Source organism: Ambystoma mexicanum, chromosome 3p, assembly GCF_040938575.1.
Source record: "Ambystoma mexicanum isolate Mex_15411 chromosome 3p, UKY_AmexF1_1, whole genome shotgun sequence".
Classification (NCBI taxonomy): domain Eukaryota; kingdom Metazoa; phylum Chordata; class Amphibia; order Caudata; family Ambystomatidae; genus Ambystoma; species Ambystoma mexicanum.
Genome location: NC_090925.1, coordinates 367153154 through 367225242, shown reverse-complemented (window position 1 = coordinate 367225242; position 72089 = coordinate 367153154). Strand labels below are relative to the sequence as shown.

At 48.8% G+C, this 72089-nt stretch overlaps 1 protein-coding gene across 1 annotated transcript; it reads right to left on the bottom strand.

Moving 5' to 3' along the window:
• Nucleotides 1-14241: 14241 nt before the first annotated feature.
• EFCAB8 (EF-hand calcium binding domain 8) lies at nt 14242-68511 on the bottom strand. Its single transcript, XM_069651031.1, has 4 exons — nt 68399-68511; nt 68034-68137; nt 16888-17071; nt 14242-14553 (listed from the first exon to the last, which is right to left on the bottom strand). The coding sequence occupies exons 1-4, from the start codon at nt 68486-68488 to the stop codon at nt 14428-14430; spliced, it is 504 nt and encodes a 167-aa protein (XP_069507132.1). The 5' UTR covers nt 68489-68511; the 3' UTR covers nt 14242-14427.
• Nucleotides 68512-72089: the final 3578 nt, after the last annotated feature.

Here is a 72089-nt window from a genome sequence, read left to right as displayed (position 1 = left end):
GTACCATGAAGCTGCTCACTTCAGGTAGCTGGGCGCCTTCCCATATAGACAGTTATGAAGCAGCATCGCTGCTTTGAATTGGCATCTGGCCGTGACCGGGAGCCAGTGGAGTTCCTGTCGATAGTTTGAGATATAACATTCTGTGGACTTTCTAGAAGATCCGGAGCGTGTCATTTGGGATGTTTTTCAGGCCCTGGATGCTTTTTTTAATCAGCCCCTACTAGGAGCATGTTACAGTAATTTATTCTTGACGGAATAGTTGCCGGAGATAGTGGCTGAATTTTCCTTGATATGATAAGATATGAGCGAATATTCCTAAGAATCCATAGATGGTACGAGCAGTTTTTAGCAACTAGGTTCACATGAGCTTTGGCACTCAGTGCTTCGGAACTCAGTGCTTTGGCACTCAGTGCACAATCAGTTAGCACACTGAGTGTTTTAACTTTTTTCTTAACTGGAATGCCACAGTCATGGATGGAAAATGACTGGTAGCAGTTGGGAAGTTTAGCCCTACCTAGGAGTGAGCCAAAGATGAGAAGTTCGGTCTTGCCCTTATTGAGGCATATTCAGTTGTCTATTTGAGTGTAGATGTTTTGGAGGAGTAAACTGTCAGCGACATAATCCCCTGAGATCTCCAGGGCTAGCTGGGTGTCGTCAGTGTAATTGGTCAAAAAAACTCCAGATTCTTCTAGGATACTGCACAGAGAGAGAATGTAGAGATTAAACAATGTGAGGGACATACATGCTCCTTGAGGCACCCCACAGGTGGAAAGAATAGAGTCTGAGGTGGCCCAGCAAACTTTGGTTTGTCTACCAGTCAGGAAGGATAGTATCCATTTGCAGGGAGTGTCCCTTAGGATGTGTACAAATCTTTTGTGATCTAACAAATCAAACTCAGCCAATAGATCTAATAGCACCAGGAGTCCGGATTTGCCACGGTCCATGATGCTCATCATATGGCTCTGAAGATCAACGAGGGCAGTATCTGAACTAGAGGGTGTAAACTGTGTCCGTTGAGCTTTGGGCTTTTCAAGGAGCTTTAGTATCTCGAACAATTTTTTAGGTTTGTTATTGTCTTCTGAAATTTGCTGATTGTAAATGATACTGCTGGTTGATAGAATGACCTAAGGCGGTGCACCTATGGTAAGTTAAACTAACATTTGTGGATGTTGCTAGCCGCAAGAGTTTAGCCATCACCGCAACCACAGTGGGGACTGTGGGAGGGCAAGTCCCTGGGTGTTGGAGGCTTTACAGGACACAGGCATGAGCCATGGTGACAGAGGACATATTTGTTGCTCAAGCAACATAGGGCTCACCCCCGTATCCATTGGCCTCAGGCTAGGAAAAGAGCAGTACAGTGTGGATGGTACACATGCTGAAGGCACCTTATAAATGTGAGAAAATTGCATGCAGACACATGCATGTGACTGCAATTATAATATCCACAGCATAAAAGAAAACAGACACAATGCTCCTTCTTACAGGGGACACGTAAAACACACTAGGGATGTTGAGCCCAAGCAGGCTCATATAGGGGCAAAAACTACTGATCCATGACATGTGAGGCCGAGGATCTGGGGCCTAAACCACAATCAACCATCCAGTCCTAGCTTCCATTTCAGGACATAAGTATTCCAACTCTTGACTCTGACGTCCTGCAGAACCTGAGAACAAGAACCTATTCTGGCAGTAGACTGAGAAGGTAGTGGGCTAACACATTCATGGTCCAGTTCTAGTGCTCCAGTGCAGCCAGGACCCACTATACCAACTCATGCCCCTCCAAAACTACACTATCCCACCACCATTCAACCTGCCCACCTACCCACCCTGTGCAGCAAGTATTAAAAGATTCACTGGCTAGTCTCCTAGACAGCGGCGAAGCAATGGAAGTCAGACAAGAGCATTGAATCAGGAAAAAGAGATTTAGTGGAGGCATTGAAATGCATTTCATAGGTACTAGTGTAGGTGAAGGGGGAAAAAGGGAGTCAATACCCTGAGGGAAGAAGCATTGGAGGAGGCTCTTAAGGGTCGAAGGATGGCAGTGGAGGTGTGAGAATTGGGCACTGCAGCCCATGAACTTGTTGAAAAGGAGGGCTGACTGCCGGGGACACATGTCTCCAAAGCCAATCTCAACCCTGTCAGTAGCACTCAGTCTTAAGCATGGGCCCCAAACTGCTTTGCTCCCAACAATGTGTCCCTCAGGAGGCAGATGTTATATGCCATCTCAAGCACGCACAGTTACATTACACCATAAATGGACTACTTAAGTGGCAGGAGCAGACCCGCTCTCTTCTATCCATACACTGTGGTAAGGACAGCACACTGCTCAGCCACAACAACCCTCAATGATTATGGGAAAATTGACATGCACTCAGTTCCCGGAGGGTCATCTTGTCTTCCCATAAAAAGGGCCACAACGTTTCAAGAAAGAAGTGCCTGTGGGCGGGCGTGGCTGAGCGGCACACCATGCAGACGTGCCTGCTATGAGCTCCATGAACGGGCGCCCGAATTTCTTTTTATATATGCATTAACAGCAGAGTTTTCGCCCGATTGTTGCTGTATGAAATTTGGATATGCTGCGACACCTGTGAAGGGAAGAACAGTGACAGCGGTCATCTGGTGGAGCTAATATCTTACTCTGAGGCTGTTCGGGCGGCGGGAGTCGAAAATGGCGGCAAGCGAATAAAGCATTGCCTGTTTCGTCGGTTGCTGGATGGAGGTCCTGTCTTCACCGAGGAGTGCCTGATCAGCCTGGCGTTGCCCCCGGCCCGACGCTCCCTCTCGTTTGCCTGGAGGAGGGGGGACAGACGATCTGGAATTCCCTGCGGTCTCGCTGTACCTCGCTGGGGCTGGCTGCGCGCGCAGAGCTCCTCCCGCCCTGAGAGGGGAAACCCGGAGGACGGAGACTGGGAGTCCTGCGGTGGCCCCAGGCGTGCTGTTTGCCTTCAGGGCGTGCCATTCTACTGCGGGAGCCCTCGGTCCCTGGCTGGTGGTCCAGTGTCCCTGGAGGACCTCTGGCGCCGAATGTTGGAGCAGAGTGGTGAAGATCGCACTCCCGCGGGGCGGCGTGTTGGTGAGTTCGATCTGCAGAGCACCTTCCACGCCCGCAGTGCTTTTGTATGCAGCAGCAGCGAGCTATGATGGCGCTGCTAGATTAGAGGTTCCCTCTGGCTTCCCCTGATTACCGGCATGAGTTGTTGTGGGGGCCTTGGTCACTGGAGAGCAACCGACAAGGTCTAAGGAGGAATAAAAGAACTGCCTGTGGGTTGGAGGGCTATAACGTCTGAAGAAGGGGCCCATCTGCTTGAGAGAGGAGGAGTGGGAGAGTGGTTCGGCTGGAGGGGGAAAAAAATGTGAGAGCAATTGGGGCGATACTGCTTCAGTACTGTGCACAACCTGGAGAGGGCAAGTTGGCCTGAGAGTATCGGTTACTCTACCGCATGCTGCACCTCAAGTGGAGGCTCCCTCCACATTGCCTGACGGAACGAATCGCGCCCTCCCCTTCCCCGCGCTTAGGGTGGTTGGCTCTATGTCACTGAGATTGCGAGATCTTCCAACTGGTGTGCGCCCTGGCGATGCCTAAATTGGCTGCTAAGCAGAAAACACAGGGTATTCAAGCTTTCCTGGCGCCGCAGACGAGACAACACTCTCGCCCGGTCAGCACACCATTGCGGCGGAAATACACCCCCCCTCCACGCTTGGATCAAGAGTTGAATATGGCTCTCTCCAGGGACGACTTTGAGGCAGTGTTTAAATCTTTCAAGCAAGAGATCCCACTAGAGATCAAGTCCGAAATTAAATCCTCCAAAGACTCTTTGGCCCTTTCGTTAGCCGACCTGACAACACATTTTACAGGCTTGGAAACTAGGGTTAATGAACTGGAAAATGTGACTTGCGAGCATGCACACAACGTTGAGGTGCTGACCGAGAGAGTGAGGTCTATCGAAGACCATCTAGAGGAGATGTGGGCTAAACAAGCAGATCTGGAAAATAGGTCAAGAAGAAACAATGTCCGCCTCAGGGGTGTTCCGCGACATGTGCTAGATCAAGAGCTGCCTGAATACATGGAGGCGCTGTTTAGATCCATCCTGGACATTCCCTCATCCGAGGAACTCCCGCTGGACAGGACTCACCATGTCTACTCCTCTTCTCAACTTAAAAGAAACCTTCTCCCGGATGTCCTTACTCGTGTGCACTTTTTTCAGGAAAAGATCATGACGGCTGCCAGAGGCTCATCAACAATACAATTCCGGGGCGCGACGCTCCAGCTCTTCCAGGACCTCTCTCCATACACGCTTGCCAATAGAAGAGGGCTATGCAATGTAACGGCCTGGCTGAGATCTAAACAGATCCGTTACCGCTGGGGATATCCCTGTAAATTGCTCTTTGACTTTCAGAATCAACATTATATAATCTCTTCGGAGGAGGAAGCCAATGCCTTGATGGCGGAACCGACCGGGCTAAACCCCACGATCTCTTGCTCCCAGGCCTTAACTGAGGTAACTTCAACCGCCCCGCCGAGAGATAGACGAGGGAACCCCCGTGGTCGGCGCCACCTAGCATCAGCTTCTCAGCAGGACAAGGGAGACATGAAGAGTGTAGAGGAGCGGATCTCGGCTGAGCTCTCTGGGGAGCCTGCGGGGGATAATTTGGCAAATGGTTGACTCAAAAACTCTCCTGAAGTAAGCTCTCGGCCCTGGCGAACAGAGAGCATATTACCCTTTGTTTCTCCTTTCATTCCCAGCCCCGGACTCCCCCTTCGAGGGACTCCTTTTGGGTTAGACATATTTAAGAGCTCTGATTGGCATGTTGCCCTACAAGTTTGACGTGTTTGTACTTCCCCGCCTGCCGTTCTGGCTGCTCTGGTTTTTTAAGAGTGCCGGGTATCTAATAGCAGGTGGAATGGGTGGTTCAATCTCAGTTTATTTCACAGTTTCGGGCGCCTGCACGGATTGCATCCGCAATGTTTCCTACTAGGAAAAAATTAAATGGAGTCTTAAACATGATTAGAATCCTATGGTTGTTACTTATTTTAATTTGGTATATTTACGTATTTATGCTGATTTTCTTTATTGTTTGTTCACCTGTTTTCTTTTCCCTCACAGTCCTGACAGAATCGTTCCATGACCCTACCTGTCGCATGCCTCTTATGCCCTGCGCTACACTGCTAGAGGTACTGAAAAGATGTTTAATCACGCCAAGCTGGCATCACAAAGAAGTGTAACGGCTGCAACTGATTGTTTGGACACTGGGAGGGAGGACCAGGCCGAACCGAGGATGGCGCCGCTGCACGTTACGTGTGTCACACTGAATGTTCAAGGTTTAAATTCTCCCCTTAAGCGCAAAGCGCTATTCCATAGATTGGCTACTCTACAGGCAACACTGCTATTTTTGCAAGAGACCCACTTATGTCGTGTGGACGAACCACATCTTAATAATAAACTCTACCCTACAAAATTCTTTGCTTCCAGTGGGCTTGAAAAACGAGCTGTCGCCATCCTGGTTCGCAAAGGTACCCGATTTAAGGCTCTAGAGGTGGTCCGAGACGAGGAGGGGAGATTCCTACTAGTTGTGGCCCTATTAGAGGGGCGCAAAGTCACATTGGTCTCAATATATGCCCCCAACGTTAAACAAGATCTATTTTTTGCAAAATTATCTAAAGCACTGTTTGACCATGCAGATGGGGAAATCCTCCTCGCGGGAGATTTTAATGCTGTTATCAATCCTCTGGTAGACAAAACATTGCCCCCCTCGTCGACAGATAAGAATAACTTTCGGGTCCTTACTACACTAGTGCAGGATCACTCCCTTATTGAGATTTGGCGTTATTGTCATCAAAATGAGCGTGACTACACTTACTTCTCGGCGGTACACGGGGGTTTCTCCAGATTAGATATGTTTCTTATTTCTGATTCGCTAGCACCGAAGAGGCTCACAGACTTGAAGAGATACACAAAACAAAAGATTCCCGACGCTCCCTGAGAGACATGCGAGTAGCGAAGAAGGCGTTAGAGACGCATCACATGGGTAGGGCGGCTTACTCGATGATGCTCACCAAACAATATTTTTACTCGAAAGGGAACAAGGCGAACAAACTCCTTGCTGCCAAATTGAAAAATCAGAATAGACAAAATTGAACAGATGCTTTGAGGGATGAGTTTGGGCAGTGTATCTATACGGAGGAGGGTAAACTCCAGATCACTGAGAAATTCTTTATCGAACAGGCCGCTCCTCATCTAGGGAATCCACAGCTTTCTAAAGACTTCTTGACTAAAGCAAATCTCCCACAACTTCCCCAAGCTATGCACGACTCAGAAGCCCAGATAACCACACAGGAAGTTGAATTGGCTATCAAGGCCTTCCCTTGGGTAAAGCTCCGGGCCCAGATGGATTTACCAATAAATTCTATAGACTCTTCTCCCCCGAGCTTACACCTCGCCTCACAGAACTCTTTAATCATTTGTGGGAAACCGGTTTGGTCACTAGATCCATGGCTGCCTCTTATACTACTCTAATCTTAAAACCCGGAAGGGAACCAACAGAGTGTACCTCATACCGCCCTATAGCGTTGCTTAATACAGATGCGAAACTATTTAGCAAAATCATAGCCCAGCGTTTAGGGGAGGTTCGCACAACTATTATAGATAAGGACCAGACCGGTTTTATCCTTGGGCGCTCAGCATACAACAATATCCGTAGGGCGGTAGATTTGGTTTCACTTGCCTCCACTATACCGGGCCCTTTGTCTCTTCTGTCCCTTGATGCCCATAGGGCATTTGATAGTATGGCTTGGGACTATTTGAACTTAGTGCTGAAGGCCTTTGGGTTTGGCCAGAAATTCTCTAAACTAATCCTCTCAAATGTTCAGATTCCTTCAACCCAAATTCGAATTAACTCACATTGGTCAGCCCAAATTCCACTAGGTAAAGGGACTAGGCAGGGGTGCCCCCTATCCCCGTTGGTGTTCGCCCTGGCTATCGAACCCCTGGCTCAACATATCCGACTTCACCCAAAGATCAAGGGCTTTACCGTTGGAAATCACTGTTATATGCGGATGACATCCTCTGCTTTTTGAAAGAAGCCCGAACCTCTCTCCCGCCCCTCATGGACATCCTTGCCCAATTCGGGAACATTTCAGGATTCACAATAAATATGGCCAAATCAATCGGTTTGAATCTGACTGAAACTTCTGAGACCCTGAGATATCTGCAAAATGCCTATCCCCTTAAGTGGAAGAATACCTCCATTAGGTATCTCGGAATACAACTCACCCCGACATTTCTGGGATTGCTAAAGGCCAATGTCGCCACACTTTTCAAGGAAACCAGGGAATCCATAGGGAGATGGTCACTTCAGGAAATATCCTGGCTGGGGCGAATAAGTGCTATTAAAATGGTTTTACTCCCCAGGCTACTATATGCATTTCAGGCGCTTCCTGTGGTGATTCCTGACCGAGATCTTTTGGGGCTGCAGAGGGAAATTTGTCATTTTACCTGGAAGCATAAAACTCCCCGTATCCAGCGCAAGCTCTTGACTCGTGGCAAACTGACGGGTGGGCTGGGTCTCCCTTCGATTGTTCGATACTACTGTGCCTCCCAGTTGGCTGCCATGCTGAGGTGGTCTCACCCGAAAGAACCCCCTAGATGGCAAGATATCGAAAAGCATTGTACTGAGATACCCCTGGATCATCTAGCCTTTATCCCCCGAACACTGCGTAACCATGGAGGATCCCTGCTCCCCTCCACAAAAACCACTCTCCGTGCATGGGATAGATCTTGTGCCCAAAAAGAGTTTATGCCTGGTCTGGGTCCACTATCTCCTGTAACGCAAAATCCGGCCTTTACCCTGGAGCTTCAACCAAACTCTTTCCTCCTATGGTCGAAAGAGAAACCCTTAAGATTGGGAGATCATTATGAGGACGACTCCCCCCTAACATTTGAGCAGTGTAAAGCGAAATGTAATCTTCCAGAGACAGAAAGGTATAGATATATCCAGCTCCGCCAGTGGATAACCAACCCGGAGATAAAAAACCAAGCCAATAGATCCCCCACGGGATTGGAACTGCTGATGAGGGAGGGTAAGCTCACCCGTAGAGTGGTTGCATGCTTCCGCCTGTTGGAAGAAGATGTTCCAGGGGAGGAGAAACTGCCTTATATGTCGGGCTGGGAAAGGGACCTGGGAATGGAAATTGCACAGGAGTCTTGGCAACGAATATGGAATAGGGCTCACAAGGTCTCTAGATGTACAACTGTTAAGAAGTGTGAGCTTAAAATATGCTTTTGCTGGTACTTTTCCCAGCAGAAATTACATGCGATTAATCCTAATTATCCTGACAACTGCTGGCACGGATGTGAGGCGCGAGGGGACTTGGGTCATTTATGGTGGTACTGCCCAATTATCCAGTCTTTTTGGCTGGCGGTTAGATCCAAGATCAGAGACATCACTGGGACTCTCCTCCCCATGGACCCGGTGATATTGGTATTGGGAGATACTCCGGATGATGGTTCGTACTCGCAGTCAGGCCCCAGAGTGGATCTGATAACCCAATTGCTTATGGCAGCCTGCCTCGCCCGTGCCAGATTTTGGAAAGACATTGAAGGCCCTCATATAGCATATTGGTGGTTTAAGATCAGAGAATTGTTGGGGCTGGAAAAGTTAACGGCCACATTGGAAGGCAAGAACGCTAAGTTCTCAAGAATTTGGGGAAATTTTCTGGACTATGCTGCCGAGAGAGAACATATGTTTTTTCAACCCAGACTGATTAAATATCTCTTGAAGCCTTAATGGAGCTCCAGCACGGACATCGGGCATCATCCAGTTGGCTACCTGATCTGAGGCGGGGAGGGAGCTAATGGAACTATGGAATTTAATTCTATGCATTCTGGGTTTGGACATTATGGACCAGGGGGTGAATTTCCTTAATTTTTTTTTTGTTTTGTTTTTGTTTTAGGTTCCTTGCTCTTTTGCCTACCAATGTTTAAATATAGACAAATCCTTTCACAAGACACCAGTTATTGATGAATTATATGGTTTGATGAATTTATAATGTTAAAAATTGAATATTGATGGGTCGATCATTTATAACTGTTTTTTTAACGTGCTTTTATATTTAATTGCTAGATGAATTCATGATTACACGATATTTCAATAAAAATATTTTGTCCAAAAAAAAAAAGAAAGAAGTGCCTGTGGACCAACTGGCCCAGATGCTCAAACAACAGCGCAAATGAAAGGAGCTTAGAGAATGGGCTTGTGACTAATTGACTTCTTCCCTGCAGGAGTACAAAGTTGAGCAAGCACATACTCAGCCCTTACGCTTCTACAAACTAAGAACCAACACAATCATAAAGGTAAAACAGGTCCATTTATGAGATATATACCCCCTTTGCATTTTGTGGTAACATGGGCTGAGGGAAGGCTATACTCTCAAAAGGGGTGTGAATGTGGTTCATTAGCAATCCAAACAGTCCAAAATAAAGGAACGTCCAATCAAGATTCTATAAATATATATATAAGTCCTTGCAGCAGAATCATCACTGATTGTTAACACCTGCACTTGCTGTGAGCTGCAAGTTAAGACTGCCTCCCTGATTATGTGAAGAGCACAGAAACCGGTAGGAGGAGAACACCAGTGGCTGAGAAGGTATACTGTGCAGGGAACTGGAGTGCCCCCCTCTCCTCTTTTTCACCACTTTTGCAAGTTTTCTGAAGGGTGGAATCTTCAGAAATCTTATAGGGTGCTGCACCAGGGTGACATATGCCCTACTTTGGAGTGCCTCACTGTAGGCTACTCCCTCCCTTTCCCCACTTAAGGGAATGGGTGTGTGTTTGTTCCTTGCAAACCTGATGACTACAGCTACCAGAAGTCCTTGCAGCAGAATCATCCCTGATTGTTAACACCTGCACTTGCTGTGAGCTGCAAGTTAAGACTGCCTCCCTGATGATGTGAAGAGCACAGAAACCGGTAGGAGGAGAACACCAGTGGCTGAGAAGGTTCACTGTGCGGGGAACTGGAGTGCACCCCTCTCCTCTTTTTCACCACATTTGCAAGTTTTCTGAAGGGTGGAATCTTCAGAAATCTTATAGGGTGCCGCACCAAGGTGACATATGCCCTACTTTGGAGTGCCTCACTGTAGGCTACTCCCCCCTTTCCCCACTTAAGGGATTTGGTGTGAGTTTATTCCTTGCAAACCTGATGACTACAGCTACCAGAAGTCCTTGCAGCAGAATCATCACTGATTGTTAACACCTGCACTTGCTGTGAGCTGCAAGTTAAGACTGCCTCCCAGATTATGTAAAGAGCACAGAAACCAGTAGGAGGAGAACACCAGTGGCTGAGAAGGTTTACTGTGCAGGGAACTGGAGTGCGCCCCTCTCCTCTTTTTCACCACATTTGCAAGTTTTCTGTAGGGTGGAATCTTCAGAAATCTTATAGGGTGCTGCACCAGGGTGACATATACCCTACTTTGGAGTGCCTCACTGTAGGCTACTCCCCCCCCTTTCCCCACTTAAGGGATTGGATGTGAATTTGTTCCTTGCAAAGCTGATGACTACAGCTACCAGAAGTCCTTGCAGCAGAATCATCACTGATTGTTAACACCTGCACTTGCTGTGAGCTGCAAGTTAAGACTGCCTCCCTGATGATGTGAAGAGCACAGAAACCGGTAGGAGGAGCACACCAGTGGCTGAGAAGGTTTACTGTGCAGGCAACTGGAGTGCGCCCCTCTCCTCTTTTTCACCATATAGTTGAGCGTGAAACGCGTTGTAGGTGGGCCGTGCACTAGGCGTCCTGCCCCTGTTTGTCTTGCTGTTTCCCCAGCCTTTTGTTCTGCACAATTGTGCAGTCTCCTATTATTAAAATAACTTCCTACTCTTACCGTGTGAGCTCTATATTTCTGGGTTCTCTTCCCTTTTGGGATTGTAGGACCTCACTGGGTCCACGGAGAGTGTGGTCCGTCCCCTCTCCTCTGGTTTCTTCAATATATATATATATATATATATATATATATATATATACACTTTAATCAAACACACCATGTACAGTATTAACTAACTAGACTATAGACTCTCTCTCTTTCATGCAGTGCTCTGAGGCCTACGGACATGTAGCACCCTATAAAACTGAAATAAATAAATAAAAAACACTACCAAGAACCCACCCCATCGAAAGAACACAGAATATGCAAAGAAAGCAGATACAGCACTCTGGGTAATAATACATGGGGAGAAAAGGCAATTAAAGACCACAATGTTTAAAAAGGATATGTTCTTGAGTGCAAAAGGGATCAAAGTGGCCTAACCAGTCCCTAGGGCAAAGCATCAACCAAGGGGGCAGTTAGAAGTTAATAGGACCGTTGCGTGTCTTGGTGGCCTGGCAGCGCCGAATCAGACTTTTTGATGCAGTGCAAGCAATTTGAAGATTCGGCTATTGCAAAAGAAAGCACTGGAGGGCCCTGGTGGCTCAAATGTGTCGAACGGTTCTTGAAACACAGCTCCAAGCAGCTTAACATTGAAAAAACCCAGGCTCCTGGCTGTCTTGCCACTCAGTGTGCTGTGTGTCCAAATCAAGGGGTTCAGGGACAAGATGAGTCCTTTTCTCTTGCTCCCAAACACAGGTGAGGCTGGCACACAACTGCAGGGGTTATTCAATACAGTGAGGTCCTGGGTACCGCTGTGGGTGACAGAGAGGCAGGTCTTGCTCCAGCAGCAGGTCACTCCTCCGGTTACTGACAGTCCCACTACAGGGACATAGGTACAAGATGGGTCCTTGGTCTTGGGCTCCCAAACTCGGGGGAGGAGGCACAAAACTGCAGGGGCCCTTCAACATGGTGAGATACTGGGTACTGCTGTGGCTGGCAGAGAGGCAGGTCTTGTTCCAGCAGCAGGTTCACCACCAATGGCCCTTGGGGATGGTTAGGGGACAGAGCTCGCTCTGCCTTGGAGCACCTGCCTTCACCTCACAACTGGGGGACTGAGTGAAGATCATGCACAGGAGCCATTTACATGAAGGCAGTGAGCACTAAAGCAGTTGTATCAGTCAGGAAATTCGGAAGGTGGGAAAGGATGCTCTGTCCGTCATATGTTCTCGAGGGTATGTGAAGAGTTTGCATAGCAGCTCACTGGTTATCCCAACAAAAGGCCTGATTTACAAAAAGTTTGTTAATGGGAATGGGCCATCATAATCCACTTTTATTTATCAGGCCCAAAGTCTTTGTACGTAAGAAAGTTAGCATGAGGGTAAAAATGGTGAACAGTAACAATGCCTCCACTGCTTCCTGGTTGGATTACACAATGCTTTCACACCCTAACAAAATAGGCACTCGATTCCCATAATAAGAAGGTAACTATGGGGCACCGAGGACAAGAAAAACACATGCTGAAACCTGCTTCATTCAGTGTCGGTACATCTAAAGGGGTTATTGTAATCCTCTACATTCAGGCATAAGGCGTATGTCTTTTGATGTATATATGAGCCTAGTGGCACCACTGATTTTCTCCTATGGCCTGAATTATTTTACCTATGCTGATATACTGAGCGTATTGAGCTATAGGGCTTCATTCACAGAGCGTTTTCCAATAGGATTGTGCGATTATTAAACGCTTCTGTCAATCAGGCCCATAGACCCATTAAAAATATTTTTAAAAAGGAGAATTATTGCTTGCTTCACAGAGATTTACACTGGAGCAAATCAGAAGATACCCTGAGCATCTCAGATTTTCTCATGCTATCTCATAGCTAATTCACATAGTCAAAACTGTAGAAAACCTGCAGCATCTCTGGGCCCCTTGAGCAAATCTTTGTGAATTGCATTTGCACCTGAGCATCTCAAGATGCTGCAGGCAGCTCCCAATTTGCTCCAGTTTTAGGATTTGTGTATAAGGTATAAGGAAGAAATCTGAAATGCTCAGGGCTTCTCTTGATTTCCCCAAGTGCAAATCTTTGTCAATCAGGCACCCTGGGGCAGACTCTCAAAACATTTTGTCGCAGGTGATGTGATGCGCTAGAATTGATGAGATGTGTAAGCGCATCTCATCTCATCACTTGGTGCAAGTAAATAAAGGATCTACCCTATCAAGGCATGAATTAGATTTCACACACTGATTAGCAGAGTTTGCTAATTAAAATAGTCTTGATTAGCAAACCAACCCATTTGATTAGCAACGTTGTAATACATTTTTTTAAATGTCTCCAGAAGTAATTTTCATTTTCAAGTGTTCACTCATTAATATGATGAATCTTCCCCAACAAAATAAAATATAGTTGACACTATGAGATTTAGATACACAAACCTAAACTTTACTGTAAAGCATGGAGGCAATGCAATATTTTACAGTAGCAATACTGTAATTATGCATTATGTAATAACTTACATTTTTAGGAAGAATTGCATGACTGTCTTTTTTAAAATAAAGTTAACACATACTGGTCTTTGCCAGATAGGGTATTGTTAGCTTAATAACAGTATTATCCTAATTACGTCTAGTTTGCAATTATTAGAAAAAGAAAAGAAAAATCTTGCCCATCACTCCCACACAGGCCTTTGCCAGTTATCAGTGGAGGAGATGATGACTGCTGCACTCTCTTCATTAGCCCCTTTGTGTGTACAGTGAACAGAGAAAAAGAGGGTGGGGAGAGCCCTGACGATAAGAGAGGAATGCAGGGTGAGCATGCCTTCATTGAACATGGTAACTTAAAGTGTCAATTTAATTAGCAAACCTACAGAATTGCATAGCAAAATGCTATGCGAAAATGCTTATTTTATGCCTGACCTATTCTCAAAGCACACTTCAGTATGTGCATCATTTAAGTGAACATTCCAATCCTCTCATTCAACACCTTTGCGCATCTGTAGAAATCAGAGGCCATTTCTGCACATTTCAAAGTACATCCCCTTTTCAGAAATGGGATGTGTCTTGTAATGTGCAGAAAATAAAGACAATCCCTTGCATGACAGGGTCATTCCTGTCCCTGAAATGCATCTCTTTTAAATGGAACCACCGATGCCCCACTTGCATTAATATCCTTCATGCAAGGTATTTGATTTTTTTCAGGAACTAAAACCAATTGAGTAGTCTTTAAAGAAATATAAACTATTAGAAAGAAGTGCTATTTCATTGGAGCGATTTCTTTACACAGTGTTTCAGTGCTACCTTTATGCTACATCTTTCCAAGCACTTAGTGTTTCTAAAAGTGGCCTTGCAAAGTCTTACTTAGAAAGAATGTTTCAACAGCAATAGAATAGGGTGCATGAAGTGGGGATATTTATTTGTCAGAAGATGTTTTATTTCAATCTAAGAGATCTTGTCTTCCAATCTCTACCAATCAGATTTGCACTGAACATCCATTCCAATTAAACGTTCATTAGTACAACTGTAACACTGAAAATAATACATTTCTTTTCAGTCAGGTACAGCGAAATTCCAACATCACCACAGCATGTACGTACCGATGTCCCGATCAACTGAGGCTACGGCCAGCAGGTTCAGATTAAAGAGGCCCACCATGTCCATCACCCACATCTGCCGAGAATGGCGTTTTTTAGTCTGGTCAAGCTGCGGGTTACAGAAGAGAGTATCCGTGACAGTCCATGGCACAATAGGGAACATAAAGGGAACATGAAAACAGCACTGCATCAATTCAAAGACCTATTTCCGGCAATGTTCCTACTGCAATAGATCCCATTTTAAGCATTCAAATGAATACAGATGTAACTCTATCAATAAACATTGTAGCACAGAATACATGTTGCTGGGGATCATTCCTGCAAATTATGATGAGATGGAGAAACAAGGCAGCATATTGTACAAACTGACTGGATCCAAGAACGCAAAGATTAATGGATGGGCAAAGATTTAAAGATAGCGGGAGGTAGATCTAGGGCAGATACACATCCAGAGACAGATGGGTTAGATTCTTGAAAAGCATTGTGAATGAAAAGAGCGCAGAGAATGCGCTCCTTTCCTTTGTGCTGCTTTGAAAAATGCTCTGGTCACCTTATTCTCAAAGGTGACCTGAGCATTTCTGGAGAGGCTGGACTGTAGCGCAAATATGTGCTGTGGAGCGCCCTTGCATACACTAGTGCTGGGAGCAAGCTCCAGACACTAATGTACGACAGGCTCCCACTAACCAAGCTCCAGACACTAATGTACGACAGGCTCCCACTAACAACGCAGGGGCTGGACTCTAGCGCAAATACGCGCTGTGGAGCGCCCTTGCATACATTAATGCTGGCAGCGAGCTCCAGACACTAATGTACGACAGGCTCCCACTACCCACGGAGGGGCTGGACTCTAGCGCAAACATGCGCTGTGGAGCGCCCTTGCATACACTAGTGCTGGGAGCAAGCTCCAGACACTAATGTACGACAGGCTCCCACTAACAACGCAGGGGCTGGACTCTAGCGCAAATATGCGCTGTGGAGCGCCCTTGCATACATTAATGCTGGCAGCGAGCTCCAGACACTAATGTACGACAGGCTCCCACTAACCATGGAGGGGCTGGACTCTAATATGCGCTGTGGAGTGCCCTTGCATACATTAATGCTGGGAGCGAGCTCCAGACACTAATGTACGACAGGCTCCCACTAACCATGGAGGGGCTGGACTCTAATATGTGCTGTGGAGCGCCCTTTCATACACTAGTGCTGGGAGCAAGCTCCAGACACTAATGTACGACAGGCTCCCACTAACCAAGCTCCAGACACTAATGTACGACAGGCTCCCACTAACAACGCAGGGGCTGGACTCTAGCGCAAATACGCGCTGTGGAGCGCCCTTGCATACATTAATGCTGGCAGCGAGCTCCAGACACTAATGTACGACAGGCTCCCACTAACCACGGAGGGGCTGGACTCTAGCGCAAACATGCGCTGTGGAGCGCCCTTGCATACATTAATGCTGGCAGCGAGCTCCAGACACTAATGTACGACAGGCTCCCACTAACCATGGAGGGGCTGGACTCTAATATGCGCTGTGGAGTGCCCTTGCATACATTAATGCTGGGAGCGAGCTCCAGACACTAATGTACGACAGGCTCCCACTAACCATGGAGGGGCTGGACTCTAATATGTGCTGTGGAGCGCCCTTTCATACACTAGTGCTGGGAGCAAGCTCCAGACACTAATGTACGACAGGCTCCCACTAACCAAGCTCCAGACACTAATGTACGACAGGCTCCCACTAACAACGCAGGGGCTGGACTCTAGCGCAAATACGCGCTGTGGAGCGCCCTTGCATACATTAATGCTGGCAGCGAGCTCCAGACACTAATGTACGACAGGCTCCCACTAACCACGGAGGGGCTGGACTCTAGCGCAAACATGCGCTGCGGAGCGCCCTTGCATACATTAATGCTGGGAGCAAGCTCCAGACACTAATGTACGACAGGCTCCCACTAACCATGGAGGGGCTGGACTCTAATATGCGCTGTGGAGTGCCCTTGCATACATTAATGCTGGGAGCGAGCTCCAGACACTAATGTACGACAGGCTCCCACTAACCATGGAGTTGCTTCACCGCATTTCACTGAGACTGGCTCACGCTAACAAATAAAAGCAGGGTTAGAAATGATCATGATCGCAAACTCTCCCTGCACTTGTTCCAAAAGGAGTGGGGGAAGGGGTGACACTCGTTTTAGGGCATTTTCATTGTGAATTCGAGATGCGCTTTTAAATACCCTGAAATGCCCCCTTATTTGGGCAAATGTGCAAAAGAGGAGGCAAAGGGCAGATGTGCTCTTTCAGATGCCTTTTGTGAATTGGGCTTCCCAGCGCATCACCTCACGTGCGACAAAAAAATTATCCTCAGAATATGGGCGCTACTGATCTCTCTGAATAATACAGCTGCTTAATTGGCCAAAAACCGAAATAACCAGTGCACATTACGTACGTGCACAGTCCGCAGCAGTTTGAAATCTTCGCTCCAGTAATTGAGAATGCCGTCTTTGCTGATGGTTAGAAAGCGTCCAGTTGACATGTCACTCTCCACAAATTCTTCCTGCATTCCTTTCCTTCCACTCCCTCGATTTCTATTCAGGAAGAACTCCACCTTTACAATCGCCTCTGCGTGCGCTCTGAGCAAAACCAGACACAAAGGGAAGTTGGGAGCCAACCTGAGGCAGTGTAAGTAATTGGACAAATGGGACAAATTGAAATAAACACAAAAAGTATGCAAGACAGAAGGGAAAAGGCAAAGGGTGGAAAAGAAGCATGTTAGGGATATAGAGCTGGTAAGGAATTTATATCATGCCCTATGAAGAATCCCATTTCTAGGCACATTCACCCAGCCTTTGATGGGTATGCTGTTGTATAAAACATTTCAAGAGGCTGAATACATAGTAATTAAATATAATGCAAGAAAGCCCGCCTTGGAGTGGATGGACATCCAATGCACACTGCACCGAGCAAGAGATGTGTTCAGGGAAAGATAAAGCCAAACTTTAATAGCCAGACCAATAAGCAAGACATAGCATGCATAACACCTTGACGTCAACGTGTGAGATATGATTGGGTTCAAAATGGAGGATATTGGTATGACAGTTTTGAGGGAAACAGTGGCCTCACTGCTTCATGATTGAATGTTAGCGTTAAAAGTAACCTTTCCCTTATATAAGTCAACAGAGTGGGAACTAGTGGACTTGGTAGAGGTTAACTCAACTCTACCACACCCGCATATTATTCAAAAGGAAATGTGAGATCCCCTAACTTTTTGATCAAATCATATGCCCCAAAAAGGTTTAACAGTTTTTCAATGCATAGTTCTCTCTCTAAATGTATGCGGGCATCACTTAAAATCTCCATATTGTATTCTGTCTAAAAGAAAGATAGATTAATCAAAACTTAAAGTACTTTTACCTTACTTACCTAACAAACATTTCAAAGAAAGATTTCATAGCACCTGCTGTCACACCTGACAGTCACATCATGTTATTCTTTAATTGCATGAATAGCTCATGTTTTTGGAAAGTATAACCTACCACTGTGTTCAGAAAATGTGTATGCTTATTTTTGTGTCGGTGTAAATGTGTGTTTTGCTGTTTTCTTTTCTTTTCATCTGTCTCTCTTGTATTTTGCGCTTTCATAAATTTACAATTATGGTAGTTATGTTTTGAAGCTGACAACATTACAGTTTTGGTTTTCCTATTGTTCTGCGCCTAGGATATGTTAAGTTGTTCACATATTTGATGCTACTGTATACATCAATTCTAGTGTTACGTTGTTAGATTGAATGTTTCTTAATTGTAAATTCTTGGTGAATATTTGTAAAACGAGTGCATAAAGAGTATAACAAATAAAAAGAAAATGATGCTCTCCACCAGCCTTCAGCAGAAGCTGCCACTGGAACCAGGTAAAGAAACGTGCAGCTAGAGCTACTGAATATATCATACATCTGTCAACTAGGAAGGGACTTAACAAAACTAATTCTGAATCAAGACAATGACACATGTACATCAAGATAATGAACTTCATTATGCTCTCAGGTATCCATGAAAGGAAATGGCGTGTGTATTGCAGCCACCCAGAATAATGTGTTAACCACTGGTTATCATCCCAAGGACAAAATTAAGGCAGTTGAAAAATACATCAGACAAGGTATGATGTCATCTGTACATAGGCAAACAATACTAACTCAGAAACCAACATTTATCAAAGAAGTATTACCTTTTTAACCATACATTCAGCGAGAGCAATGAATGTTAAAACAACGGAACTGAAAAATGTGGGTGAAATACGGCTGTCAGAACATATACAATGAGTGGTTGTGCAGTTATTTGTTCTTTGGCCATGGTCAGGTGGATGACGTTGTGGAACCGCAGAGAGAGAGTCTGAAAGAGGATGAACCCACAAAGAGGCTTAAGTGGGTTAGCCTGGTGATTGTATTTCAGAGATCCGTCTGGAATTTAGATCTTCTGGGTTTGCTGTGCCATTGCCCGTGAAAGTTGTAGATGTTGAATAGCAATGTTTGATTGGCGCATGAGTGTGTATGATTTCTTTGTTTGAGCCAACCTCCTCCCTCGATTTTGGCATGTAAACTGACACTCTGCACTAGCACTTTTTCAAACGCTGGGACTGGCTGCCATATTACAAGACACAATGGCAAAACCACTGCTGCACTATCTCTCCAATTCTGCGAAATCAGAAAGTGAAGTTGTGCTCTGCTTGTGGCCAGAAGAAGCCCTGTGCAGAGCTGTTCCCCCCACCCCCTTGATTCAGTGTTTACAGTCGGTTCACCACCTTTTTGCTGACTTTTGAAATCACTGGTGTCACTTGATTCTTTAAGTTTGAGCACCACATCCTTCCATAGGACCGGTGTGGTTATTGCTGGACCATTAACTGACTGGCTGAACCATTTAGTGTCACCCTCAAACTGTCCTCCCCGCATGGAGACTCTGTGCCATGCCTTGGCACAGTTTTTTCTACCCATGACCTTTGAGCCAGGCTAGAGTAGATATTGCTCTTCCTTCAGTTCAAAGCAAAATGGATGCTACTTCTATGCCTTGCCTTCACCTGTGGTTCCCTCTGAGATCATCTGAGGTCTATGCTGTGTTCCTCCAGGGTTCGGATCTTCATGTCTTGACCTTACACATCTGCCTGACAACAGCAATATCGCCAGCTGCAGCAGCATGCTTGTATGGCAGCCAGCATTTACAATTACAAATAAACGCTGTCCAACATGCTTGCGCTCACAATCAATAGTAAACGCTGCCTGACATGCCAGGCAGCGTTTACTCATTTTGCACTCTGGATTGAAAATGTGAAGGGCACAAGGTTATATGCACGCTTGTACGCCGTCTTCTGCCTTTTACATTTGCACCACGCAGCGGCAGGGACCCATTGCGTTAAAGTGTAAACGTAATGGGTCCTGGCCATCAAATTACAGGGAACCCCGAAAGTGAGTCCAACTGTTTTTATAATTAGAGTGTAAATTAAATTGTACAAGTACAAATAATTTGTCTCTGCAAGAGTGTAAAAAGTATGCAACAGGCAACCAAAACATGACTAAATTTGAAAATGAATAGCACCCATTAGAAAAAAACAGAGTTGTGTAGCAAAGAGAAGTCATTGAAGACAGCTATGGCCTCCAGGCAGGTGACACACACATTCTCAAAACCACTGAAAAGTGGCAGTTGAAATCTTGGGTACAAAACGCATGAACCTGAATTGATAAAACCTTCTGGGATGGAGAATGCTTTTTTCTCCTTGGTGCTGTCTCCTAAGGCCATTTGCCAGTACACTGAAGTGAGACCAAAGATGCCTAGAAACTTAGCAGCACCTAGTTTGTCAACGAGCTCATCAGGTCTTGGTACGTTGTGTGCATCAGTCGTGGTGACTGCATTAAACGTTATAAAGTCCACACTAATGCAACTGTTGATGTGCAAGACTCTGGGAGCCTCCTATGGAATTCACAAATCAACTAGGTAATTGATTCCCCCAAGTTGGGAGACAACTTTGTAGGGGTCTGTCTATTTGTCCTTCAAAGCTCTGGGCTCGGTAGGCTCCACAATGAGGATTTCTTTCATCAGAGCCTAGCTTGCTTGCAGATTTTTCTTTGCCTCACCCATCATCCTGCCCATTCTTTTCCTGAGGCCCAGGACATATTCAAGCACATTTAAGGTTTGACTAAGGGGGAGGCTGCCCAACCTTTTCTGGCTAAGGCTAAGGGACATCCCATAGAGTAGAGATAGAGCTGCTCAAAGGGTATACTCCAAGTCCGTGCTGAGGTACTTCTCTTTTGGCAAAAGAAGGCATGGTAAGAGGAGAACATACTTCCTATTTGGGGGCTCTTCTAGAGCACTCATTATCCTCTTCAAGGTTTTGATGAATCTTTCACCTAAACCCTTGGTTTGAAGAAGGCATGCAGTGCATAATTTGTAGAATACCCCGCATTCCTATCCACATAGCTTGCATGTTCTTAGACATGATGATGTATCCCCTGGCAGAGATAACCTCTTTGGAGAAGTCTACCCTGATAAATATACCAAGGAGAGACTCTGGCAGTGCCAATTCTCCTAGGGTAACTCAGGATACCTGGTGGCATGGTCAACCACCACATGAATCTGCCTTCTGAGGACGTACGGTCACCCTCTCAAAGGGAACCCCAACTAATGGAAGTGGGCAAAAGGGCACTTAAAACATACAACCCACCTTGTCTAATGTTTGGTAAGTGTGGCAAGACTTTCAGTAGCCCACTATAAGTATTCCCATCTTGGGCTAATAAGCGTGAAGAGTCAACCTCTCTTTCATCTTCTTCACTCGAAGGTGCCCATCCAGAGGCTCCTCATGAGCTAACTGGAGCAGGAAGGACTGGTAAGCTTTGTACATCACCAATTTCTTGTAGGCATCAGGCTCAGGCTCACTATAAAGACCCCATCCTCCCAGAAGATTATGTGTTTTTCAGGGACTAACCCTTTAGACTGGGAAGCAAACCTTTTCCTCAGGCCTTCCAGCATTGGACACTGACCAAGGCAGATTTCTTGCCTGAAGGGCACCCTCTTCTGCCAGAAGATTGTGTAGCTCACGGAGGGCTCCTGAGTCAAGTGGCCCTGCAACTACAGGTCCCCAGGGCGTTCACCTAAGAGAGTAAACCCTGCTGTAGGTGCAAGCTCTGGCACTGGTATAGCTACAAGAAGTGGAGGTCCTTTTTATCTCCTGTTGGCACTGGGGTTCCATGTACCCTTTATGGAGACCTTAGATGCCTGATGCTTCTTAGGTGTCGGGGGCAGCCTTGTCCCTTGTACCTGGGCTATTTGGAATCTGGTCCCAACGGCAGCAGCAATTGGGGGGAGGGGTCTGTGTGGGGACCAGATTCATCTTTGGAGGGTGGGGGGATGTCATATTGCCGCATTCAAAACCCAACACAAAAACTGGCAAGAAAAATTGCTCTTTTTTGGGTTCTGTCTTTTAAATGCAGTAATATCACATAGAACCGTTTTGCCGGTTGAACGTTGAAGAGGTGTGTTCTCCAACCCACACCCCAATTTTGCATTGTGTGCCTGCTTCGCAGTCTACGGCACCACGGCAGTCTCTATTTGCTTCCCAGCCTGATCCAGTCTGTTTCCCATTGCTGTGGTGGGAGGAGTGATCAACACAGCCTTTTTAAACCCATTTCAGCCGCGGAGCGGCCGCGGAGCTGCTCGCTGAGGTGCTCGCAGTCTACGGCAGTCCACGGCCGCTCCACGGTCTGCCTGAGATTCCGGCCGGCGAAACAAGTGCTGAGGGGCACTGGCTTCGGAGTCAACGGACTCAGAGTGAAGATAGCGGCCTGGAGCGGCAGAGCCCCTTGAAGCCGATGTGCCGTGCAAGAAAAGCACCTTCCAGCAAGTCAAATAAAATGTATCCAAACTTTGACCTAACGAAAACCACAGAGTTGTCGGCGGCCAGTAAACACCAACTGGACTGTATGGAAGTCGCCACCAGTTTGGAGGAAGCTTCTCCAGTAGTCCATCAAGCGGCAACGCCGTTGGACAAGTTTAGCCCCAGTGAGTGGAGTGACCAACCCACAACGACAGCGGTGGCGTCTGACCCCGCCAAACACAATCCTCCGATGGCAAAAAATACCTCACCCCATCACCCCCTCTCGACAGCAAACAACACACTGGGCCCCACCGTCTCCCAGGATTCACCCGTGGCAAACCCAACAACTTACCCTGACGCCTGTAACACAGTCGGTGAGGGAGCGGCTTCAGGCGAGTGTGAGAACGGGGAGTCGGCATCATCCCTCCTGGATCCGCGAGGTTCGCCCGCCCGGACGCCGAGCCTCCCTCCTCTCGGTTTGGGCGCTGTCGTCGGCCGGGAGCCCGTCGCGGAGGTGACGGGTCTCACGGCAGACAAAGCGCGTACAGCCGAGAGTGAGCAGGAAGACAAGGGGCGGAGCGGCGGTTCGGTCGGGATTCCCTCACTGCCGACGCAGCCCGTGTTGAATATCGAGGGAAGTTCAGACTTAGAGATACAGTCTGATTCAACAAATGGCCCTGATGACTGTGGGCATATTATTTTGAAACAACGCCAAGAACTGGCCAATGGCTCTCTGGAAAATCAGGACCGGGAGCCATTAAAGGTCCCAGCGGCACAATGGGGGCACCTTGCTGGTGTCACCCCGAAAAAAAAGCCCACTTTGCTCACACCTCTGGTCATTACAGTTTCGTCGGCTAAACTAACCGACCCTCACAATAAAGAAGAAACCAAAGCTGAAATACATCAAGCCGAGAAAGGAAAAAAAAATGAAGACCTTTCCAATCCTCTAAACACCAGCGTTACTCGCCGAGTAACCGAGGACTGCTCATACTCCACAATAGAGTTCTCTGAAGACGAGCAGGAAGCTTCGGGGGAGGTTCTCAAATCTCAGACCATCCCCCAAAGACTAAATTTCTCTGAGTCACATTAGACGCCGACAGAAACTGTCGTTGCAAGTCGCCACATCCCTTTGGTGGCTAGAAACACGAAGCATCAGCCACAAAACAACACAAAGCCCTGTTCCAAGTTCACCAAGCAGCAACTCAGTAAAAAATTATCAATAAAAGAGAAAACAACAGGGCGTCTTTCCCAGGCCCAAAAAACTCCAGCGATGGGATCCATAGTTGACTTCTTTGTGATGAGAAAAAAACAACCCCAGGGGGACGACAAAACGGAGATATCGGATGCTGAACTTCTAGAAGGAACCCACCTAGACCTAACCCAAGAAAGTGAAAATGATTCTTTGCGCAAAATAGCGTTTCTGAAAAGATGGCATTTAAAAGGGGAAATACAGTCGGACCACGGAACAACCTTGAACGTACCGAAACCCAAACCTACACCGATTGCAATTAAAACCACCATTGCTCATGTACAAATCAACCGTGAATCGCCTTCAAACAAGAAAGCTGAAAGCTTAGGGCCAAGAGGCTCGGTAACCCCAAAGAAGAGTCTTAACGGAACAGAACTCTCGGGCCAAGATCTTCCAAACTCAACCAGTCAGGACCTTGACCTTGACCGGCAAGAAAACCAGTAGTTCAAACCGGTCTTCAATAGGAACAAGCGCTGCCGACCCAACGCCAGTTTGCAGACCCGTCCTAGACCTGTCTATCACTTCGCCACCAAGGAAACAAACAGACCCCTTCGCCATCATGTCATCCTTGACCATCACATTAGCTCCTTTCACCAAGCTGTACGAAGCACTAAATGACACAGCCAAAGACCAAGTAACTCTAATTGCTCTTATGCAAACGCGCCTAGCCTTCATAGAAGGCTACATCACTGCAAAAGAAACAAGCAACCCACTCAGGGGTGAAGCCTCTTTACAACGGCAAACCCAGCCTCTGCTTCAAAGTGCTCGAAGTTCACTCAAACAGAAGAACTGTCCATCAAAACCTTCCAATTTACAGGAACTTTACCAAAAGACACCTCGACAGCTTGCCCCAATCAAACAAAAAGCAACCTGCCCGACAGGAATACAGGGAAAACAATTGAGGTGGTAGCCTTAAGCTCGATGCCATCGGCACCAAAGGAAAAGGCGGCATCTCGGAATTGTACGATCTTGTTACCACCCTCAACCAACTTGAAGAAAATCAACTTGAAAAATGTGTCTAAATCCCAACTGAAAAATGGATGTGCCACTTGGTCCTCTGATCAATCCATCCAAAATGACAGCGTCAAACAGAGTTGGCCACCCAAGGCGACGACGAATAAGCCTGTACAAAAATAAGTGATGACAGCCCGGCATCCTCACTAAAACAATCTCGTTTACCTTTTGAGACAAAACTTAATGACCCTATCCTCCTTCCACAACCAAAGGCCTCTTGAGTGACAAACAAGGGCAACCAAGTTGCGGATGACACCAGCTTATCAATAACAGAAAGTGAGCTGATGGCAGGAGCCCTGAATGAGACTGAAACCTGGGAGGACTGGGAGGAGGACGATCGGAACCCACCACAAAAAAGAAAAAGAAGGGAGGACAGTCAACCCCCCTCTCAAAGTAAAGACGACAACGAGTTCAAACAAAAACAAGAAATAATAAATCAGAGAAAATCAGTCCAATCTTTCTAACATTGGAAGAGAAGAAACAAAACCTCTTGGCCAAAAACAAAGACTCAAGAATGTCTCAATACCCTCCGGCGAAGAAATCGGATAAGCTCCCTTTGCGGTCTACGTCTAAGCACGGCGCTGCCCACAGGGACCCACCAACGAGAGGAGATTCTCATAAATCAAAGTACGAACGACAAACTGAAAACTCAACCCACTGGCATTCTAGAGTTCACAGAAGTCGTTACAGGGAAAAGCGCTCCCCATTGAGAGAGCCGATCATGAAATGAACGGCCAAACCTTATCACACACCTAGAACTGCAGCTACACCAAGACAACAAAGGAACTCCAACTCTAGAGGGCCCAGAAGCCCCTGGCGCGTGACCGTACCCAGAAAAAAAGCAACAAACTTCTAGCTTTCTAGCTAAAAAAGAACTTTTAAGACGATCAATCAGGTCCACCAAGACCCGCACCTTCACCCAGAAAAGTATCTGGAAAGAAGACTCCTCCTTTATTCTTAACAGAAAAACCATCCTAAAAATCCTTCACCTGGTTCCAGCACTAAAAGCTTTACCATCAGAGGAGATCACGATAGTGGAATTCGTAGACAAAAGAAGAATGGTCAGCGTCTACCTTCTTATACAGTTGGACTCAACTAAGTCACTTCTTTCTAAGGCAAAAAACAAACTAAGATCCTTGGGATATGATCTTGCAGACTGTGAGCCAAAGGAAGGTAAAACAAACAAGGACCGTCCAACAGACTACTTGGAAAGAAGAACACTAGCTAGAAAGACAACCGACTCGCACATTGATGGAGCACCCCGCTCTTACGAGCGAGCCTCATCTCCCTTGACTGGGCACAACCCTAGGCCCTCCACGTGGAAACATAGAGGGCCATCGCCAAAGTTCCTTGGAATTGGAAAGAGTCCCAAGAGGGCCATCGCCAAAGTTCCTTGGAATTGGAAAGAGTCCCACCGGGTCCGCAGAAAAACTGGAACATAACTATCGAACAAGATACCATAACCAGAGGAAAAGAGAAGTCAACCTGTGACCAGAACCGATCCAACCTTAAAGAAGATCCAAACCGTTGGGCGTGGTTGCCCAAAGCTCTCTCCACAAAACAGAGACACTAGCAATCAAACAGAAGACCGACTAACAAAGACTTTCTTAGTCGGTCAGTAAACACGGAAAACACCACCGGCCTAACCTTGGGCTCTTGGAACACCCGAGGGTTCACTGCCCTGATTAACTCTTCAGACGTAAACCTGGGGTCATCTGATATTTGGTGCTTCCAAGAAACATGGATCCAAAAAAAAACAACGATCTTTTCGCCAGCCTTAAGAGGAGCCACGGGCCGACTAAGGGCGGGACTCTTAACCGCATTGAGAATCGGATCCAACCTCCAGTTCCACAGAGTCATAAAGGTTGAGCCTCATATTCTGGCAGCACTGATTCAATGAGGCGCAAGCCCACAAGGCACTTGTCAACAAAAGAAAACAACCTACTTACTGATAAATCTATACTGGAACCCAAAAGAATGTGCAACGGACAAGTTCCTATCAAAAATCGAAACTATACTGGAAAATGCTCTATCAAACGATGCAATTAACAGCACAATTATGTGTGGAGATCTTGGAAAAAAGCGTTGAAACGCCCAAACAAAAGCGACCACCTTAACGACAGAAAACTCCTTACAAAGAGGAAGAAAATGGGCGAACTTGATGGACACCTTTGACCTTCACAATGTAGACTTTTTGGGAAAAGCGACCCACCGGATCCTCCCAACCTGGGAGTTAGCCGGAAGAAACGCCACCCTGGATCATGTCTATCTTTCCAGAGATCTTCTGATGCAGGTTACAGGTTTCGAGGTTATTCGAACTCTTAATAGTGACCACAATCTCCTGCAATTTAAGTGGACAGTTCCCTGTTTGCCAGTCCACGAGAGTTTGGGCGCTCTCAGAACGACTAACAGCGAGACCCACGCTAACTCCACACGCCTGAGATTGAAAAACTCAACCATCACGACACTAACAACAAAGTACTGTCAAGCAAGCTAAAGCTCTGGAAACTCAAAAATGTCATCCAGCCTCACGGACTATTGTCCACTTTTACAGCCATACCAGGTTCCTAATCTGGATGGCCATACTAAAGTAAAGACCAACCATGACAACAATCCGATACTCAAAGATAAAAGGCTCACGATGAGGCGAGCCCAAAGAAAAGCCAGACGTTTCCCCTCCATCATAAACAGCAAAGCAGCTTGGATCGCAACCAATAGTTATCAGAACTGGCTAAAAGACTTCAAACTCCAGCTCTATCAAGATGACTCTGAGCAAATGCTAAGAGTCTTAAGTGGAAAACAAACGAAGGCTTTTTGGTCACTGATTGCTTCAAAAGGAGCACTAAGTGAAGATACTTTAACATCTAGTGTCCCTGAAGAAACTTGGATTTCCCACTTTTCAGCTCTTTTTGATCCATCTTCAAAAAAGACTGAACTTCATAAAGATCGAAATTCACATTGGGACATAGAACTCGATCCAGCCTGCATCGAATCTAAAATCAAGAAACTAAAATCATCTCGAGCACCTGGTCCAGACGGTTTGTCAAATTTGGACATAAAATTTGACCCTGCCAGTTGGTCCACCCCGATAGCGGAAATTTTTGAATCCTGCAGGGCAACCAGATCCATTCCATTGTGCTGGAAGACAGCTAACGTCGTGCCAATTTACAAATCAGGAGATAAAAGCGATCCAAACAACTATCGACCAATAGCACTCCTTGACTGCATCGGGAAACTCTTTGGTTCCTTCCTCATTGACAGCTTTAAGACCTGGGTGCCATCTTCAGAAGGGTGGGACAACTTCCAAATGGGTTTTAGGAAAAACCTAAGCACCATGGCTGATATATTTACTCTCAACATCCTCAAGGCAAGAGTACAGGAAGGAGGTCCCCCTCTTTGTCTGGCTTTCATCGACTTGTCCAAGGCGTTTGACAAAGTAAATAGAGAGAAGCTATGGAGCAAACTCACCAACTGGAAATGTCCCCCCGCTCTGCTGGATCCAATACAAGACCTCTATTCCGAAACATCAATGAGAGTTCGACTCAATGGCACAGGTCTACTCTCTTCATCAATTCGTACAAGCTGCGGAGTAAAACAAGGATGCCCCTTGGCACCGGCATTGTATAATGCCTATACGGGCGATTATCAACATTCCGAAAGAAACGTAAAAGCCTTTCCACCTTCTCTGGGCTCCGAAAAGATCAGTAGGCTGCTTTACTCAGATGACATCATTCTGATTGATCAAACAATGATAGGGCTCCAGAGGAAACTGGACAATCTGAATGAATACCTGAAAGAGAATGATCTGGAAAGGAACAGCTTGAAAACGAAAGGGATGCGGTTAATAAAAGTGGCTGAAAGGAAAACATCAAAGGCATGGTTCTTCAACGATGTACGCCTGGAAGAAGTAGAAACATTCAGTTATTTGGGCACCATGTTTAGCAACAAGAAGAATTAATTACCAATGCAAGACTTCTTGGTTCAAAAAAACAAAACCTTAACCAACCAACTAATCATCATGGACAAAAAATGTGGTCGTTTCTCAATCAAGGCTGCAATAAACTTTTATAGGATGAAAGCGGTCCCTGCGCTCTCTTACGGTGTGGCAGCCATGCCTAACATTCCAGATTCAATTAGGCCTAAGCTGGAAGGTTTCCTTTGGAAAAAAGTACTTCGACTCCAAATCTCCACGCCACTAATCCTTATAAGAAGAGAACTTGGTTTAATCTCACTCGAAGGCACCGTATCTCTCAACAGCCTGATGCTTTACAGAGAAGTGAGACTATCAAAAGAAAAAATCTATGTATTAATTCAAGAAGAAATTGAGAAAGGTTCTAACATAACACTGAAAGCCTGGGTACATAAAAACCAAACTCTTCTAAAAACTTTAGGAAGTACTGAGGAGGAGCTCGCATTTAATCCAACAAAGACAGCAAAAAATTGAAAGAAAATGACTGATGTGACACACAGCAGAAAGCACTGAACTTCAAATCAGCGGCCCACCTTCCGCTCTTCGCTCAAAAAATAAACGAGCCCATCAGCTACCTACTGAAGTTTCCTAACAAGACCTTTCGTTCGACGTTCCTGCGACCCAAGGTCTTGAAAATCCGAGGTAAATCTAGGACGGACTCCTGTCGCTTTTGCTGGAATCAAGACATGAAGGAAAGTCTAAAACATCGGATCCTCCACTGTCCTGGTACCACCGACAAAAGAGAAACTCACCTAGGTCATTTGTACTCCAAATTTCTAAGAATGGACGAAGACTACTGGTGGTCTTTCTTGATGAATGGGCTAAGTCGAAGACCAGTCATTGCGTTGGTAAACTTCCTGCACAGTCTGAACCTGGACTCACTTTCCCAACAAATTCAACCTTAAAGGACTTAGCCCTAGTACCTTCATTTGGAAAACTTTAAACGGAAAACACACACACGGCAACTTTGGAAACAAGACTTTGTAAAAACTGAAACTCAGTTAACACAATAAAAAAATTAAAAAAATAGAACCGTTTTCTCGTGTTTCTTGGTACTTCTGCTGCAGTGTCAAATACATTTCTCCAGCATCCAGGAAAGGTCATTTGTGGTCAAATCCGATTGGACTGAGGTTCAGGCAGGAAAATGAGGCTTGTGGCCTGGATCCCTTTTGGCATCCCTTTATACCTAGAGTCCCCTTGCCTGTGGTCACATGACCCACAATCCTGCCAAGTAAGTGGACATCTAGAGAAGGTTTCTGACCTCCTTGCTTGTAATACAGGCACCACCCCCTGGCACTTACCCCCTTCTAATTTAGGGACTTGTTTGGAAGAATGTTTATTAGAAGTAGGCTTGTGTTTCTCAACATTATGAATTCCCTTTTTAGATGCTCAATCAGAGACCCAGAGAGCAGCTGCTATTGCCAGCTACTTTGGATCTCGTTCCTTAGAGTCAGCAAGGTTTTGGTGTAGCGCTTGTGAACTAGCCTTCAGCATGTGCTCATGCATAATTAAATGTCAATCCATCAAAGGGATCGAATCTCTTATCCAACCATGTATGTCTTTCAGGGAAGCAGTCCTTCAAGTGGACTAAGTCACACTGTCTTTCTTTTTGTGCTTCCTACATTTTTCAAGAAACTGAGAGGGAATCTTACCAAACTTCACAACCAATCTGGTTTCAGACCTTTATAATTCTCTTGCTCAGTTTCATCCACTGCCAATAGTGCTTCTAAAGCTCTCTGAGGCCTGTTCAGAGTCAGTCTAACCAGCCAGTCTACAAGCTCGATCACAGGATTTCAATCCTAACAAGACAACATTCCTCTCTTTGTATTTACTCACCAACCCCTTCGGAATTCTAGGAGAATGGTTTGACCCTTTACCAACTCCTGTCGTGGTGGGAAGTGTGTTCTTGGCCTCTGCTTGTTCAAGGTCCAGCTTCTTGATGTTGAGGTGCAGTTACAGTTCCCTGCCTCTGACTGCTCTGGTCTTCTCTTGGTCTATCCTGCCTCTCTTTTTCTCTTCTCTGGCCTCATTGATTTCGAGGTGCTACAGTGCCTTTTATTCATTCTCCTTGGTCTTCTCCTGCTAGGTCAATTCGGCCTTCTTGTGCTCCAACTGCTCTTGTCTGAAGGACACCTCTGTAGCAGTGTTGGGGAAAAGAGAAAGGGAAACAACGGAAGAGGTAGATTCAGAGGATTCCTCCTCTGTAAAGAATGGATCCTGTTACTGGGATATGGCCACTACTAGCTCAGCCTTTGTGCAATCAGAACTAAGTTTTCTTTCAACACATAATTCTCTACGTTTCTCAGTTTTTGATCTGTTCTGGGCATCTACAATGATCACGTCTATCTTGTACAATATTACTCAAAAGGCAAGTTAATCTCTTTTGTAATACCTCATGTGTAACTCCTTTACAGGTATTTCACTACTTTTTTTTCATTCAGTCCTATAACCAATATCCACACAGCTGATTGCCGTTTGTTAGGAAGATTTTCTTTAAGACCGTGTGGGAAGCTCCTCAGGTATATCTCCCTGACTCAGGTAACACTAGTGCTTTTGACAAGCTCAGGATCTCCAAGAGGTAGTGGTGGTAGAGCAGCCCAGGTCTAACTCAAAGGACGTGGATTGGGGTGAATCAGAGGTAAATCACACATGTTTCACTATGACTAAACAAGAGAGGCTTCACACACATATGTGTATACAAGTATAATCTTTACATTAAGAAAAGGCAAAGAGTGAAACTATACACTTACAAGTAAGTAGAACTTAGTTAAAAAAAAAGATAGGTCACTTTCAGAGTCAATAGTAAAAGGTTTCCTGAAATATAAAACAGCAATAACAGGCTAGTAACTTGGTTTTGGTTTAGGCAGGCAAGACCAAAAAGGGACCATTGTTCCAAATAGGGGCAGTCTTTGTAAGGGGAGTGTTACCTCAGTGTGAAAGCATCCCTAAGGAGCAGTTACTGGAGTTGCATTGGCGGGAGACCCTCAGATTCAGTGGAGATGAAGAAGAAGCCCGGGGAGGTAGAAAGGAAGATAATGGCCACCACCAGTGCCAGGGGACCAGGAGAGCAATACTTTGGTTCTGTGTCAGCAGTTTTGTAGGATGTGGTTGTGGGTTTCGATTGGTGACCGCGGTGCACATTGTTTAGCGACCACTGAGTGCTCCAGTGACAGCACACCAATACAAAAGGAACCCCCAGACCTCTGGGAAGAACAAGTATTCAAAATGTGCAGATTCTGAGGTCAGGGGCTGGAGGAAGATAAGTTGGCAGGAGAGGTGGCTGTGGCCAGCAGTAAACAGTGATGCAGAGTTTCCAGTGTTGTCCTCAGGTATAGGATCCAGCTTCTGAGGAGGGGATCAGCTTGGCAATACCCCAAAGAAGAGCTCATTTTGAAGAGAAATTTAAGAAAACACCCCGAAGTTGACCCAACCACGGAAGATTGACTGGGCAGGCAAGATCAGCAGTGTGGTCACATGAATGGAGGCAGCACAGGCCTGTGGAGCTTCCCAGGTGAGGGTAGACAGAACAAGAGCGCATTCCTGAGGTCCTGCAGAGAAGATTCTCAGGTTGGTTCAGAACAGAGAGTGTTCAAGATCTGAGGGGCACCCGTTCCTGGGTCCATCGATGCAAGCACCATCAGCAGTTTAAGGGAGCTGATGTCTTGCAGAAGGAGCTGAGGTCTATTTGTCTCCACCAGACAGGGAAAAGAAGTACTGCTGTGGGTTCCTTCTGGTCTTCTTTGGAGAGGCAGAGCTTTGCTGCCTGATTGTTTGGGACATGTAAGGGTTCTGGTACAAAGTCCGTCCTCAAGTAGCAGGCCTACCAAGGTACAGGATCAAAGATCCAACTGCCAAAAGGTGACTGGGCAAGGGTGTCTGCTTTTATCGCTCCTTGGGAACCAGAGAGTAAGCACTGCACCCAATCACACACCAAGTATAATTCTGCCAATGGGAATATACGGAGGCTGGGATAATGGTGAGGGGAGTCCGACACCTGATCTTCATGTACATGATCATAATATTTTACCCTATATATTAGATGTGATAGACCAGTTTGGAGGGTTTTCGGGGGTCAGGGTGAGCAGAGAAAAGTCATGCGTGTTCCCTCTTGCAGGCCTTGCTGAGGCAGGTCGGGTCAATCTACCCGATTTAGGACTACAGTGGCAGGCAGCGCCTTTCAGGTATTTGGGGATTAAAATTAGGCATGAGATGATCGAAGCCCACAAGCACAATACACAGAGAGCGCTAGACGGTCAATTTATAGGTCAATGTCCTTTTGGGGAAGATTGTCCCTGTCAGTCATGGGCAGGACTGTCCTGCTTAAAATTGTTGCGTTACCCCGCCTACTGTACCTTTCACGAATGTACCATATAACCGATGTAGGCGGACTATGCACAAGGTGGAACACAGCTACCCAACAGTGAATTGTATTATTTGGCAGGAAATCTGCAATACGTGCCCAGTTGGTTGGCGGATGTGAGTACATTGGAATCAGGGCTAATGCAGCAGTGATTGGGACAATACTTTTTAAAGGAAGTCCTGTATACGACAGTCTTAGATTTAATGACTCTGCCCTAGGGTATGCGATTGGGCATGATTATATGGCGTAGAGGTTGGCAGTTGGCTGGGATAGCCCACCCATACTCTCCAAACATCCCGCTGGTGGCTTTTGCAGGGAAAAGAGGAGACTCTAAGCTGAGGATAAGGCGACACTGGGAGCTGTGTGGGGTAGCCACCACAGGGGACCTGCAGGCTGAAGGGAAACTAGTGGATTTCGATACGCTGAGAGACAGCACAGGCATACACAGTGGATAGTTCCTGATGCACCCAACCCTGATCTGTCCCCACAAAGGGTGGGGACAGATCTCAGGGAAGGCATGCAAGAAGATCAAATGTTAGGCACGTTTTATGATGTTGCCGAGGGTGGACACACAGTCTCCAGAAAATATATGAGGCGCTGCTGTCTGCCCGTGGGTCAAAGGGAGGTGAGGTGCGAGAGAGGTGGGAGATGGATGTTGGGTGGGAATTCACTGATGTGGAATAGCAGATGGCAATGGGGTATACCAAGCATGTATCCAGAAATTCCAGGTTTAAGATGATTCATTTGTACGTATTACATAGGGCCTACCTGACCCCACAAGATTTCTAAATTTAAGGGCACAGGAGCTCTAAATTGCCCCAGATGCAAACACAAGGCAGCTGATTTTTTTAATATGTTTTGGACCTACACGGTTATTAGTCGGTTTTCGCAGGATGTTGAGACAAGAGTTGCTGGAGGTGGGATATTGTGAACCTGGGGTCATGCTTTTTGGGTCTACATTCTAGAAGCAGACGACACATGAAGCATATCACCAGAATGATAACATGGCGATATAATGTGTCTTTTTAACTAGACCATGACACGGGAGCAAACCGGACAGGCGCAGCGGGCATGCTCTCAGCGCGCCAAAGTTACACAGTCTGTGCCCTGGGCTCTATCTAACAATTCCAATCCCGCTATAACCTGGACCAGGCGAGAACCGTTAGCTTTAGCTCCCTCCAACACGGTACTGCCGAATATCGCCCGTCCGCGATCATTATCAAACCAAACAGCTACTGACATCTAAAAGGGGCTACTCCTAAATGCCCGCTCCTTGGTCTTCCATGCAGCGTCCTTCCATGAGCTCCTTGTTGCTTTAGCCCCCAATGAAGTGTGAATTACTGAAACCTGGTTGAGAGAGGTCCGTCTGTGGTTCAGATTTTACCTCATTCATATAACATAATTCAGCTGGAACGGGTGTCAGTCCACCCGGGTGGAGGTATCACGGTTATTTTTTAAACCATGCTTGGTGTCACTAGTGTACCGGTTGCTCAAACTATCAATATGGAAGCTCTTTTTTATGAAAAATCCCTTCTTTTTATGAAAAATCCCTTCTCCAGCCTCCACATCTTGGTGGTGTATCACCCTTCCGGAACTGATATCCCTTTTTCCAGTCAGTTTCCGGAGCTCACCGCCGATCTAGAATAGAAATTTCTGCATTTCATAATTTTAGGTGATTTTAATCTCCAATTTAACACTCCACCTACCGTTTTAATAAAGCAATTTTTCAAAACCATGAGTGATTTGGGCTTGGAACAATTGATTCGTGACCCTACCCATTTGCTTGGTAACACGCTGGATTTAGTTTTTGCAAGTGATTCTCTGGCGGCTACATTTGCACCTTTTCCTATTGTGTGGTCTGACCACATGGTTGTCCTTTTTTTAAAGCATGAAAAGCCTGTTGCGGAGACAAGGGCGTTGCTGTTTGGCTGGACACTGGCCATTGGCTGCGAGCGGAAATAAATAATCCGGAAAGCAGTGTGAGAACACCAGACAAACGTGAGTACACGTAAAATGCCCTTTTGTATGGCTGAGCCTGTTAGCCTGACAGCCTCATAGTCTGATAGTCTAAATCTCTTTCAAAATCGAACTATCAAAGCCAAAGCAGCGTACAATTAAGCACTCACATAGGCAACTAAACACACCCACCCTGATTGCTCATACTGAACCGGAAATCGGGAGACTGTTGGGGCTTGTCCCCTTTGATCCCGCCTATTGCTATGATCAAAGGTAGCCCAATACACAGAAGGGTGTTTAGCCTCAGCCTAGGTGCCCAGAAAAGCCAAAGAGGGCACACCTAACACCAGTAGACCACTCGGGGTGCTAGTACAAGACACTCCAGTGAGATTCAGTGGAAATTGGAAAGCGGAAAGTCAAAATAAAGCACGAAGGGCCACCAACGACAACCTTAGTGAGAGAGCCCATAATGACAGGGAGGAACGACGAACACACTGGCCCGCAGCTTTCAAATGGAGTTTCAATGCCAGCTTTAAGTCAAGGGGACCTATCACAAACAACTGAGAATAATGAAGCAGTCAAAACACTTCACAACGACAAAGTCGTTCAACCCATACGTTTCGGTTCAGCGAACAAAGACTTAAACCACGCCGGAGCACCATGCTCGTTTACGATTGAAGTGAAGATTGGGAAGCGAACAGAGTTGATCATGGAACCAGCTGATGTACACCATAAATCCCTAGAGGAACGGAAGAACCCTAGTATGGCCAATAACACAACTAACCCCATATATAACGTAACCGAGCATGAACAATTATTTGAAAGTCAAGAAGGTAAAGATGACCTGAACAAAAATAAAGGTGGCATTTCAACCGATCCAAATGACGAATCTGAAGCAAATGACGAGGCACATACGCCCGCAAATAAACAAGTGCCAGAATTACCAAAAAGGGCTGAAAATTTGAAAGAAGGAGATTTCGGCAGACCTCTAATTTCCTCGGATTCAAGGTCAAGTACGCCGATAGAAAGAACGACCAACGAAAGTGAATCAATACAAATACCCTCAGAAAGGTCAGGGCCACAACTAAACGCCCCCCGTAAACAAGCTGATAGACTACTACAGGGGAATTCTCCTATAACAAATGGAAGAAGAACAACCCCAAAATCAATTAGAATGGACTTCATAAGATACACGGACCTAGAAAAAAAAACATGGAAACCTCGAACATTATCTTCAGGATATGGCCAAGACAGAAACAATTATTTTTGGGGGAAACAATCTCTATTAAATTGGGGTAGGCGAGACGCCAATCCACTACCCAAAAAAAGTCTCATAAAAATTCTGTAATGTGAAATTCCTGACGCCATAATGTTGGAAAATTCTTCACTTATGGAAAAATATATTCTAACTACAGAGACAGCGACACAAACAACGTGTTGGGGAAACAGAAACCAGTTAACTCAAACAAATTACCGGGAAGAGCTAAAATCGCCAGAGCCATCACCAACAACAGAATCCCCTCATACATCTAAGGGACCAAGTCTTAAGGATGGTTTAATATAAGAAAGACCAGAAAAAGACAACTTCTTGATGGTCACTACAATGGCTGCAAACTTGGCCCCCTATATGAAATGACACGAAGACGCCATGGATACCCTAAAAGATCACACTACACTTCTAGCTATAGTGCACTCAAGGACAATCTTTATTGAAGGATTCATAACGCCCCTAAAAAAATACCTGCATAATGTAGAGCAAAGAATCTCAGACATGTTGCACACCATCCTAGAACCTATTATGAAAGAGAAGGGAGTCCGGTGGAAGAACCCCTGGAGAGAGTCATTAGGAGGCCTCGATAATTCTGTGCTACAAACAACAGAAACAACGAAAGACCAATTACACAAGGAGAAAATACTTCCCATAGAGCTACTAAAAGGGCACTGTCAAAAAAACCTCACAAGGAAAGAACTTAGGGGGCAAGGAGATCTGAATACGGACCCCAAAACATCTCAGTGGAGGGCCCTAACATCGAAGCTGTTACTCCAATGGGGAATGACATCGAAGAAAAAAATGAGGACAGTAACCTTACGCAACAACCCCCCAGGGACCGCCTACTCCAGGAACAACAGGAATGGGAGACACCAAATAACACTCATAAAACATGTCTAAGAACTTGGCCAGACAACGTGCCAAAGGAAGAAGTAAAACAAAAGAGTAGAAAAGGGAAAAACTTAAAACCAGCATTCTCAGCAACTCAACAACCTGTAACGGAAATTGTATCACCCAAGGCTGATAAATCCAATCGTAAAATGCGTGAAATCTTCAAAAACAAAGGTAACTTGATGCCAGTGAACGCCCCTGTGCGGGCAAAAGACAAAACCATCACCGCTGAACAGAAATTAAGAACATCTCGAACACTACAGTCGGTGAAAAAATCAAAAGAACAATTATATCAGAGGCCACGGAAATCAAACAAAAGTAAAACATTCTTTAAATGCCTGACTATGCCAAAAGACATCACGACAACTAATGCCAACCAAAGTGACAGCAACCAAAAAAAGGCCAATACGCTGGATGAAACAACTCAAGAGGATGAGGAGAAATTAACAAAGGACAAATCGGAGTTGGATCTTATGGATCTGTCCACGTACTCAATTTCAGATGGAGATGATGGGTCGACGCGGAAGAAGAAGAAATTGAACAAGTAAATGAAGAGCAATCAGAGGTCGAAGAAAATGACCACTCTGCACAAAAAACAATTCAGGACGGAAATACGACACATGATCAAAAGATTCACCAACAAAAATGGCAAAAAAGAAACCTTATACAGATGACTCAGGAACTGAAAATAAAACCGTGATTAAAAACCTAGATGGTAGACAAGGGAAAAAAACAAAATTAAATGTGGAGGGTGGTTCAGGAACCCCGGTGACAATTCCAGCGGTGGAGCTGAGAGTTCCGTACCAAAATAGCAACCTTCCCACATCGAAGATTAAGGAGTACAACAAAGAGGATGGAACCGATTTACTAAACCAAGGCTAAATCCTGAAAAGAAAGGTAGGGGACTACTCCTGGAAAGACTAGCATACACAAACGATGGTCTAACTCTAAACCGGGCCAATGTGCTAAGACTGCTGCACCACCCAGCATTGAGACTAATAAGCTCCAGTGATATATCCCTAATTGAGTTTCCTGATAAAACCTACATGGACAGAGTGCGGGTATCAACACGCTCACAAGTCATTCACCAATTACTGTTAACAGAAGAAAGGGCCCTATGGAGTATGGGATTCAAGTTAACCGGAAAAAACAACAAACAAGTGGAACCTGATGTAATAGAGCAGGGAATCCTAACAAAGAAATCACTATTCCAAGAGGCATATGACATGCATAAAAAAGCCATGAAACAATCCCAAGTGACTCAGCACATGGATGGAGAACAGGCGAGATGGGAGTGGCTGGCCAGGTTAGCAGCGGAAAAAATGAAACCCAATAATGCCTAAAGGACCGCCGGAAGGAAACATGAGTCCTCATAACATGGAACACAAGGGGATTCAATCACCTACTAACAAAAAATGAATTCGTAAAAAATATGCCAGATGTCCTATGCCTCCAAGAAACACGACTGGGAGAAACTCCCTTGATTGAAGGCTACTCTGTAAACATAAATCCAGCCAAGAAAGGGCAAAAAGGAAGACCAATGGCTGGTCTGCTCATAGCAATAAAAGATGAACTAAACTAGAACGTGATCCACTCTGAACCCGTCACCATACATTCAAATCTTAGTGGCGGAAGTACCAAAGAACCCAAGAGACCAACATTTATAGTGTGTACTTCTTATCAACATATATTGGACGCCGGGAGCAAAAGCAAATAAATCACTCCCGAAGGAAGTTGTAACCACAATTGACGATCTGAGAGGTAAATGGCACGATGCCTGGATAATAATGGTAGGCGACCTTAATTGTACATCCTTGATGAGAGCAACAATGCAATTAAAGACATACCAATAAAGGCCACGACGAAACAAAAAAGAGGAATAACTTGGAGGTCCGCGATACAATCCCGGGACTGCATAATCCTAAATGGGGCCACGCCGGGAGCTACCCCTGGGAAACCTACATGGCGGGGTCTGAAATCTGAAGCTACACTCGACTACGTTACAGTTTCGTCCAATCTCTCAACATTCATTCAAAAACTAGAGATAGGAACCATGAAGTCGAGTGATCACAACCCGCTTACACTGACATGTCTAAACCTTTATGTCAAAAGGGAAATGGAAATGTATCCATTCAACTTGGAAATTAATTCTGGCAGAAACAGATTAAGAATGCAACCAGCGAAACTGCTGACGTTGAATGGTAACCTGTCGACGATGATAACAGAGATCCAGTCACAGGCAACCCTGCAGGTAATTGACTATGCCCCGCTATTTAAAAATCTTTAACACCACAAGCAAACAAGGCAGTTCTAAACCAACAATGACAAACCGGCATGTATTTAACAGAGCAGTGGTTATGAAGAAAAGAACTTTAAGAAAACATCTAAAGCAGTTGAAGCAATCTAATGAGATGAACAAAATCGCAGAAATACGGAAAATAAAACAAACCTATCATAATTGGATAATAATGCACAAGAAATCAATATTAAATCACGACTCTGAGGAAATTATATCTACTATCTGCAAGAGAAACACTGCAGAGACGTGGGCCCTGATAAACAGGTAGGACACTCCGCAAGACGCCTTAACAGCCAATCCAGTCCCAGGAAACCAATGGCAATTATATTACAAACAAAGGCAACTTCCATTTGAACCCCCGATAAGTAGATGGGTACCAGATAGAATGGACGAAAGCCTGCTTGACATTGATACATCAACATTGGAAGAACTCATCAGACAACTGAAGAACTCAAGAGAACCGGGACCCGATGGCCTGACCAACAAAGGATTGAAAAAGGACCCAGGAGAGTGGGCAAAAATCTTACATCAACTCTACAAATACGTCCTCAAATCAGGAAGAGTACCAACTTCATGGAAGACGAGTGTAGTAGTACCCATATTCAAAAAGAGCTTAAGGACTAACCCGGAAAATTACAGGCTGATTGCCCTATTGGACGTGGCAGGAAACATCTTTGCCACTAGCCTGTTAAGAGCCCTGTCCAAATGGGCGGTACGATCTGGCCACAAAGATAAATGGCAATCAGGCTTCGTAAAGGGACAAGGCACTCCGCTGAATATATTCATCCTAAACCTTCTAAAAGCAAGAACTTTAAGAAATAAAGAGGCAGAATTCTTTGTGGGCTTTATAGACCTATCAAAGGCCTTTGACATGGTGGACAGGGCAGAGTTGTGGAAAAAACTAAAGAAATGGAACTGTCCGGAAGTCCTTCTCCATAACATAAAAGATCTACACTCAAACACTTCAGTTACAGTGAGGCTAAATCATGATGGCCTATTGTCTGAGATTATCCCCACGACCATCGGGCTAAAGCAAGGTTGCCTATTGGCACCCGATTTATACAATCTCTATTCCTCAGACATGGAGGATGCCTTTGTTGATTCAAGAATTTTCCCGGCAAAAATCGCAAATGTACCAATTGGCAGATTAATCTATGCAGACGACATAGTCCTAATTGATCAAACCCCAATAGGACTCCAACACCAACTAAGAACGCTCGAGATTTATGTGGCCAAAAATAAAATGATTATCAACCTGGAAAAATCCAGGATTTTAAGATTTGCCAACACAAAGAGGGGAAAAAAACTAAAAAGAGACAAATGGACAAAAAGATTACGGAAGTCTCCGCCTTTACATACTTAGGGGTTTGTATTAACAACGACAGAAATGAAGCTCCTAGATGTGCGGATCTGAGAAATAAAGTAAGAAACTTGACGGGTCAAGCAAAGATCTTGCTGGCACGATTCTGTCGATTCTCCTTGAAACCTCTGATAGATTTCTATCGAGCAAAAGTGGTGGCAATCCTTACGTACGGAGCACAAACCTCTCTCCTCTTGGACGCCAATATATGGCCGCTCTTAGAAGGAACATTCTGGCGAACGACCCTCGGGCTGCCAAAATCTTTTCCAATCCAAATAATTCAAAGAGAATTAGCACTGTCTTCGCTGAAAGTCATCTCAGAGTGGAAGATAATGTTTTTCTTCCGGAAATGCCTGGAAGGGCCGCTAATTGGTGGTTTCTCTGTTCTAAAAAAGCAATGGACAACTGTTCCGAGCCGATATTATCTCAATGGACTCAAATATGGCAGGCAATCCTACGAAACCTGAATGAATCGGAAGAATCATTACTAGCCAATCAGGACCAGGTGAAAAAAAAATTTGCACCAGAGATGGGATCAGAGCTATAGAAGAACTCTATTAATATCACGGATACAAAGATTTTTGGGCAGTTCCTCGAAAGTGAGTTGAACAGATTACCAAAGTACTTATCATTATTCCCCAACTGGTTTCTGAGAGCTGGCTTCCTAAAACTCAGTCTCAACCTATGGCCTAGTAGGGCTAATAACTACAGAAAGAGAATAAAAGATGAACCCAAGGACTGCAGATTATGTCAAAACGCAAAGGCGGTTGAATCCTTGAAACACCTGTTGTTGGAATGTCCGACCCTAAGAGAGGAAAGACAGACTTACCTTGGCCACATTTGGCAGGACTACCGGTCCAAAGAAATGTATCTCTGGTGGAGATATTTGCTGGAAGGAGAAAAGATTTCAAATAATTTGGCGGTAGCTAAATTCATGCTGGTTATTTTTGAAAAAATAGAGGGGAAACCTCCAAGTACAGGTTTATAACACGGTCAAGAGGAACAAAAGACACATTTTGCCCCATGGGCCACCCTGGCCAGAGAGTAAGAAATGGTAACGACACTAGGAAGTGACTTAGCTTTCCTCCATTTTCTTGTTTTTTATGAGACTTTTAACTGAGATTTTTACTTCATCTGAGAACAATGGTGGTGTTGCTATTCAGCCGTATATTTTTCTTTTCACTTTCTTCGCTTTTTATACTTTTCTCCTATCGATTTATACAGCCTGTTTTATTTATTTTTTAAAGTTTTTATCGTTTGTTGGAATAGCCAAAGGTTTTCCTTTTTGTGTAAACTGTTAGGGAGAATTCTCTGTTAAGGCTAATTTCCCAAACCTAGTGAGTCCCCCAGCAGCTTTGCTGGATTTTTGGGGTTTATTTTTTTCTCCTGCTAAGAGTGAGACTCTTTTTCTCCCACTTTCAGACATGATTTGAGATATCCTTTGACTTTGAAATGTGTTTTATGGGCTATGGGATCTTTTACTCCATGGGGTTTCATGTATTTTTGGTAAGTGTGTTACACAGCACCCTCTGTGCAGTAACACAGGGGTGTCATAGTGACCCCCAAACATAGACTCCATACCCTGGGACTGACTACTGTCTCCCAGGGCATGTAAAGTCACCATTGACTTTGCTAGTCTAACCATCATATTGTGGAAGTACTGGTAGGGGTAATTAGATTGCCCCTGGGTCTATTTTTCGAGGGGGCACTGTGCAGTCCCCCCTTGTCGAGTTTCTGGCTGGTGGCAGTGGTTACCACGCGAAATATTCCACCGGAATATTTCCTATGGGATTTTCCCATTCATTTTAAACGCACCACTTTTTGGTGCAATGTTACCGCCGGGTTATTTATTTAATATTTATTCCCCGGTTGGGTCTTTTTGCCAGGACTCGGTTTTAAAATGGCGTTTGTGTTCGCCTCTGTAACTCCAACCCAAGTCGAGCCCTTTGTTCCACTTTTTGGCAGGCTTCTGCACGGATGCCTCCAAAAGTGGTGCCACTCTGTCTGGGTCTACAGGATGTGTGGGAGGGGGGGTTAGGCACCCTGGACTGAGTTGTCTCTGCAACTCAAGTCGCACTCTTGTGTGATTGGCCCAGTGGTGAGCTGCCCGGCTCACCAGTTAGCATGTTTTGAGTGACAGCTAGGACTGACGAATAGGGGTTTTCTGCATAAAAGCAGGGCTTTGGGGACTGGAACTTCAGAAGTCTCCACAGGACCAAAGAATCCAAAGAGGGAGAAGCTGAGCTGACCTGCAATGACGAAACCACCTGTGGAGCCCTGCTGAACCGACTCACCACTTCCCAACGACAGAGAAGATCTTCATCCCGGAGAGTCTTCTTCCTCTGAACTGGTGGGGATAACCAGTTTGCGCTCTTTTCACCTTCCTGGATCGTCTCGTGGTCGAAGCACCCCGGCGGCCGGATAACCACGCTTCACCACTACCGCGAATAACAGGGTAGTACCTTTTAATCGGGAAACTCTGCGGCTGGTCTCTTCCCTGGCAGTGCAACGACCTCCAGCTTTCCTCCACGTTGAGATCTTCTCTTCCCCTGGACGAAGCACCGACTTGCATCCGCTGCCAGGAACAACTGCCCCGCTGAAGCTTTCTCACCATTTCAGGTACTGTGTCCCGCCTGGTCTCCTTTGCAACAGACTGCTCAAGGTGTCCCGTAAATCCTTGACTCTCTATCCTGGGGTGACTTGGGACCGGCTAACTAACTTTTTCTGAACTGATCCAACCCTTTTTGAGACGTTTCAAAGTATCATTCAACTGTGTGATCTTGGACACATTCCGCCTTGCTCTCTCCCAGAGTGGGCCTGGCCTATGACTTTCTTGCTCCTCAGTAGACTCTGCCTTTTTTGACTTGCTCTGGTTCCCTTAAAGTGTTGGTATTGTGTATTGTCCTAATTCTGCCTTTTTCCCTCCCTTTTTAATTAAGTTATTGGAGTGCCATCTTAGGTAAAGTGCTCACCTGTGTCTGAAAATAAGTGGTGTTTTAACTAAGACTTGCTCAATAAGTAATGAGGGATGTATATATATTGATAGTGACAGTGTTTGAACTTGCTTGCCATATTAGTGTTAATGTATTTTACAAGTGTGTTTTTAAATAAATAATTATATACGTTTATACCCAAGCTCTGGACAGTGTTTGCTTGGGCTACTGTATCTCTGTACCTATTTTGTATACTCTATATACTGTTTAACTCTTCTTGAGAGAAGTCTGGCTGCTTAGCCACAGCTACCAGGTAAATCTGGGTGGTACAGACTGCTACCAATGGGGTTTACTGCCAACACCTGTAGTCCTAAGCCTTTTGCAGTGGTCCCTAAGGGAACTGCACAGGTTTCTGCCTAACATAAACCAAAGTGCTAATAAAAAAATTTAAAAAATAATGCATGTTATGCCTCCCTTTGTTAATCCCGATTGTAAAACCGGCTGCAACGCAGCAGGCACAAAACTTCAAATGCAGATATTGCTTCAAACATTCAGGCCCAGCACCTCACCTCTGACACTTTGGACTTATCTTCACCCAAGTGAGCTAGCCGACACACTGGCTCCGCTCAAATTCCGCAGTGGTTGGCCGTCTTTTCGCATTCCTAGTTTACTGATGAGTTGAGGGTCTTAGAAATTTCAAAACGCCATTTGAGCGGAAATGGCGGCTCTCGTACTCCTCCGATGATAAAATGGGTTTTTCGCAGGCATCCAAGTCTAACCATCAAGCAGTTCATCGGGCTAAATGCGTCTTCTACACTCACTGGGTTAGAAAAAGCCCTTTATCGGCAAAGAGATCTGTTTTCTCTGGTACAATCACTATCTGCAAGACCAGTTACAACGTCAAATGTGACCCATTACCAGGCTGTTTGTGATGATCTGTTTTGTTTCTTCACTACTAAAGTCAATAACATACGGGACCAGATACGTTTGTCTGGCACCAGTACTGATATCGGGGGTGCCACTGCTCCTGCCCCTATGTCTGAACAACAATGGTCCACTTTTCCTGTCTTCGCTATTGAAGATGTTGAGGTGGCTATCAGGGCACTGAAATCTGCATTACCTTCTGATGCAATTCCACTGAGAATTTTAAAGGAAATCACGCCCCACATCTCAATTTGATGACACAAGCAGTTAACAGCTCTTGCCTTTCTGGCGCTATCCCCATTGAACTTAAGCAATCTTTAGTTATCGCACTTTTGAAATAGCCATCTCTGGATCCTTTGGTACCTGCTAACTTCTTCGATTTTTCATGAAGTTACTGGAATCCTTGGTTTCTCCCCTTCTCACATACTTTCTTGGACACTATTTCTCAGCCCGTTCCAATCGGGTTTTCGTCCCGGTCGGGGCACGGAGAGTGTATTGGTCTCTGTGCATGACAACCTGTCCCTGGTGGCTGTATTGTGGGCACAGGGGGTTGCCGTGATCCTATTAGACATGTCAGCGGCATTCGGCACAGTTACCATCTTGTGTTGTTGGATCGCCTTGCCCTGGTCGGCCTCTCTGAACAGGTCTTCTCTTGGTTCACTTCTTTTTTGACAGACAGAAGACACTAACACTCACTTCTGCTGCTATTTCTTTACTCTATGGGGTCCCCCAGGGCTCCGCCATGTCCCCTGCATTATTTATCATCTATATTCAGCCTCTTGTTCTGCTCATCCGCTCCCAAGGCTACAGGTGTTACTCCTATGCTGATGATACTCAAATCAACATCCGGCTGGACTCTGCCCAGCCGGACACAGCGTCTCAGCTTAGGGGCTGCCTAGCAGCGGTGGGTAGGTGGATGGGCGACAACTGGCTGAAACTCACTGTGGACAAGACGCAGGTCCTGGTGGTGTAACCCCCACCCCCTTATGGTCCCAATTCTGCTGAGCTGTGGTCCAGGTGAAGAATTTGGGATTCAAATTCTCTTCCTCAACATCCACCTGTGCTCAGGTGGGTGCTATTTGTAAGGGTGGGTTTTTTCAACTTAGAGTCTTGCGCAAAGTTTTTACCATTTCTCCCAGCACATGTTCGGCCTGTGGTGACAGCTTCCCTGGTTCTCAGACTAGACTACTGCAATTCTTTATTCCTTGCTCAGCCTCTCTATCTACTTCATAGATTACAGTTTCTTCAGAACCATGCTGCTCGGATCTGTACAGGCACTCTATATGGTTCTCATATTTCACTGGCTCTTCGCTCACTTCACTGGTTACCTGTACTGCAACTAGTACAGTTCAAATCACTCTCCATGGTTCAGTGGGCTTTCTATGGCCTGGGAGCAGAATATCTGCAGGTAAAATTCCGTCCCTACCAACCGGCCTGTGTGCTTCGTTCCAAGGAAGCCTGCCTCCTCCCGGTGCCTCACTCCCGCTTTGAGCAGGTACGGGGCCAAATTATGGAATTCTATCCCATTTACTCTTTACGCCAGAAGTAACTATCTTGAATTTCTGTGCTCTCTTAAAACCTACCTGTTCTAAATCATTTTTATTAGCCTTTAAACCCTGTTGTACTTCCTTTCAGCGCCAAGATGCTTTGGTGTATGTGCGCTTTATAAATATTTTTTTTTTTAAATGAAGGACCTCATCTGCATACTGGCCAAGTGCAGGGTTTCCATTGCCTGGAAGGCACCTGAGGGGCCAAGAATTGAAGCGTGGAGGGGGGACTTAAAAAAGTGGGCCCTGCCGGAGTCAGCTGCCTGACGTAGGGCAGCACAAACTGTATTAAGGGAAGGAAGTGCATCTGTGACTGTGTGGTTCAAGCAATGTTTCCTCCCTCGGATACATTGCCTCCTTGACCGCGCAATAGGGACAGCACAAATTGGTTGATATTCGAACTGGTAGTGGCAGGGGATGAAGAAGGGGGACAGAGGGCGGCAGAGGGGAGAAACGGGGTGAGATTGTTAAACACTCTGGGCAACTCTGCTGTAATAGATGCAATTGCTAGCCCGGGATCAGACAGAGGTCCTTGAGCGATGGCCTACGAAACAGAACTGGAGGCCTAGAAGACGGTTACAGGTGAAGACTTGAGGCCAATGCAGATAGTACACTTACCAGCTGACTTAGGGAGTGGCTGGCTTGGGCGGGATGGGGGGGAGGATGGTGTATCAATAGTGGGATTGTATGCTGGTAGTAGGCTCCTACGAAAATGTATCGGGTTCTGATTAGCACGTGTAATTTTGTGTTTTACCCAATAAATGCCAATAAAGTGTGTTATAAAAAAAGTATAATTCTGCCAATGGCAGATCATCCCTCCAAACATACCCAGGCATTCTCGAAAGGTCTCTCGCACAAAGGAAAGACTCTACGCTGTATACAAGGCAAGCATTTATATCTGCCAGTCAGAACTGTTTTCAGGCTGACTGCAGCCCCAAAGACCTGGGACACACACACCGTGTGGCCAAAGATGGCCACCTGCTCACACACACACTAAGCAGGGCAAGAGATAGTCATGTGACCCCCCTGGGGTCCTTGAGGCAAACAACTACAACCTCCATTTGGAGGAATTGATGAGGGTGTCAGAAAAGTACCCATCCAGGAAAAATTAAGTCCACCCTATGGAACCATTTTACAAAGCGACAAAAAATAAGCTCCTATCCTATCAGCATAGTCACATGACTAACAGAGAGAAAGTACTCTCTCTATAAGACTAAGGCATCCCTTTCGGGGCTTTGCTTTAGGAGCCGTAAGGACTCTTAAAACAGAGCACATAAACACTGAGCCACACTTTCAGCTAGACTTGAGATAATGCCTGGTTAGGAATTCCAAACAATCCAGTAAAAACTAGAGGGGGCTACCACATGCGATAAAAAGTGGGCTTTCTTCCTAACAGACATCTATTCAAAATATTCTTTAAAAAGGAAAGTTTTCAATTATTTCACAATACTAAAAGGAAAAGAGTCCAAGCCGAGGTAAACAGGAAAGGAGTACCAAAGATGGGGGTTCGGTGTCAATGCAAAGGGTTGGTTAGATGCTTGGGCTTTTTTCACCAAAGGGATTTTAAGAAGCGCTCAACACATACAGGGTAATTCATAGAAATTTGCACAAAAATGGCGCACGCGGCTGGCGCACAGTGTCCCCGTGCGATACACTGCGCCAGCCGCGTGCGAAAAAATCCTTTTCATCGCACAGCGTATTCATGTATTTTATCCTCGGAAACCAGCCATGGCGCAGAGTGGCGCAGCGACCCTGCAGCAGCGCCAGTTACGCCCCCAAGAACGCCCTCGCGCAAGGAAAAGCCTTCAAAATCCCCAAATCATCGCAAAGGGCTGCGCTAACCGTGGACCAGTTCACAGGGCTGGCAAACAGCAAACGCCAAGCGGGGAACGTGTATTTCAGTGGTTTGCGGGAAGTTCCACACGCGATTGTCCTGTGTACGTGTACATCAGGGGTGCGTGGGAAGTAACACACGCAAAAACAGCAGGGTACGTGTATTCCAGGGGTGCGCAGGAAGTATAACACCCAAAGCAGCAGGGTACGTGTATTTCAGGGGTGCGCGGGAAGTATCACACGCAAAAAGCAGCAGGGTACGTGTATCTCAGGGGTGCGTGGGAAGTATCACACGCAATTCCATCAGGGTACGTGTATTCCATGGGTGCGCGGGAAGTATCACACGCAAAAACAGCAGGGTACGTGTATTCCATGGGTGCGCGGGAAGTATCACACGCAAAAACAGCAGGGTACGTGTATTCCAGGGGTGCACGGGAAGTATCACACGCAAAAGCAGCAGGGTACGTGTATTTCAGGGGTGCGCGGGAAGTATCACACGCGATTCCATCAGGGTACGTGTATTCCAGGGGTGCGCGGGAAGTATCACACGCAAAAGCAGCAGGGGACATGTATGTCAGGGGTGCGCAGGAAGTATCACACGGGATTCCATCAGGGTACGTGTATTACAGGGGTGCGCGGGGAGCACCACACGTGAATTGCACGTGTGGGTCCTCCCAGGTGTTCCCTCTACACCCTCCACGGCCCCTGCTGGTGGCCCACACCACAGGGGCCTACCCTGCACATGTCCTGCAGGCACCCCATCCACCATGGCCATGCCCCCCAGCCAACCCACATGTCACCTTGCACTACTGCCCACCAACGCATGTCCCCCTGCACCCCCAGCCACCAGGGGCAGCCTCCACCAGGCCCCCACCCATGTCTCCCATCACCCCCACCCCCCAGCAGTGCAGGGGCAGCCTCCACCAGGCCCCCACTCATGTCTCCCACCACCCCCACCCCCCAGCCACAGCCACCAGGGGCAGCCTCCACCAGGCCCCCACTCATGTCTCCCATCACCCCCACCCCCCAGCAGTGCAGGGGCAGCCTCCACCAGGCCCCCACTCATGTCTCCCATCACCCCCACACCCAGCCACCGGGGGCAGCCTCCACCAGGCCCCCACTCATGTCTCCCACAACCCCCACCCCCCAGCCACCAGGGGCAGCCTCCACCAGGCCCCCATTCATGTCTCCCATCACCCCCACCCCCCAGCAGTGCAGGGGCAGCCTGCACCAGGCCCCCACTCATGTCCAACTCATGTCTCCCATCACCCCCACCCCCCAGCCACCAGGGGCAGCCTCCACCAGGCCCCCACTCATGTCTCCCACCACCCCCACCGCCCAGCCACCAGGGGCACCCTCCACCAGGCCCCCATTCATGTCTCCCATCACCCCCACCCCCCAGCAGTGCAGGGGCAGCCTGCACCAGGCCCCCACCCATGTCCAACTCATGTCTCCCATCACCCCCACCCCCCAGCCACCAGGGGCAGCCTCCACCAGGCCCCCACTCATGTCTCCCACCACCCCCACGCCCCAGCCACCAGGGGCAGCCTCCACCAGGCCCCCACTCATGTCTCCCACCACCCCCACCCCCCAGCCACCAGGGGCAGCCTCCACCAGGCCCCCACTCAGTCTCCCACCACCCATACCCCCCAGGCACCAGGGGCAGCCTCCACCAGGCCCCCACTCATGTCTCCCACCACCCCCACCCCCCAGCCACCAGGGGAAGCCTCCACCAGGCCCCCACTCATGTCTCCCACCACCCCCACCCCCCAGCCACCAAGGGCAGCCTCCACCAGGCCCCCACTCATGTCTCACACCACCCCCACCCCCCAGCCACCAGGGCCAGCCTCCACCAGGCCCCCACTCATGTCTCCCATCCCCCCACTCCCCAGCAGTGCAGGGGCAGCCTCCACCAGGCCCCCACTCATGTCCCCTATCACCCCCACCCCCCAGCAGTGCAGGGGCAGCCTCCACCAGGCCCCCAGTCATGTCCAACTCATGTCTCCCTGCACCCCCACCCCCCAGCCACCAGGGGCAGCCTCCACCAAGCCCCCACCCATGTCTCCCATCACCCCCACCCCCCAGCAGTGCAGGGGCAGCCTCCACCATGCCCCCACTCATGTCTCCCATCACCCCCACCCCCCAGCAGTGCAGGGGCAGCCTCCACCAGGCCCCCACTCATGTCTTCCATCACCCCCACCCCCCAGCAATGCAGGGGCTGCCTCCACCAGGCCCCACTCATGTCCAACTCATGTCTCCCTGCACCCCCACCCCCCAGCCACCAGGGGCAGCCTCCACCAGGCCCCCACTCATGTCTCCCACCACCCCCACCCCCCAGCCACCAGGGGCAGCCTCCACTAGGCCCCCACTCATGTCTCCCACCCCCAGCCACCAGGGGCAGCCTCCACCAGGCCCCCACTCATGTCTCCCATCACCCCACCCCCCAGCAGTGCAGGGGCAGCCTCCACCAGGCCCCCACTCATGTCCCCTATCACCCCCACCCCCCAGCAGTGCAGGGGTAGCCTCCACTAGGCCCCCACTCATGTCTCCCATCACCCCCACCCCCCAGCAGTGCAGGGGCAGCCTCCACCAGGCCCCCACTCATGTCCAACTCATGTCTCCCTGCACCCCCACCCCCCAGCCACCGGGGGCAGCCTCCACCAGGCCCCCACTCATGTCTCCCACCACCCCCACCCCCCAGCCACCAGGGGCAGTCTCCACCAGGCCCCCACTCATGTCTCCCACCGCCCCCACCCCCAGCCACGAGGGGCAGCCTCCACCAGGCCCCCACTCATGTCTCCCATCACCCCCACCCCCCAGCCACCAGGGGCAGCCTCCACCAGGCCCCCACCCATGTCTCCCATCACCCCCCCCCAGCACTGCAGGGGCAGCCTCCACCAGGCCCCCACTCATGTCCAACTCATGTCTCCCACCACCCCCACCCCCCAGCCACCAGGGGCAGCATCCACCAGGCCGCCACTCATGTCTCCCACCACCCCCACCCCCCAGCCACCTGGGTAGCCTCCACCACGCCCCCACTCATGTCTCCTATCACCCCCACCCCCCAGCAGTGCAGGGGCAGCCTCCACCAGGCCCCCACTCATGTCTCCCATCGCCCCCACCCCCCAGCAGTGCAGGGGCAGCCTCCACCAGGCACCCACTCATGTCCAACTCATGTCTCCCTGCACCCCCACCCCCCAGCCACCAGGGGCAGCCTCCACCAGGCCCCCACTCATGTCTCCCACCACCCCCACCCCCAGCCACCAGGGGCGTCCTCCACCAGGCCCCCACTCATGTCTCCCACCACCCCCACCCCCCAGCCACCAGGGGCAGCCTCCACCAGGCCCCCACTCATGTCTCCCACCACCCCCACCCCCCAGCCACCAGGGACAGCCTCCACCAGGCCCCCACTCATATCTCCCATCACCCCCACCCCCCAGCAGTGCAGGGGCAGCCTCCACCAGGCCCCCACTCATGTCCAACTCATGTCTCCCTGCACCCCACCCCCCAGCCACCAGGGGCAGCCTCCACCAGGCCCCCACCCATGTCTCCCATCACCCCCACCCCCAAGCAGTGCAGGGGCAGCCTCCACCATGCCCCCACTCATGTCTCCCATCACCCCCACCCCCCAGCAGTGCAGGGGCAGCCTCCACCAGGCCCCCACCCATGTCTCCCATCACCCCCACCCCCCAGCAGTGCAGGGGCAGCCTCCACCAGGCCCCCACTCATGTCCAACTCATGTCTCCCTGCACCCCCACCCCCCAGCCACCAGGGGCAGCCTCCACCAGGCCCCCACTCATGTCTACCATTACCCCCACCCCCCAGCGGTGCGATTTGCCTGGGTACGTGTATTCCTGGGGTGCGCGGGTAGTCTCCCAGGCGATACCATCAGGGTACATGTATTATGGGTTTGCGTGAACTTCCACATGTGATACCAGCAGGCTACATGTTTTACGGGGTTTGCGGGAAGTTCCACACGCGATTGCCCTGGGTACGTGTATTTCGGGGTGCGCGTGAACTTCCACACGCGACTGGGCCTGTGAGAGTGGGGTACGTGTATTACAGGAGTGGGCGGGAATATTTACTCGCGACTGGGCCTGGGAGAACGTGTTACGTGTATTCCTGGGGTGGGCGGGAAGATTCACACTTTCGCCTACGACGCGCCGAAAAATAAATGGTCCAATCCTGAAACACGTACGCCAGCATGAAGCAGGTGTACGTCCCGCGCAGCATAAAAGTGCGCGCAAACAACAAACAAGCTCAGACGCCAGGATGTATATACCGTTCCTAGTAGCAGTGGCCGTGGGTTACCAAAGGAGGAGGAGGAGGATAATGAGGGCCCGAATTTCCAGAACCAGCCTTTTTGGGATGCCTGATGACCAGGTGTATGGGAGGTACAGGTTTCCACCACACTTAATACTGGACCTGGTCAGTGAGTGGGAGGATGACCTCACATCACCCACCCTGTGCTCCCAAGCACTCAGCCCCCTGGAGAAGGTCCTCAATGTACTGCACTTCTTGGCCACAGGATCATTTTAGCGGACAAGTGCCATAGTGGGTGGGGTGTCACAGGCCACGCAGTCACGCTGCCTACACCAGGTCTTGAACATCATCACTGCACGCCCATCAGTCCATAGGCACATATACCTGCCCAGGACACCTGCAGAAAGGCAGGCTGCCGCCCTCGATTTCTACGGTGTGGCACAATTCCCCAAAGTGCTAGGTGCCTTTGACTGCACCCATGTGGCACTACGTCCCCCCAGGGCATCTGAGCACATCTATAGGAACCGCAAGCACTGGCATTCCATCAACGTGCAGGTAGTATGTAATGCCAAGGGAATCATCACCTTAGTATATGCCAACTATCCAGGGTCCACCCACGACAGCTTAATTTACCGAATGTCTACCGTAAGCCGGGACCTAGAAGCTGGGCGGCTTGGTGATACATGGCTGCTTGGTGAGTATGAATGCCACTGCACATGCATGCATGTCAGATGCAGAGTTATGTCACTACCCCACTAATGATACCCATCACCTCCTCACCAGGGGACAGTGCCTACCCTCTGAGCACCAACATGATGACGCCATTTCGGAACCCCATCACGCCTCCAGAGGTAAGATACAACACAGCCCATATTGCAACCCGGGGCATAGTGGAGCGCACATTCGGAGTGCTCAAGTCAAGCTTTCGCTCCCTTGACCGTTCTGGCTGGAAGCTGTTATATGCGCCCCCAGTAGTGTGCAGGATCATAGTGGCAGCTTGTGTCCTGCACAATGTTGCAACACGCCAGGGCCTGGCTGTGGACATGGTGGTGCCCCCACATCCCCAACCACATGCACGCCCGCTGCGCATGGGAGGGGAGAGGGCACGGGTGAGGCAGCAGCTGGTGGCTATTTACTTCACATAGAAATCACACCCCTGTGGAGTGCACACAGCCCTGGCACATACCATCTGATAAGCAATGATGACTCGACCTGACAATTATGACGAACAAAGGGACAGTCAACTGTCAGAACCATAGCAGCCTGAGATTGTTCATGTGGAAGTGTCACAATGTGTGCATCCCTACCTACACAAACACCACCAATGCAGTGTCATCAAAAGACACACTTCCATGCTGCAGAAATGAATACCCACTTGCAAAATACTACATGAAAACAGTGCCATGTCACCCAACCCCTCCCCGGCACGGCCACACAACACACCATGGCATGTCATGCAATGTGAGAGCAAACAAATGAATCCCCACAACATGCCCCAAGTGTCACCAGCTACAGTGTCCCTAATGGAAACATGGCCACACATGAAATGCTCACAGTAATGCAGGACCTACAACACACATTACCAAATACTTACCAAGAATACCAATCACGTACACAACCTCCAACCTACCTTAAACATGACATTACAGTCTTAAACATTTGCTAGCCTCACTACCTGATGATGCCAGCACTTCAAACACTTCCAAGTATACAGTGTTAGCGCCACGCAAGAGTGTAGGTGCACTGCTTACAACATGGACTCCAGTTCCAAGGTGAACCGCCTTGTGAAGACATGAGAAATGGACCTGCAAATTAGGAGGATGAGATGGATGCAGAGGCACATATCAATACACCATGCAGTGTACAATACAACAACAATATGCACTATGAATGTATACACAGTATTGACTACAGACTGCCCACACATCGAATGGGAGTCCAATGTCACCATGTACGTCAATGTCACTTGGGCACACCCTTTGCAAGCCCATGGAAACGGGAAGCAGGAGGGGTGTGTGTCACAAAAACCCAAGCATCTGAACCAAATTCATGACAAGCCTGCATGTGCCCAGCCACAATGCAGCGTATGCCCACGGGAGCCACACAAGGCAACACACTGTCCCAAAAAAAAAAAAAATCAAAAATGGCCGTTAATGGGCCCAGGGGGGCAGGGGGGTGGGGGAGGCCACCCAGGAGGTCCGAGGACAGGGTGCACACCAAAACCCACCTGTGTGGATCTTGCGGAAAAAAAAACACCTCCATGGGCTCAGGGCCTAAACGGCTACCCTATTGTGGGAAAATCACTGCTGTCGCTCTCCTCACCCTCTGCAGCTGCATCAGGAGGTGGTGGGACTATGGGAGGCAGCCCACGGAAAGCCCTAGTCTGTTCCTCCATGGCTGCAAGCATGCGGGTGTGGTAGGTCTCGTTCTGGAGGATAATTGTGCGGGGGTCCGCATGCAACAACTCACGGGATGCCCGGACCTCCACCCTAGTTGCCTGCATCTCAGCTGAGAGCGTACGTGTGAGACGCTCCAGCTGCTGTTCTGTCCTTCTGTTTGTTGAAGCCTCAAGCTCAACAAGAGTCGTCCTGAGGTGAAGGAGTTCCACCCTCAGGGCTTCCCTGTGGCTCTGGGACTCTATGGAAATGGCTTCCTGCAGAGTCGCCAGTGCCGCCCGCCTGTCCCTGTCGGACGCCAACATGTCCTCCCTGTGTGACTGGCAGATGGAGTCTGTTGCCTGCTGTAGTCGCTCCATCAGCCTTTCGGGAGGGACAATGGAAGTGGCCACCCTATCCATGGCCTGAGCCATCATCTCTGATGATGCTGCCTGTTGGGTTGCCATACCGTATATGGATTGCTCCCATGTGGTATTGCCAGGTGGCTGACGGCCACCACGTCGGCGGACACCACACCTGTCTGGGGCAAGCTGAACTGCGCCTTGCTGTGCCGGCACTGCCTGAGGCTGCAGGACTGCATTCCCCCTCTGATCTGCTGGCCCAGGAACAGGATCAGATGTCGCAGAGTGTGACCCTGCATCCGTAACCACCAAAGGCGTACCTGCCAACACTGGCATCCCCATTGAGGTCTCTAACCCTGGTGCAGGTGGGTCGGACAGAACAGAATCCCTCCCAGGAACACTCACCTGCGACGGCACATAGGTCTCATCATCCGAATCGACACCTGAATACAGCTCGGGGGAGGTGCAGCCAGAGACACCCCTTGAGAGCACGACCTGCAGCAGTTGTGGGTTCTCACCCACCACCACACCACGTCCCTCACTGGTGGTCGGTCGGCCCTCAGACCCCTCCTGGGTCTGCACCATCTCCACAACCCCAGCAGTATCAAGTGTGTCATCCCCTGCAAAGACATAAAAGAAAACAAATGGAAACAGGCATTAGCACTATGGCACACAATTAGGGCTGAGAAGCTATAGAAACAGTACTTGATTGACACATGTCCTACATGACTAAAACCCTCCCATGCATGCACTGTCACTGCGTGTGAAGGGTAGGCAGATGGCACACATTGATGACACCAAGATGGAAGATGAACACATTTGCTGCATGCTGCCTAGCAGTGGCATCACACATTGGCCAGTGATTGGCAGGTCAAATACACATTGGCCAGTGATTGGCAGGTCAAATACACATGCCATCACACAGATGGCATGTACCCTAGCCATGAAGTGAAGAGGGAGAGGAGGTCACCAATTGTCCATTCAGTCCAGTTTGCTCATGAAATTGATTTTTTCATTGAAATGGTTCAAATGTTTAACCTGGAGCTGCCAGTCCAAAATGGTCCTATAGCACAGGGACATGTCTAAACAAATCATGTCCAGGAAACAAAGCCAGTCCACTGTACCATAGCCATGTCAGACATGTGACAATAGGACTGAGAAATCCCGAGTAAAAGTGGTGGCATGCAAACAATCTGCCTGAATAAACAGAGGTAAATAAGCAACAATGTTGTGGCAAGATGACACGCCAAGGGCAACTGGCTTGGTGTTGGGCTGGATGTCTAATGTTGGCAGAAGGGATGCTGCTATACCCAAATGCTGGTGCGCAGAATGTATAGGATGAGGCACATGGGTGACCCAAACCACTCAGGTACACACACCCTGACCTGGCACCCAAACAGAAGCCCTCCCACACACACCATGCACATGGATGACACACACATGCATGTGCACTCACCGGACAATGCCTCGTAATCTGACAGTTCTCCCACGCCTTGGATCTGTTCCTCCGTGACGTAGGTCCCAGCAATCTGCTCATGTAGAGTGAGTTCTATGTCGTCTGCTGGAGAGCCACCTCCAGTCACTAGAGTTGCGGCATGACTTGAGGCCAGCTTATTCTTTGCCCTGCGCTTCAGGTAATTCCAGCGCTTGTAGCATTCAGTAGCTGTGCGCCTCATGATTCCAAGGGCACTTATGATGTCCGCAATGGTCTGCCAGTGTGCCTGACGTTGTGCAGGTGTGGTCTTGGATCCTGCAACAATCACCATTTCGCGGTCATGTGCGGACACATACTCTACAAGTGCATTCAGTTCGGCCTCATTGAAGCTGGGCTTCCTTGACGGGCTGGACTGTGTAGCCGTGTCTGGGGCAACAGCCTCTACTGGACGAGCACTCTTCCTCTTCCGCTTGGAAGGTGGTGGGGATCCTGAGTGTCCTACGCCGCTCTGGACACTAGGGGCAGGAGCCCCGGTGGACTCTGTACTAGGAGTGTGGGATTGCACACTCAGCATGGGAGTTGGTGCAGGCATTAGCTCAAGTGTGATGGTGTCAGGGGGAATGTCAGCATGATGGACTTGGACCGACACTGTCCTGGCTGGGTGTGTGAGAGGTGGGGTGGATGGAGCCGCAGCTGCCCCTGCAGCCTCCCCAGCCTGCCTACGCGGGGCAGCAGATGACCTAGCTGCCCCTGATGCACTTGGCCTGATGACATCAACGTTCACCGGCGCACGTGGCCTAGACCTTCTGACCTGGAAGTCAGCCATGGAGTCACCCTGTGCCAGGTCTGGTTCCACAGTGGGCTGGTCCAACAAGGGCTGAGCATGGATGGTGTCAGCCACGTTAACCTCAACCGGGGGGGGGGCATGGGTGTCCCTGACTGCTCCTCCACACATGGGGGGCTAGGGGCACCCTGCAAGTCACGACCACGTCCCCTACCAGATCCACCACGGCCACCACTTGAGGCTCGGCCACCTTTGCCACCCTTACGGCTTGTTCGCCTCCCAGCCACGGCACTGATGTTATTGTGCGTATGGGAGTCGATGTGAACTATTGTCCTGGGCAATTGGGGGTCAAAGGGGTTGGGTACCAGATGGTAATCGTATCCTAGTGCTCTAGCAAGGCTGTATGTCACCCCTGGGGAAAGATGACGGGTCACGCAACGCACAGGCAACCCAAAAAAGGGAAGTAAGGTGCACGCAACCCCTCCTAGACCACGTGCGTGGAAAAATAAACCTGCACTACGCTGTGGCACCCAGAAACACAAGAATGAACGTATGCGTGTCACACGCAGCCTAGAATGACCTCTGAAGGGGTATGCGACACACGGGGCAAGCACAGATGTTAAATACGTGCGCGACTCACCGTCTGCCAGGAACAAAAGCGTGAAAAATATGCGCGTGTGCGCGTTGGCAACACCCCCGCCAAAAGAAGAATTGTACCCTGTCTGAGGAGACAGGACAACAGTAGAAGGGAACGCTGTTTGAGGAAACAGGCCCAGGAAAAAGTGGAAAAGAGAAAAAGCTGTCAGAGGTAACAGGGAGTATGAACTGGAAACGCTGTGAAGTAAATCGCGTGTGAACCGACAAGAAGTACAAATTTCACCCACTCGCTCTCCACGAAAAGCACATACAAGGAAATGGCGTTCTACACGTACCTTTTATACACACGTCACAGATGCGCATACGCGATGAGGCCATTTCCACCAATTACACGCTTTGACACTCGGACGTGTATCTCTTTTTTTTTACACGCGCCATTCTCTACGGCCATGCGCGTGACGTCACAGCTGCGCATGGGGGCCTTTGGGCCAATGAAATCGCGTATGCATGCAGACGCGCTTATGCGCTAAGGGCCTTTCCTCGAATACACGCAGACGTGCAGGACTTTTCACGTGCTAAATCACTCCGTATCAAGCTGGCCACGCGTAAGCGCACGGAAGACCACGCTCCTGCCCAGAAAGCCGATTTACTGCCCCCCCAGAGCCCTGAGCAGGCTCCCACCTGCCATCTGCTGCTGCCTGACTGCCTGCTGTCCACATGCCCTGCCATTTGCTGCCTGCACATCAGCCATGGGTGCTGTTGCTGTGACCACCCCTGCTGGAACCGAAGACTCCCGACTGGGATTCCATCGCTCCACAGCCCAGCCGCAAGACCCAGTTGCCCACCCACTCCTGACTCTGGGGTTGTCATGTCGGGCACTGCAACATCTGGCACCACTGACAACCCCCGGCCAGAGAGGCAGAGGGGCACCAGCTTCAGTGCCAGGGAAGTTGGTGTCCTGGTGGAGCAAGTCCTGGGGCAGTATGATGCCCTCTACGGAAGGGTGCGCGCCGACAAGGAAGGACGGACTCGGATCTGGACGGACATCGTGACTGCCATCAACGCGGAGGGGGTGGCAGTCCGCGACTTCCAACATGTCAAGAAGCGCTGGGAGGACTTCAGGTCCAGGACCCTGAACAAGGCCCGGCGCCTCTTGAAGGCAGCGGATGCTAAGGGACCCCGGGGCTACTTGTCGGAAGATCAGATGAGGGTCCTGGAACGCATATCCCCAGAGCTCCACGTCCAGGTCCTTGAGAGGCAGACCCGTCTGGAGTCGAGCGGTAAGTGTACATGCATCATGATTGTAAGCTGTGCGTGTGGTGATGTGCCAGTAGTGTGCCGGTTGCACATCTGTTTGTATGGGGCCGAGTATGGGTGGGGGTGTACAGGACCGTGAGGCTAACACATGCGAGCGCTGTCATGTGTGAGACATGGATGGTGCTTGTGTGTGTAGGCGTGCATGCCAAATGCAGTTGTGTGGGCACACGTTTGTATGAATGTGTATGTAAGTAGGCATGTTTGTGATGTCACGCATGTATGTTGTTTTCATCTGCATGTATCAGCACTGTGTACATGTGCATGTGTGTGTATTTGACAAGGGTGCAACAGTGATGCAACATGGATGCATGTGACAGCGGGATGTGGAAGCCTGATTGGCAGATGTGACATGGATGCCCATCGGAACACTGCGACAGTTGGCTAAGGTGTACACATGTATGCAAGTGTGGTGGTGTGCGTGCATGTGTAGTGCACTCCCTGTGTTGCATGTGATGTCTGGCTCACCTTTGCCTGCTCATGCTGTTGTATGTGTATGGATGGTGCTGGCAGTTGCGATGTGGCTGTGGTATGGCTCATGTGTGCATGTAGAAATGACATGTGTGTTTCCAATTGTGATGCCATGTCTGAGGTTTGCCAATGCCACTCATGTGCAACTGTCATGTGTGTATGTGTCCATTGTACAGTGCCCTGATGCCTGTGTTTTATTTCTCCCTGTCTGCAGCGTCAACTGATGGAGAGGGCGGAGAAGGTGCTGTGGAGCACAGCGGCGGGGATTGCACCGCCAGCCGGAGACGCAAGGCCTGGCTCCCCTCCCAGGTTGTGATCTCGTCGGGGAGTGAGGAGTCCGGTGCCGCGTCCCAGGCCACAGCTGCCGGGGGGAGGTCCAAGAGGCGGAGGTCGGAGTTGGACTCCTCAGCAGCAGAAGGGGCAGCTGGGACCCCACAGGGCCCAACGGGGGAAGATGGCACGGAGTCATCCAGGTTGGTGGGGGGTTTAGTGGAGGAGGAGGCCGTGCAAGCAACAGAGACGGGGTCTGGAGGTGGGGATTCCACTGGTGCTAGTGGTGCAGTGCAGGACCAGGGACAGGAGGCAGCACAGGTCGCCGCGGAGGTGCTTGTGTGCAATCCTGTCCCTGATCCTGTCACTGCATCATCTTGCACCAGCAGGGATACCTACGTCCAGACCCATTTTCAGGCAGGGGATGAGCTCATGACAACTGTCCTTCTTATGCCTGCGGACGTGGCTATCCGGGTCCGGGTTGAGCCTGTCCTGACAGGTGTGGCGTTGCGTCAACGGGCCATGCGAGGTGACTTGCAGTCTTTTCATGAGGAGACTGCACGTCATCTCGAATGGCTCGTTGACCGCGTCGGCCTACTTGGACAGGTCACCCAGGCCGGATTCCTCCGTTTGATTTCCCCCTCCTCAACTGAACCCCCTATGCGCCAGTCGTCCTCCGTGCCATCTTCCCACCCATCAGTCACCTGGGTGCCCTGTGGAGCTGCATCTGACGGTGCGGCCAGGCTGGTGGAAGAGGCATCCCTGCCACAGTCGGGAGTCGGACGTCCAGCAGGGGTGGCCACATCAACGACTGCACCCCAGCCAGCGGAGGATGTGCAGGCAGCAGGAGGCAGTGCACGGACAGAGGCGCAGCAGCAACGTGGTGGGAGCCATGATGGCTCGGGGCCTTCGACATCGGAGGGGCAGGCATCGGCCGGAGGGCAGGAGGACCCAGGATGGGAAGTGTCTTCCGTGTGGCAGCGGTTGGGCCACGCCATAGATGCAGAGTGGCAGCGGGCGGAAGAGGCATGGCTCACGATGGTCAGGGCGGAGAACTCCAAGCGGAGGGCCCTGAGGCGGGCCGAGTGCCTCGAGGCAATCCACAGGGAGTTTGGGGGGAACATGTGGACGGCCCTGCGGACCCTCAGGGCCATGGAGGAGGAGCGCCTCCGGGACATTGAGCAGGAGTTCGATGATGCCCTTGCCTGGAACATCCCGAAGTGAGCCGTCGGACTAGCCCGCTGCCCTTGTAAATAGTTCTGTAGTTAGTGTTAGGTTTCCTTTGGTTTAGCATTTTTTTTGGACCTTTTGGACAATGGGCCACAATTTTGTATATATTCTTTTTTTTTTAGGTAGTGTTATTAGATAGGTTTCATTTCTTCGGTTGGGATCATGGACCCTGGATTGTTTATCTGTATATAGTTGACTTTTGGATTTTCATTTTTTTTTATGATTTCCCCATGGAGCAATGGTTTTCGATTTTAATTTTCCATTGGATTTACTTTTGTGGACTGTGACTTTGGACACCTTTCGTTTGCATTATGATTTGTGGTTTTGCATTATTTCATGTACCTGCTTGTTTTTTTTAAAATAATTTCCATTATTGTTTGTTTATTTTTGGTTCAATTTATGTTGCGTTTAATACATATTTTTCTTCAAACTTCAATGTGTAGTATCATCTCATTGGTTTCATGCATATCATGGTATGTGTTTTGACATTCACTGACACCCATTGGGTGTATGTGAGGGACATGTGTTCATTTTCCAAACTTGCAATTGTGGTTATATCATGTTTTTGCCATTTCTAAGTGGGTGGATGCAATATTCAGGTGGGTGTTTGGCATTTGGAGGCTGACCATAAGGGCCAGGGATCTAGATTGTGTTGACATGTTGGCTGAGTGGGGGCCTGGTGGAGGGTGCCCCTGGTGGCTGGGGGGTGGGGTGATGGGAGACATGAGTGGGGGCCTGGTGGAGGCTGCCCCTGGTGGCTGGGGGATGGAGGATTTTGGGAGACATGAGTGGGGGCCTGGTGGAGGCTGCCCCTGGTGGCTGGGGGGTGGGGGTAATGGTAGACATGAGTGGGGGCCTGGTGGAGGCTGCCCCTGCACTGCTGGGGGGTGGGGGTGGTGGGAGACATGAATGGGGGCCTGGTGGAGGCTGCCCCTGCACTGCTGGGGGGTGGGGGTGCAGGGGGACATGTGTGGGGTCCTGATGGAGGTTGCCCCTGCACTGCTGGGGGGTGGGGGTGGTGGGAGACATGAGTGGGGGCCTGGTGGAGGCTGCCCCTGGTGGCTGGGGGTAATGGTAGACATGAGTGGGGGCCTGGTGGAGGCTGCCCCTGCACTGCTGGGCGGTGGGGGTAGTGGGAAACATGAGTGGGGGCCTGGTGGAGGCTGCCCCTGCACTGCCGGGGGGTGGGGGTGCAGGGGGACATGTGTGGGGTCCTGGTGGAGGGTGCCCCTGCACTGCTGGGGGGTGGGGGTGGTGGGAGACATGAGTGGGGACCTGGTGGAGGGTGCCCCTGGTGGCTGTGGGGTGGGGGTGATGGGAGACATGAGTGGGGGCCTGATGGAGGCTGCCCCTGGTGGCTGTGGGGTGGGGGTGATGGGAGACATGAGTGGGGGCCTGGTGGAGGCTGCCCCTGGTGGCTGGGGGGTGGGGGTGCAGGGAGACATGAGTTGGACATGAGTAGGGGCCTGGTGGAGGCTGCCCCTGGGGGGTGGGGGTGGTGGGAGACATGAGTGGGGGCCTGGGGGAGGCTGCCGCTGGGGGGTGGGGGTGCAGGGAGACATGAGTTGGACATGGTGGGGGCCTGGTGGAGGCTGCCCCTGCACTGCTGGAGGGTGGGGGTGATGGGAGACATGAGTGGGGGCCTGGTGGAGGCTGCCCCTGGTGTCTGGGGGGGGGGTGGCGGGAGACATGAGTGGGGGCCTGGTGGAGGCTGCCTCTGGTGGCTGGGGGGTGGGGGTGGTGGGAGACATGAGTGGGGGCCTGATGGAGGCTGCCCCTGGTGGCTGTGGGGTGGGGGTGATGGGAGACATGAGTGGGGGCCTGGTGGAGGCTGCCCCTGGTGGCTGGGGGGTGGGGGTGCAGGGAGACATGAGTTGGAAATGAGTAGGGGCCTGGTGGAGGCTGCCCCTGGGGGGTGGGGGTGCAGGGAGACATGAGTTGGACATGAGTGGGGGCCTGGTGGAGGCTGCCCCTGCACTGCTGGGGGGTGGGGGTGATGGGAGACATGAGTGGGGGCCTGGTGGAGGCTGCCCCTGGTGGCTGGGGGGTGGGGGTGGTGGGGGACATGAGTGGGGGCCTGGTGGAGGCTGCCCCTGCACTGCTGGGGGGTGGGAGTGATAGGGGACATGAGTGGGGGCCTGGTGGAGGCTGCCCCTGCACTGCTGGGGGGTGGGGGTGATGGGAGACATGAGTGGGGCATGGTGGAGGCTGCCCCTGGTGGCTGGGGGTGGTGGGAGACATGAGTGGGGGCCTGGTGGAGGCTGCCCCTGGTGGCTGGGGGGTGGGGGTGGTGGGAGACATGAGTGGGGGCCTGGTGGAGGCTGCCCCTGGTGGCTGGGGGGTGGGGGTGGTGGGAGACATGAGTGGGGGCCTGGTGGAGGCTGCCCCTGGTGGCTGGGGGGTGGGGGTGGTGGGAGACATGAGTGGGGGCCTGGTGGAGGCTGCCCCTGGTGGCTGGGGGGTGGGGGTGCAGGGAGACATGAGTTGGACATGAGTGGGGGCCTGGTGGAGGCTGCCCCTGCACTGCTGGGGGTGGGGGTGATGGGAGATATGAGTGGGGGCCTGGTGGAGGCTGCCCCTGCACTGCTGGGGGGTGGGGGTGATGGGAGACATGAGTGGGGGCATGGTGGAGGCTGCCCCTGCACTGCTGGGGTGGTGGGGGTGATGGGAGACATGGGTGGGGGCCTGGTGGAGGCTGCCCCTGGTGGCTGGGGGGTGGGGGTGCAGGGAGACATGAGTTGGACATGTGTGGGGACCAGGTGGAGGCTGCCCCTGCACTGCTGGGGGGTGGGGGTGATGGGAGACATGAGTGGGGGCCTGGTGGAGGCTGCCCCTGGTGGCTGGGGGGTGGGGGTGCAGGGGGACATGTGTGGGGTCCTGGTGGAGGGTGCCCCTGCACTGCTGGGGGGTGGGAGTGGTGGGAGACATGAGTGGGGGCCTGATGGAGGGTGCCCCTGGTGGCTGGGGGGTGGGGGTGGTGGGAGACATGAGTGGGGGCCTGGTGGAGGCTGTCCCTGGTGGCTGGGGGGTGGGGGCAATGGTAGACATGAGTGGGGGCCTGGTGGAGGCTGTCCCTGCACTGCTGGGGGGTGGGGGTGGTGGGAGACATGAGTGGGGGCCTGGTGGAGGCTGCCCCTGCACTGCTGGGGGGTGGAGGTGCAGGGGGACATGAGTGGGGGACTGGTGGAGGCTGCCCCTGCACTGCTGGGGGGTGGGGGTGGTGGGAGACATGAGTGGGCGCCTGGTGGAGGGTGCCCCTGCACTGCTGGGTGGTGGGGTTGGTGGTAGACATGTTTGGGGGCCTGGTGGAGGGTGCCCCTGCACTGCTGGGGGGTGGGGGTGCTGCGAGACATGTGTTGGTGATCAGTAGTGCAAGGTGACATGTGGGTTGGCTGGTGGGCATGGCCATGGTGGATGGGTTGCCTGTGGGACATGAGCAGGGGTGCAGGGTAGTCCCCTGTGGTGTGGGCTGCCTGCAGGGGCCGTGGAGGGTGTAGAGGGAACACCTGGGAGGACCCACATGGCCAAATCACGTGTAGCTTTCCCCGGCACCACCGAAATACACGTACCCTGCTGAAATCGCGTGTGAATCTTCCCGCGCACCTCGGAATACACGTACCCAGGCCAATCGCGTGTGGAACTTCCCGCGCACCCGAAGTACATGTACCCAGGACAATCACGTGTGGAACTTCACGCGCATCCCGAAGTACACGTACCCAGGACAATCGCGTGTGGAACTTCCCGCGCACCCCGAAGTACACGTACCCAGGCCAATCGCGTGTGGAGCTTCCCGCGCACTCCGAAACACATGTACCCAGGCTAATCGCATGTGGAACGTCCCGCACAGCCCGTAGTACACGTACCCAGGCTAATCGCGTGTGGAACTTCCCGCGCACCCCGAAGTACACGTACCCAGGCCAATCGCGTGTGGAACTTCCCGCGCACCCCGAAACACACGTACCCAGGCTAATCGCGTGTGGAACTTCCCACGCACCCCGTAGTACACGTACCCAGGCTAATCGCGTGTGGAACTTCCCGCGCACCCCGAAGTACACGTACCCAGGCCAATCGCGTGTGGAACTTCCCGTGCACCCAGGAACACACGCACACGCTATTTTTCACACAGTGGGTGTCCGTGTTTGTTGGTACCCCTGTGCACCTCATTTGTCCTAGAGGGCCACTGTATGGCCCATTCATCATGGCTGTATATGGGTGCTTTTTGTTAGCGCACATTTTGGCGCACATTTTTTTCAGGCGCAGGGGCGCTACCGCCTGCTTTCTTGTGGCGTACTTGTTTTGCCCTGTGCGCCTCTTTGACCGTGCGCTGGTTTGCCCTATTCGATTCCATGAATACGGGTTGTAGGCGAGCGTGTGGGCATTCCGCGCACTTGCCTCCTGTACTTCCCCCGTGACGCCCATATTTTCACACGTTGTTCCCCATTCTGAGTGTTACGCCCTGTGTTCCGCCTACTTTTGTGATGTGCGCCCATCCAATGTTTTTCTCGCGCACGGACTTCCCTGAATCGATGTGCGCTGGTTTCCCTGCGATTTTCGCACTTGCCCTGCGATTTTCGCACTTTTACTGCGATTCGCACATTTTGGCACCTCTGCGCGGGAATTTTCGGCGCACATTATTTCCATGAATCGACCCCTTAATATATGTAAACATACAATGCTCCAGGAAGGGAGAACCTTTCGGCTAATTGAGCAAGTTGGGTAAAACCAAAAGCTTTCAAAACCACACAACACATTTTAAATGTAATGCTGACTTCTAGCAGGAGCCAGCATAGTTTTCAAAAGATGGGGAGATGTTATGAAATATTCCAGTATTTCATGAGGCTGCACAATACAAAACAACTTCTACTGAGAGAAGAGTGGATTTACATAGCGTAAACAGTGAGTTGCCTCCATCAATATGGCATATAATGAGGAATTGGACAACAGATCTGAGGGTGGGAGGAGGAAGAAATTGCTGAATATGCCAAAGAAGAGAGCGCTAATAATGAGCTGCTTGTGTTTTGTTAGCTACGTGAGCATAAAAGAAGTTGAAGTTATGTAAGAATTCTAGGAATTGAGGAAAATGAACAATTTATGTGACAATGCTGCCTTTAGTAAAAGTAGAAAGTCATGGCAGGCTAGTTTGAATGGAAAAATCTGAGGTTTTAACCTGCCCAGGAAAAATAAAATCTGTTCTAGAGGGGATAACTTTAAGGTTGGTTTTTATCATCCACGCCTCAATCACTGGAGCAGCAGATCCTAAGGTGGTGGATGTCTGGCTGAGATAAAACACCAAAACGGTTGAAGCTGTGTGTTGTCTGCATATTGATGACTGGAGATGGTTCTTTCTGAAAGGACCTCTTCTAGCAGCTCCAATTTAACAATTAACAATGTCTGCAACAGGAGGCAGTCCTGATAGGGAGAAGACCTGGTGTGACTAACCTGAAAACACTTAGAACGACCAGTCCCCTTAATCCCATGCAATATGATAAGTTAGGAATTAAGTCCTCATTGTCTTATGTATAAATTTTCTGCTGAGTGATCCAAGAAAAAGAGATGGGTCATCCAGAAGTGGTCAGCCACCATCTGACGAGAAGACCAAAACCCAGTCACAAAAGATTCTCATATGTTATGAAAACATATTTTGAAGTGTTCTAGAGAAAATGTTCTACGGTTGGAGAGTAAAGAAGTATATCGTGAAGGTGATTCCAGGAAAGGGGAGCATGCAAGTGAGGGATGGTAAACTAGCAAGAATAAACTAGCAAGAAGGTGGCAAAGCATTCTTTGGAGGCAAAGAGGAAAACTTAGTGTTGCTGTTTAGTTTGTCTTTATTTACATGTATGGGGATTCAGGCATGAAACCCTTTACCCAATGCCCTTTGGTCAGCGGTGTGCAACAACCTTTGTGTAAACGTTAGTGTGCAGAGAAAGGGAGGATTTGGAAATCTATGGCAGAATTGATATTACATCAGGGAATAGACAGTCAAAGTTACGATTTATGATGAGCTCATGAATTTCATTTCAGTGTTCAGCAGCAGATTCTCAATTCAACACGGTACAACTGAGGAATTTAATATAGGAGAATTTGGCAACGGAAAGGAGTATCAATTGATGCATCCATCTTTTGGCATTGAGGGAAAGGGAGAGCCTATATATTATGTTAGCAGAGTTAGCTTTGTGCATTGGGGGTCATTTGGGAACAGTGGCAGAGAAACCAAGACAACTGGAAGCGCAGATAGTTTATGAGCGAACCTCTGACAGGAAACAACTGATAAGAAGCATGACCATTGTAATTTTGATCTTTTGTGGTCTACCAATGGCCTGTGGCTCTGTCAAAAATCCTCTGTAGACTATTTCATGAAAGTTTGAGATGGGGTTCTAGTATAGTCTTGTCTATTTTGCCTCTTCCAGCATGGGTCCAGCATGTCCTAGTTGATCCAGACACTTGAGATTGGAGGTGGAAACCTTATGCAGAATGCTTCTTCTTGCATTGTGAGCAATGTCAGTCTTGCCAACATCACGTGCTGCATTAGCATGTCTCTGCATGCTGACACAGCCTTCATTTCACCAGATTGATGGGAATACAAATGCACCTCCCACAAGATATTAAGGGCATGTGCAATGAAAGGAAAGAGGCATATGGGGAGCCAGGTGCCTCAACAAAGACTGGAAAACATATGACAAGGTTTCAGGTTGGTTTTTGCTCAGGATCAAATATTTAGAGGAGGAAACTTGATCTGCGAATAGGTCCTGTGATGGTCAGGTTCAGCTGTGGGGACTAATTTGGGTAACTTGGGTGGGAGAACCAAAGGCAGCTAACCTAATATGTTGCTTGCAAATATTGGTACCAATAAGTTGTTGTGAGAACTGTTTTGCGACTGCTATGTATAAGTAATCCTCAGTTTAAAAATAGACGATACAATGCATTAAGAAATGAATGTTAAACAAAATGAACAAGAGGTCTGGATTCATTAGTTATCTATGAAATATAACCCACTGTGCTTGAAATATCAAAAGAATAATTCAATATGTTCTTACACTGGGATCACTTGCATTGGCTTTGGAAACATTAAGAGTGTTGCCGGCTTGTGCATGCGAGCCTTTCCTTTATATTCTTTCAACAAATAGTTCAGGTATTTGGCCTGTTTTAAGGATACAGAAAAAATATTAAGAGAAACACGAGTTATATATGTTTGTATTGTTATAAAAGACCATGCATTTTTTGATACATTTGTTAATGTTGATTCTTTGAAAGGCAGGCCCAGGCCATAAGCATACAGACAAAATCAAATAGCACAAAAATGAACGAAAAGCCTTCACCTATGACCTCTTAATCCACATATGCACCAGTAGAAATAGCAATTTTTGTACATGTGTGAAGAAGCAAGTATCATGAACCTCACCCAGTCCACAGATCCATGACTCTCTGAATCAACCTTCTTAAAAATGATGTCCAGCACTTGATCCTCCACATTTCCCAATATCCTCTTCATCGCTTCTTTAAAGTCATTAATATCCAAGCCTAAACAGAGGATCCAAGTGAATGTTTGGTTAGTACCGTCATGCAAGTAACATGTCTTAGTAATGTCTGGTTCTGGTACTTTATGCCCACTATCAGGTTCAAGGGTACTGTTGATTTGCCCAGAGAGGTGTGGCAGTAGGCACTACGTGGAGCCTGATCCAGGGGCAAGGGTGCAGGTAGAGCGTAGTTCAAACAGAGGTGGATTTTCTGCATAGTTGTTTAGTCCCTCTATAGCCTTCTATATGCCACTTTACAAATGTCTAGCTTTGATGCGAAGTTGGTACTTTTCCTGCTTTGTTCATTTAGAGTGCCCTCTGAAATGTTTTATGTAACAAGGGGAGATCAGGCATGTTTTGTAAGCAGGTCAAACTTCCAGTACCTTCCAGCCTTTACGTACCAGAAGGTTAATTGAACCGTTTAATTTTCAAAAGCATTCTGCGCTATCCATTCATCACAGTGCTGGTAAAAAAAAAATTGTTTGGGAGATAATGTGCTTTTTTCTACCACTATCTAGCACTAAGTTTTGGGTTTGTTTATATATTCATACTCATCCTAGAATATGTTGAGAAGGGTGATTAGTAGGAGGAAAGAATTTGTTTTCAGTGGACTGAATTTTGGTTGCTAAATGATATGCAAGTTGGTGATTCAGGGTTGCTGGTTGTTATGTACTGGGGTTCATCTTACACTGTTCGCCTGCTCTTTTAGACTTTGCCCTTGATATAGAATACTTTGAATTCCTGGGAGGCAAGTCAGGGCTTGTAAGGTGAGTGTCAAGGCTTGAGGGCACCAGAGGAACAGCATGTGTCTAAATCTCACTTGGCCCAGTCCTGCCTCTGCAAGCACTGATAATAGCAGAGCCTCTTCATATCATGGCGGCTACAGGAGAAGAGGGGCATGAGTGACTGAGTGTGCACAGAGAAGACCGGAGGAGCCACAGCCAGCTTGAGACCCTCTGCAGCGTTCTTGGGAACACAAAGGGAGTAGAAGGCTGTGGGGATGTATAAGAGGCATGGCTGAGTGGAAACAACAGGGCCAATGGACCTCTGAGGCCAGTGCTTAATTTATAAAAAAAAAAATATATTGCTCCCGCCACCCATAGCTGCTCCACATAGTGTCGGCATATTTGGGGTTACAGTACAGCTCACACCTGCTCATTGGGGTTGATGGGTGCATTGACTATCAACACTTCATAATTAAAAGGAGTTTGAGGGGGGCATGGCCGGCAGCCATGCAGTGAGCAGCACTCTCTGTGAACTCCTGCTAGATCCTGTAATGATGTGCCCAAAACGTGGTGGATATTGTTTTCGAAGCGAACTACTGAGCACCGGAATGTGTCTGGAGCTCGTACGTGTGTGGGGGGGCTTTGAGGCGATGCAGGGCTGATTCAGGAGGTGGTTGGAAGTCTGGTGCTTGCTTCTCAAAAATGGCAGCTGCCATCTGCAAGAGCAGGGGGATGCGGAGAGTCTGAGTGAGGGTTGCAGTGCCAGCAAGACAGTGGGCAATCCACAGGCTGCTCCAGTACACTGGAGGAAGCCCAGTGAAGTAATCCAAGAGGTAAGAATTATGAAGTAAGTGTATTTATTAGTATCACGAAGAAGTATACGCAAATATAATCCCCAATCAGGCGGTTGCAGAACAAAACACCAAATGACAGTTGGTGACGAAGGCATGCCTACGTCATAGCCTCAGTGCGCAAGGCGAGACCAGGAAGGAGATTCCATCTCGCGCACCAAGGACATATGCTACATGGATACAACATACGTTCCCTCTAATGGGGAGCAATGAATATAAATGCAATAGGAAGGAAAAAACTATCAATGTACAGTACAAGGATTACTTGTATAATTCAAAGTCAAATTTAGCAGATCTTTTCCTCTTATGGCGTGTTGTACCATTCCCTTCAGCTTGCCCGTCCCTACTGCTTCCATCCTTTTCCAATACAGTAGGTTGGAACCCACGACCCGGTGACCCATTCAAGGTATGTCCCTGTTCTTCTGTACTCCAGTTACCATCAACATCCTCATTGTACTTAAGATAATCCTGAAATGGCCCTTCCTTATACCAATCATCCTCTACATTGTTGTAACTTGCACTTTCCTTGAGCCATTCTCTCACATCAGGGTGTCTCACCACCGCCCCACGATTCATGCTCCAGCGTTTGCCAACGCTGGTTACCACATGGCTCTCACCCATTTTCGTGACTAATATTGGATCATAGTATTGTGTGTACCCTTTAGAAACACAGAAAGGTTTTTTGGTCCTTACAACATCTCCCACATTCACTACTTGCACCCTTCTCGAGCACTTGTGCTTCTCCCCCTCACTTTGATCCATTACCCAATCTGGATATGAATCAGAGCGCATAGACCTTCCTCTCATCATTTGAAACAGTGACATTTCTGTCAATACATGAGGAGTATCCCGATGTGCCATCCACATTTCACGTATACCTTTTTCCAGTCCATCCCATTTGCCCTAGACAACCGTACAGAATCCTTGATTATGCGGTTGGTGCGTTCAACCAACCCGTTTGCTCTCAGGATGTATAAGGCTGTGCAGTGATTCTTTATGCCATGTTGTTCTAAATACTGCCTCATTTCATTAGACACTAACTGAACGCATTGTCAGATATAATTATCTTGGGGTACCCTTCCAGCGCAAACAGTTTTCCTAAATCATCAATGACAACGCATGTTGAGACACAATCTACAAACTCCACCTCGAACCATCTCAAGGCATAGTCAACCACAACTATGGCAAACCTGTTCTCTCGCCCAAGCATAGACATAGGGCCCATAAAATCAATGGCTATCTTCTCCCAGGCTCTATCAGGGAGTTACACACTGCCTGTTTCCACCTTCTGGGTTCTAATGGATTTGTCGCTTACTAAACATGGAATGCAAAGCCCCGCTTCCACGTCTACCATGGCATCCATGCCTGGCCACCAAAATGTAGACCTTAGTCTCCTTTTTGTTAAACTTGGTCAATTCGCTTTGTAATGAAAACAAAGGTACCATCCTCTCACCCTGGGTTAGGCCCCATTCAGAACTACTCAATTCATCTTTAAATTTATGCTAAGGAGATTTTGTGGATTCAGCCGACTTCCAACCTTGCTCCATTTACACCACAGCTGATCTCATCTCGGGATCCTCATTCACTGGGTCCACCCAAAATGTTTTTGAAAAAACATTGAAAAAACATTGCCCACGGTACTCTTAATTTGAGCTATCCACTCATCAGATATATCTTCAGCTGGTTCTACACCCTCAAGAGCCCTTGAAAGACAATCAGTTACTGGGTTACATTTACCAGGAACGTATTCTACAGTGAAATTGTAACTCTGTAGGGCTGCTAACCACCTGACAATCCTGGGAGTCGCCAACCCCGAACCCTTCGTGGTAAACAAATGAGCCAAGGGCTTATGATCGCTTCTGACCTTGTAACGTATGCCCTAAATATATGTCTTGAAGTATAAAGAAGCCCAATAACATGCAAGGCTTTCCCATTCGATTGTAGAATATCGCAATTCTGTATCTGATAATGTTCTGGATGCAAAAGCCGCAGGTACTTCC

What these genes read in the sequence shown, in the direction of transcription:
- EFCAB8 (XM_069651031.1), bottom strand. Translation starts at nt 68,488, where the DNA reads ATGAAGAGGATATTGGGAAATGTGGAGGATCAAGTGCTGGACATCATT. An exon ending in GTCATGGATCTGTGGACTGG is followed by an intron (nt 68,138 to 68,398) that starts GTGAGGTTCATG and finishes TCCTTAAAACAG; the next exon opens with GCCAAATACCTGAACTATTT. An exon ending in CCAATGCAAGTGATCCCAGT is followed by an intron (nt 17,072 to 68,033) that starts GTAAGAACATAT and finishes GGTTTTGCTCAG; the next exon opens with AGCGCACGCAGAGGCGATTG.